This window comes from Nicotiana tomentosiformis, chromosome 6 (assembly GCF_000390325.3).
Source record: "Nicotiana tomentosiformis chromosome 6, ASM39032v3, whole genome shotgun sequence".
NCBI classification, from domain to species: domain Eukaryota; kingdom Viridiplantae; phylum Streptophyta; class Magnoliopsida; order Solanales; family Solanaceae; genus Nicotiana; species Nicotiana tomentosiformis.
Window position 1 is genome coordinate 9,907,212 of NC_090817.1, and position 67,213 is coordinate 9,974,424.

At 36.1% G+C, this 67,213-nt stretch overlaps 3 protein-coding genes across 6 annotated transcripts; 1 reads left to right on the forward strand and 2 right to left on the reverse strand.

The window, feature by feature from the left end:
- Positions 1–2,293: 2,293 nt before the first annotated feature.
- Positions 2,294–6,171, reverse strand: LOC104119611 (senescence/dehydration-associated protein At4g35985, chloroplastic-like). 2 transcript variants are annotated; one of them, XM_009631163.4, is made up of 5 exons: positions 5,316–6,171; positions 4,508–4,632; positions 3,263–3,429; positions 3,083–3,167; positions 2,294–2,532 (listed from the first exon to the last, which is right to left on the reverse strand). In XM_009631163.4, exons 1-5 carry the CDS (start codon positions 5,883–5,885, stop codon positions 2,376–2,378), a joined length of 1,104 nt encoding a protein of 367 aa, XP_009629458.1. In that variant the 5' UTR covers positions 5,886–6,171; the 3' UTR covers positions 2,294–2,375. The 2 variants fall into 2 exon arrangements, with proteins under 2 accessions (XP_009629458.1, XP_009629459.1); XM_009631164.4 differs by lacking the exon at positions 3,083–3,167 and having other exon boundaries at positions 5,316–5,954.
- Positions 6,172–24,985: 18,814 nt separating this feature from the next.
- On the forward strand, positions 24,986–27,515 carry LOC104119610 (cytochrome B5-like protein). The gene is made up of 5 exons (XM_009631161.4): positions 24,986–25,451; positions 25,558–25,595; positions 26,664–26,741; positions 26,868–26,959; positions 27,193–27,515. The coding sequence occupies exons 1-5, from the start codon at positions 25,370–25,372 to the stop codon at positions 27,257–27,259; spliced, it is 357 nt and encodes a 118-aa protein (XP_009629456.1). The 5' UTR covers positions 24,986–25,369; the 3' UTR covers positions 27,260–27,515.
- Positions 27,516–28,376: 861 nt separating this feature from the next.
- On the reverse strand, positions 28,377–40,008 carry LOC104119609 (uncharacterized). Of its 3 annotated transcripts, none has more exons than XM_009631158.3 (14): positions 39,623–40,008; positions 36,481–36,536; positions 36,175–36,349; positions 35,612–35,713; positions 34,604–34,672; positions 33,686–33,802; positions 33,486–33,563; positions 32,717–32,779; positions 32,498–32,594; positions 31,869–31,947; positions 31,556–31,767; positions 30,374–30,519; positions 29,840–29,962; positions 28,377–28,806 (listed from the first exon to the last, which is right to left on the reverse strand). In XM_009631158.3, the coding sequence occupies exons 1-14, from the start codon at positions 39,707–39,709 to the stop codon at positions 28,654–28,656; spliced, it is 1,557 nt and encodes a 518-aa protein (XP_009629453.1). In that variant the 5' UTR covers positions 39,710–40,008; the 3' UTR covers positions 28,377–28,653. The 3 variants fall into 3 exon arrangements, with proteins under 3 accessions (XP_009629453.1, XP_009629455.1, XP_070033198.1); XM_009631160.4 differs by having other exon boundaries at positions 36,175–36,368; positions 39,623–39,637; XM_070177097.1 differs by lacking the exon at positions 39,623–40,008 and adding an exon at positions 39,109–39,130.
- Positions 40,009–67,213: the final 27,205 nt, after the last annotated feature.

Sequence of the window (67,213 nt, forward strand, 5' to 3'; positions counted from 1 at the left end):
TTCAAACAAAGAATCCATATAAGCATACACCTCAGCATTTATTTTCTTCCCTTTTTTCTCCCTAAAAAGTTCTTCAACTGCAAGGCTAACATATTCAAATTTGTTACGTGGATTCAAGACGGAAGCAATAAATATTATTTTATTCATCTTTTCAGGCTCACCCCAATACTTCTTGAACTTTTCTTGCATCCGCTCAACTATTTTTCTCAAATGCTCATCCTCACTAATCAAACACATTTTCAAATGACAATAAAGTTCAGATACATCCTCAAAATGAGAATTACAAGTGACATAACATGAACCTGAAACTTTTTTGGTGAGATCGTGAAATCTTGTAAGAACCTCTATCACATTCCTCACATTCACCCAATCATCAGATTCAAGAGGCCCTGCACTACTACCATCTTCACAAAGATGAGAACATAGATAAGCAGAAAATCCATCATCAAAAAGATGAAACTTGTCAAAAGCCTTTTCAAAGTCTTGTGCCGTATCCAACATCAAATAGGTAGAATTCCACCTAGTAAGAACATCCAAACACAATCCCTTGTTATTGTTCTACGAGAAGGAAGACGAAATAGTGGTTGAGATATTCTCATAAACTTCATAAAGCCTTCCTTTTCTACAAAGCTAAATGGTAGTTCATCAATAACTATCATCTCAATTAAAGCCCTCCTAATCACTTCTTGATCGAATTTCCAAAGCGATCCTCTATAATTTTGGCAAGATTGAAGGTTTATCCTTGTCTGAGTATTATCTTTATCAATGTTAGGTGGGTATTCTTTGCATCTATTCAAATGACTTCTCAATCTTGTTGTTCTATTCTTAGATGAATTAGCAGCATAAGCTTGCTTACAATATTTACACCTTGCTTTACCGATTCCATTTTCCTGAAATTTATCAAAATATTTCCAAACTTCTGATCTAGGTTCTATGACTTTTCTTTTCTTAGAATTTTGAGTATTAATTGTGTTGGCATTGCTATCATCAGTAATAGGTAAGCTTTCAGTTGAACCAATATCACTTACTCTACTTTCATCCGCCATCTATACAAAATTAAAACAAATATAAACACAAATTGTTAAAACCAAAATACTAAATAGAACACTACAAGCAAAACACTACAAGGGTGAATGGTCGTGTAATGAGCAGAGAACAACCTAGTACAAGAGTAGGTCACACACCATAAGGAAAAACTATTCCCCATCTAGTTAGTTTGTCATTCCTGGAAATAAATAAAGTGGTCATTTTCTACTTCTAGTATGATTAATCTGGAAAAAAGCCAAAATTTTAGAATAACATACAGAAATATAGGTAGATTACACAATAATCTGTTGGTAGTAGCAAAAACTCTAATAAGAAAACTAATCCAAATTGATCCGGTAATCAAAATACTACAATATGTTCTTCATTGATCTGGTAATGTAATACACATAGTAGACATAGATCTCGGAAAAAGTAAATTAGAGTTGTTGAACACACCGGTACAACAAGCTAAACCTCAAAGATGAACACATTCTGACAACTATGACCTAACGCATCTCTAAATATAGAACACCGTAGTAACTCTATTAGACTTAAGTAGAGGTACATAAAAAGGCCACAACAACTTTAGAAGTTAATAATTCTGGGCCTACAAATTGTTATAGCTCAGAAATGTGATTATAGCTCTCATGAATGAAGATCAACAATGAAGAATGGAGAAGTTATGAACCTGAATGAAGGTCAACAATGAGCAAACAAGCAATCGCCGATGAGAGGAGTCATCGTCGCAGGTTGTAGTCGTGAGTCGTAACTCGTGAATCCGACCGCCACAGCAACCAAGCAAAGTCGTGAGGGTTTTTTGAAATTCTTGTCTGCCTCTAAGCGACTAAGCCTAAGGGTAAGGGATATAGGGAATTAGGGGTTTTGGACTTTTGGGGTGTGGGATTAAGGTTATTGGGCTAAAAAATAAAAATAAAGTTGGGCTTGGACTAAACTATTTTGGTATTTCGGTATACCGAAATATCAAAAACTCAATACCGTATATCATACCGAACTACCGAAATACCGAAAAAAACGAAATCGAAATACTAAATTAATTCGATTCGGTTCGGATTTTATGCCCACTCCTAGTTGGGTGTGTTAATAAATTTTCGCATTAGAAGATGATTAAAAAACAAGTTACACATATAATGTAGAAACAGTCATAATACTGTGCGCTCTTTTGGGGGAAAACCTTCCGGTTTCGTCTGAAGCGAACAGTATTACGCCTTGTTAAAAGTATCGTTAGGCTGACTGCTCCAAGACGATGTTTCAATCAACTTGAGAAACAATGTTATTTTCATTCAGACATGTCTTACAACAACTTTCTTTCTTTCCTTAAAATCTTAGTATTATTTTCTAGTTTTAGCAGTATTTAGTGCTCCAGAGGAGACAGAAGAAGCAGGATTAAGGGCCTTCCTTATTTTGAATACATTCCAAGCAGTTCCTGCACAGTGCCCTGCTGTTGCTAATGCATCTTCTGTTGCCTCCCCTGCATTCTCTCCAAACCTGTTCCTCATTCAAAAAAGAAATATTAGTAGCCATATATAAATCTTCACTGTCAATTTGGGCAAGAAGAAAAATCAAATATCTTGATCATTTTGTGATTATATTGATGGTGATCTTATTAAGGGAAAACCACATTTCTTATTTGTGAAAAATATTTAGCCAAAGTTGTTAGCAGTTGTTTTATTTTACGTGCAAGTAGCCTTATTAGTTTTTTCCAAAATAATTTATTATTTTATATTTAAAAAATAATTTAACGTCAATCTTCTCAATTTACGCTCAATGACATACTTTTAAAACCCTCAAAAAATATCATAACATGTTCAAGATCGTTGTATGGCCTACAGATCACGATCGAGCCGTGGAATCAACCACAAATATTTGCATCAGGATAGGTTGTCTACGTCATACCCCTTATGGTGCGGCTCTGTCCCCGACCCAACGTGAACGGAAGATGCTTCGTGCTCATGTTCAAGACCGCAAGTTCCAAAAATCTTTTTCTTTCTTAAATTTCGTGTCAAATCAAACACGATCACATGAATAGAGGGAGTACCTATTAGTGACTATCCTAGTCACAGCACCAGAAGTTGCAGACAATGTTTGTTTTTCAGCAGCTTCAGCAGCATCTAAGATCTTGTCTGCAATTTCGACAAGAAAATGGTACCAAACATATTTGAAAAAAGAAAGATGAAACAACAAAAATAAAGAAAAATTAAGGTTGCTGGCCACTTACTGATAGCATCAAGTGAAGCTAAGAGAACTTCTCCAGGAACCATGGCTAAGAATTTCTTGCCAGCTTGGGACCTAACCATTGGCCCCATAACTGAACCAGTTGCAATTCCAACCCCATTTAGCATAGATTTGCTCATCTTTTCTGTCATCTTTGACAGATTCCTCACACTACAATATATTGAATGACAGGTTTTAGTTCAAGCTTTTTGGACATTTTTGAAACAAGAGAAAAACACCTTTTTCTAACTTTTGGGAATGGTCCAAATTTACTCTTTTACTATTCAAAATATCTTACTTTACTTTTTGTGATACTTTGAGTAATTTATATCCTTGCCAAATTAGTAAGTTATTTCGTATTTATCTTTGATTTTAATGGAGCTCTAGCGTGAATTAGGAATGTGCATTATTTGAATCTAACCCGAAATCTAAACGGATATGCATTATTTGGATTGGAATTTAGCTCTTTGGATTGGATTTCGGATATTTAATTTAATTATTTTGGACATCATATCGGATACGGTTTGGCTCAATCTACTTCCGAACCGATCCGAAACCTGAAATTTATATTTTACATATAAACTCAGAAATTCTAAGGTTTCTTTATTATTTCTCTCAATGTTTTTGTCTTTTCTTTCTTTTCAATATTAAATGTGAAAGATATGAAAGTCAATGAGTTTTGCTATTGAAAATGGTAGGAGATATCATCTAAAAATTATTATATTTAGCATCGTAATTAGGCGTACAATCTGAATCGAAATCCGAAATATTTATCGGATCCAAACATCAAAATCCGATTTGATCCGAATTTAATTTGGTTAGGATTTCGAATTGGTACACAATTTACCAAATCCGAAATTACAATCGGAAAGGTGTCAGATCCGATCCGATCCATGAACAGTGTGAATTGAATAAATTCCACGTGACAAAGTACTTCGGAAAAATATCTAAATTTATTCCTCTACTTTTATATACAGTTTAAAAATTACTCTATGTTATACTTCATGCTGAAGTTCACGAGGCGATTTGCTAGCGTAAGAATATAAATGACCCAAAGTACGACATATAATGAACTTATGATATTTCCTATAGTAGAGGAGTATTTTAAGCCCTTTACGCTTAACTTTTGACAATATGAGTAAAGTAAAGAGATAAAAGAATCATATAGTGGTAGACATACTGTGTTTTTCTTTAGCTTTTTGACTAAATGAGAAGGATAATGAGAAAAGAATAAATAGCTGTCTCATACCGTTTTAGGCTTTCATTGACTGCATTCTTCTTTGTAGCAGCAGTGACATTGCCTTTCCTTTTGGTAGCAGTAGAACCAGAGTTCTCTACAGCTGGAATTAAGATGTTTTCCCCTCCCTTCTGTACCTGCATTTCCCTTTCTAATTTTTAGCTTTTTGCTCAAAATCACCTTGTGACATTAATCCAATAATCAAATTTCACCTTATATACTCCTTAATTTTCTAATCAACGTGAATAAGTTCCAAGTTAACATTTAATAATGTTACATAAACGCAACTTGGATCTAACTCAATCTTAGTTGTATAAAGTGAGAATTGTAGAAGACTATATTAGAAAATAACAATTCATTCCCTCAACCAATGTGGAACATTAAAGGGCGGCCCGATATAGAAAGCATCCGAGGAAGGGTTGGCATCCCAAGGGTGTGATGTAGACATCATAGCCTAATATGTAATATACACGCTTAGACTTGGACATCTGGAGCGTGGACAGTATAACATGCGGGCATTAAGTAAGTCAAAACTAGGAACGATTAGTCCAATTCTAATAAGAAAACAGAGTTCAGGATTAACTCAATCCTAAAATTTAACTCATAAAAAGAGAACTGTCCAAGATTGTATATAAAGAGACAATAACTCATTCGCTCAACCGTCTAGACATTTAACAAGGGTGCGGCTTTTTCCGGACCCTGCGTGAACGCGGAATGCTTTGTGCCTCGGGCTGTCCTTTTTTTTAAACGATAAGAAAAGAAATTCAAAAAATTCTTTGCCACAGTTTCACATCATAAGAAGGTAACAAATATAGCAAACCTGATTAGTATAAGCATTGCTACATTTGAAGATTCCTTTAACAATTTGACCTGTACCTCCAGCAATTGCCTTAGCCAAAACATTGTTATAATCTTCGATTCTAGGAGCAAACTCTTTCCATTCAATATCCTTTCTTCTATTTGATGATATTGAACTAGTAAACAAAGTATTTTCTTTAAGAAATGCATCCAAAAAACCAAGATTTCCACTACCATTTTCTGTAAATGTCACACCATAACTCAAAGGATGACAATCTTTAACAGGCAAAGTAAACAAATAATGCAAAGCATCAAGTTTCACTACAGGTTCATCTTTTGTTAATGGCCATTGAAGTTCATCACCAACTTTTACAATAGTAGCCACACAAACATCTTCTTCTGATATAGAAAATATTGTGAAGAAACCATTTGAAAGTTCTAAGGTTTCTCCTTCATCCATTAGATGAACTTTGCATCCTGGAATACTTAAAAGAACTTCATGTTTGATATTTTTGGTTTCTAGTGTTTCTTTTTGTGATGGGGTTTTGGATATGGCGAAACTTTTGGATCTTTTGGGCTTACAGCAGCTCATTTTTGGGGATGTTGTTTCTTCTTTGCTGCAGAAAGAACTTGGAGCAATATAAGGAAGAGTAAGTACAAAAAATATAAGAATTAACCTGAATAGTCGTCTACTCAGCCGCTTAAACTAATATCGTCTATAATTAGTATATAATTTATGTATATCGAATATTAAAAGTAAATAGTATATCAGGTTAAAAATCGCTAAAGTTATCATTAAACTATACCAAATATTTTGCTTTTACCTTAGGCATTCATACCTTCACCGTTTGCAAATTGTCTTATTTGTCCTTGATTCTAATAGAGCTTCAAGTATAACGGATGATGCTTTTAAATCATAGTAAGAAATAAAGTGGAAAATTTGGAAAATTTTAGTAAAGTATTGTGACACGTGGAGCCCGTTTAATTTATCATGAAGCTCCGTTGTAAAATTAAAAATTAATGCCAGACAACTTGCTAATGACTAAGGGGTCGTTTGGTTTGGGAAACAAGTTATCCCATGATTAATTATCCTGAGATTAGTTATCCCGGGATTGTTATCCTACTCTCCCGTATGATAAAAATAACATTGTAATATTTAATCTCGAGATTAGTTATACTGTCATTTTATCCCAACCAAACATGAAATAAACTCATCTAAAATTTAATCTCGAAATTAATTATCATTATCCCTAGAATAATCCCTTTGCATAATAGATGGATAAACGTTTCATTAAAGGAAAGGATAATGGGAAAAAAGGGAATATAAATATGTAAAGGAGATGGTTAATATATATAGTTTTGTACTTTAGTTGATTCTTTTGTTATTGGTACTTATTCTATTCTTCAAAGAGAAGTTGCTGTTAAAGGATCTTTACTTTCGGTGGCCAAAAATTAAATTCTTAATAACAGGCTGTAATGCAATGCAAATGAGCACTGTAGATTTTCATTTCAGGAGTTACCTAACAAATGTAACTAAGAATAATGGAATAATCTCTTTCTTTTTAAAAAAAATTATATTATTCAATCCAGCGTTCAGTACCAATTAGTCCGACTAATCTGAATTTATAATGTTTAGAGCTGATTAAAGATTGAAACCGCTCCCGATCATTTATTCTCAGGATTTAAATAGGAGACATCTGGTTAACGGTGAAGTGCTCTCATTTATCCCCCTATACCCTTTCGTTAAGAGTGGGACAATCTCAAACTTCATTTTATTCTTTTTCTTGTTTTTTTTTTTTGTTTTTTCTTTTTCTTTTTTGTTTTTGTTTGATTCCCCCTTTGATTTTCCTTTGATCTCTTATATTGAAGTTATTACTCGTTTAGTGACTCAAACACACGATACTTGAGTTATAGGTGGAAATGCTCACCATCTAAGTAACAACTCTTGTTTTTGGTTGAAAGAGACTTTAGTTGATTTGATAGGATCATGGAAAGTTGAAAAGTGAGATTATTCTTTTTGGTTTTTGCTTCTTTTCTTCTTCTTTTTTTTTTTCTTTTTTTGTTTTTTGTTGTTGGTTTGGCTAGTCTTTTGATTCATGTACAAAAGGAAGTTAATTACAGAATACGAAGGTCAAATGCTAGTGCAAACAGAAAGACTCTGTGTTACACACAACAATTTTAAGGGCATTTTATTTTGTCTTTAGCTAGTCCGAGATCTTTGAGACACTGTTTTGCTTATTAATTCATCACAAGAGAATGGTGATAAATATATATGTGGCTATGACACTTCAGGATGTAATGAGATTGCCAATGCAAATATTTATTAAGTTGTTTTGAGCTTCTGCACTAAAATCTATATCCTTGTTGTTCTGCATTTATTTACGCTTGAATCTTGATATGAAGAAATTTGTTTAACATTTTGGTGATCAGGTACGGAGCTAGAGTATTATTTACGAGTTTGGAAGAACCAAATAAATCTTGCTTAGATTTTATATTTATATTAAAAAATTCATTTAATATGTATAAATTTTAGTTACGAACGCAACAACTAAGACGTATTATGGAACAATAGCAAGTTCATAACTCATAAATTTCAAATTCTAGTTAGTGATGACTTTGTGAAGATCTAATTAATGTGGATGATAAGATTCTTATCTCATGCTTACCTTTGTTTTTCAACAGTGATTGGTATTTATTTTGGTGCCCGACTAATTTAAATAAACCTCAGTAAATTCCACTTCCGGAGTAAAATGTTTTCTACCAAAAGTTACATTTTCAAGAGTCGAACCCTAAACTTTTTTAAAAATAAAATAAAATACTACTAGTATTTACCGCCATACCATAACATTTTGTGGTAAATTGTTCAATATTTTCTTATTAATTGGCTCAACATATATAATGTTATGCTAGGAATTCAATCATCCATTTGTCCACAATAGAGTCCCTTTCTTCATGATAATCTCATCTGTCGGATATAGTAAGAGAAATTTTATAGAGGAGATTCAAGAAAATATAAGACTATCATGTTTGAGTTGAATTTATAACATTACATATTTTTTAATTCACCTTGGTTAACCATATATATTAAATGACATGTATTCTCTCTCGGCGCACGTTTGCTAACCTGCGTCGACCATGGGGAAGAGGGCACGCATGCCATCGCAGAAAGCTCTTCAAGCTCAGGCGATGTCTACACAAGGTAATGCCCTTCGAGGAAAGAAGAATAAGGCAACTATAGCTATCCAGGAAGAGATTCGAATTGGATCGGAAATCAATGAAACAGTAACTCGTCAAAAAGAGAGTGAGCAAATTTCCCAAAATCAAGCTCGGAAATTGTGGAACAATGTCGTGCAAGATTCAACAAGTGCTGAGGTTCAATCCCCAACAAGTAGTGGGTGAAAATCATGGGTAGATATGGTGGATGAAGAAGAAAGGATAGAACCAGTTAAGAAGCCATCTATTTGGAATAATTTTGACACCACGAAGGTGTCAAATGTCGGATTCAAATTGGAGTATGTTGCTCCTTCCCTGCATGGTGATTCGCCCACAATTGACATTGAATTAGAAGGTATTAGCTCTGAAATTGATTATTGGAAGACGGCAATAGTGTGTTATGTTCTAGGTGCACACCCACCTTTTGTTGTGTTACAGGGGTATATCCGAAGGATGTGGGCAAAGCATGGAATCAATAAAATTACCATGCTAAAAAATGGAATTGTTCTAGTCCGATTTGATTCTGAGATGGGGAAAATGATGTAATTCAGGGTGGGATCTATCACTTTGATATAAATCCTTCATTATGAAAACTTGGAGCTCTGAAATGGAGCTACAAGAGATGAATTGTACACAGTATCAATCTGGATCAAATTTTCTGGGCTTGATTTCAAATATTGAATCCTAACAGTTTGAGAAAGATAGGAAATTTGGTTGAAAAACTATTAATGTTTGATCAAAATACAGAGAGGAAGTCTGGATTGAACTTTCCTAAACTCTTGGTCGAGATAGTAATAAATGCTAACCTACCAGACTCTGTTACTTTCAGGAATGAAAGAGGGAATTTGGTGGAGCAGAAGGTAGTGTATGATTGGAAGCCTACCTTATGAAAGTATTGTGATAAGTACGGGCATGATGAGGTCAACTGTAGAAGAATGGCCAATACAATGTAGCACAAGAAAATAATGGGGAAGCCACAAATGGTGAGAATACAACTCAGCAATTACCATTGGAGAAGACAGAAAATATGACAAATGTAAAGAAGGAGAATGTGGTAAATGCAAAGGAACCAAGGAGAACGCATGGATTACTCCTCAGAGAAATTGGTGTAACTAAGGTAAGCAGCAGCAGCAAGTAGGAAATCATCAACAACTGGAGGTGGTCAATCCAAACACTTTTCAGGTACTTAACAGGGAGAGTACTAACAATGTTGCTAGCAGTGTAGGTAATATGAACAATGGTGAAAAATAACCAACAAAAGAAAGTGATGTCAATGTGGATAGTTAAAAGGTTCCCAGCCAAGGGAATGGTTAATTCTCTAAACTGGAATGTAAGAGGGCTTAACATCTCAAATAAGTAAAAGGAAGTCAAACTCCTTTGCAATAATGAGAGAGTGGGTTTAGTAGGATTACTAGAAACAAAAATAAAGAGTAATAAGATTGAAATTATGGCAGGAAAAATGTTTGGAGATGGCCTTATATCACCAATTTAGCAACCCATTATAACGGGAGAATACGGATTACATGGAGGCCAAATTACTACATTGTAATACCATTAGAAACAACAGCTCAGATTATCACCTGTGATGTGCAAAATATACCTTTGAAACTGGATTTTATTATGTCTTTTGTGTATGCATTTAACATAAGAGAGGACAGGAGGGAGCTATGGAACATATTGATGAACTATAGCAAGACATGCAAACAACCATGGATAATTACAGGAGACTTCAATTCAGTTCTGAATATAGATGATCGAGTGGGAGAAAATTCAATTATCTGGTCAGAAATTGCAGACTTCCATCATTGTGTAGACACTTATGGGTTGATTGAGCTTCCTCATGTGGGATAAAGATACACATGGAATGACAGAAGCAGCAGTGGACAAAGGTTTTTTCAAAAATTGATTAGGTTTTTATTAACAATGAGTGGTTAGATATAATGCCACTAAGTAAAGAAAATGTCCTCCCTAAAGGTACAAGTGAATATCACTTTCCTGAATGAGAAGCCTAGGTTCAAGAGATCATTTCAATTCTGCAATGTCTGGGCCACACGTCCTCAATTTAGAGACAAGGTAGAAGCAGGGTGAAATGTACAGATTCAAGGGTGCAACATGTTCCAAGTGGTTAGAAGACTGAACCTTCTGAAAATAGAGCTAAAGGAATTAAATGCTAAGGCCTTTAGAAACATTCTTAGTGACTCGGAAATGGACAAAAAGGCTCTTAGGCAGGCCTTGGAGTTACTGCACTCTGATCCTTTGAATACAGCTTATCAAGAACTGGAGAAGGAAAGTATAATAAATTCAGGCAATCTTCTTTTATGGCTGAGATGCACTTATAACATAAAATCAAGGCCACATAGGTGAAACTTGGTAATTATAACACCAAGTACTTCTACTCAATGATTAAACACAGAAGACTGAAGCAGGATACCACTCAATTGAAGGATGCAACAGGCAACTAGCATACTGACCCTGATATCATAGCCAGCATCTTTGTGAAATATTACAACGAACTATTTGGAAGTAAAAGCAATCACAGAATTAACGCATTTACTAGTATGATGAGAAATAGGCCAGTGCTGGATACCACACGACACCTTAAATTATTGGAGTCATACACTGAAAGGGAGGTTGAACATATCATATTCCACATTGATCAAAACAAGAGTCTAGGGTCTGATGGCTATGGGAGTTACTTTTTTAATGCAACATGGGATATTGTAGGTAAAGATATCACTGATGCCATTTTGAAATTTTTTATAATGGCAAACTTTTGAAACAGATAAACTCTACAAATATAACATTGATCCCAAATATTGCAGTACCTGAAAATGCAAGTCAATATATGCCTATAGCTTGTTGCATTATCCTATACAAGGGCATATCTAAGATGATTTGCAGTAGGTTTAAAGAGTCAATTAGTGTAATTGTGGCTGACAATCAGTCTGCCTTTGTATAAGGGAGATCCATGATTCACAATGTTCTGATTTGTCGTGATTATTGAGACATTATAGTAGGAAGACCACACCAAGATGTCTTATGAAAGTTGACCTCAGGAAAGCCTACGACATGGTAAGCTGGGAATTCATGAAGGGAGTCCTAAAGGGATATGATTTTCCTGAAAGATTTATACATACAGTGATGACTTGTGTGACTTCTCCTACATTTACTATCAAAGTAAATGAGAAAGGTCGTGGTTATTTTGAAGGAAGAAGAGGACTTAGGCAGGGGGATCCTATGTCTCCCCTCCTATTTATCCTTGTTATGGAATATTTGTCAAGAGTTCTAAAATGCATGTGTGCTCTTCCAGACTTTGCCTTCCATCCTATATGCAAACAAGTAATGCTCTCATATTTAATATTTGCAGATGATCTTATGATCTTCTACAAAGCAAGCACTAGTTCTGTTAAAAGAGTTATGGAGGCAATTGGCTAAAATCAGTGATTCTTCTGGAATAGTTGCTAACATGGATAAGTCAAGTATCTTTATTGTCACACCTCCTTTTTCCCGAGGGGATAGGGAGTTTTTTCAATTTAAGTGACATTATTCGAAATTGAATTATTTATTTATTCAGAGTCGCCACTTGAAATAATTTATGGTGTCCCAAGTCACCGATTTATTTTAGAATCCCAAATCGAGAAAATTTGACTCTTATTTATGGTCTGCGAACACAGAAGACCGGGTAAGGAATTTTGTTAACCCGAGAGACGGTGTGAGGCACTCCCGAGTTTCGTGGTTTTAGCACGGTCGTTCAACTATTAATAATTGGCGTAGTTATCTGATTTAATACATGTTTTAAGCCTATATGTGTATTTTTATTCCTTTTAACCGCTTTTAATTATTTATGAAACTTATTTGAACAAGTCGCGATGTCGCAAACTCATTTGTTTTTGTACATATTGCGAATCGCGTCACGTGAAACGCACCCGTGATTTACAACATATTTATTTTTATTTGAAGTTGAAGTCAAGTCGCGTGAAACGTGCACTTGAGCTGGCGTTTACGTATCGTGACCATGCCACGGGAACCATACCCATAGTCGCGATGATTTATTAATCGCGCCTAAAGCAACTAGCACGTGTTCATGATTTATTTTTCCTTACGGGTTTGAGATCTGTGTAAGGTCAAGAGCTATGAAAATCAATTGTGGAAAATGAGTCAGCTTTTGCTCTTACTAAATTGGGCATGACAGAAACTATTTTGGACCAGATAAATTAAATTGGATCGTGGTATAATTGGCCCTTTAAAGCCAATTAATTAGTATGCCCAGTTACTAGTTCATCAAGCTAATTCCCTATCAATTAGTCAATTGCAGTAGTACATGTTTCATTAAGCAAAGCCCAACTACCGGGCCCAATTATTATTATTTTTTAAGTTCAAACCTCATTTTCCAATTTCAACTAGCACACATAGATTTTATCCCCAAAGTTCAAACATTCACTACATGCCCAAAAATCATATTTTTTATCAATCTTCATGTTAATCATCAAGAAAGTAGCAAAATTTAAAAAAGCTAATGAGACCTAACAATTAATACAAAACAAAATGCAATCTTCATGAATCTAAATAAGATCAAATTATATAATCAATCATAATATCTTAATAAAACAATGATGATAGAAATGGACCTTTACAAGACTGTTCTGAAGCTCAGACAATGGACAAGGATGTAAATGGAGCCTCGACCAAAATCGACAAATGGAACTCGAACTAGACGACTCAACTTTGGAGCTGTTATTTTCTATATAAAAGGGGACTATTTCACTGGGTTTTCGGCTCGTTTTGTGGTGCTTTTTAGCTTGGTTTCCAGTTGGTTCGGGACTGGAGTTTAAGTGATGAATTGCTGGATTTTTCGAAAGAAAACCGAAGAAAGAATGACACGAGTAGAAATTCCCTTATCCTAGAAGAAGAAAAATAAATTTATCTCAATTCCCTCCTCCCTCTTTTTTTTCTCCTTCTCCCCTATTTATAGAAAAATTTCGGAATTTTCAGATTTTTTTTATTTTATTTTTATTTTTTAATTAAAAAGAATTTTCACTTCCCATTTTTCTTATATTTTTAAAAAAATAATTCTCCACTTTTATTTACTTTTATTTTTTAATTTCTTACTTTTTTTGCTTTTATTATATTTAAATTTCCACTTTTATACTTTTCTTTTTTTATTTCCCACTTATTTTACTTTTCTTTTTTTTAATTTCCACTTAATTTTAATTTTTTTTAAAAAAAATTCAGCTACCCTTACTTTTATTTTTTAATTCCAAATTTGTTTTACTTTTTATTTTTTAAATTTTCACATTCTTTTACTTTTATTTTTTAAAATTTTCCACTTTTTTTACTTTTTTTATTAAATAATTTCCACCTACTTTTACTTTTAATTTTATATTTCTACTTTTCCTACTTTTTAATTCCCATCCGAAATTTGTTTTAAAAAAAATATTAATTAATTTTGATTTATTTTCGGTTTTTTAATTCATTTTATTTAAAAATAAAGATAGAAATAAAAATAATAATAATAGTAATAGTAATAATTGACTTTTTAAATTATTATTAATTTTTACCCTATATATATATATATATATATATATATATATATATATATATATATATATATATAAGTGTAACAAAACTAAAAAATATATATTAAATTTCTGAAAATATTTACATAGTATAAGGTGATAAAAATTTAAATACTGTCAAAAATTAGGTGCTCACAGTTGCCCCTCTTTGCTTGAAAACATGAAGAGTTTTCAGACAAAGATTAGGTGAGCCATGTGACTAATTTTTGACCAAACCATTATTCAAAAGGAAAAGAAATAAAAGATAGGGTGCAACCGAGTCCTGGTTTTGGACAGCCTACATATCCCGGGTTATAGGGGAATCAGGTCGCGTGTAATTTAAAGAGAATGGTGGAATGATGAGTTGAGGAGTCGAGTGAGGTTCCATCGAGGCTCCGGTCCGCGGTCCTGCTATTATATCAAAATAAAAAAGAAACTAAACAAGCCTATCAGTTATGAGTTACAAGATTCCTATCTATGAGTCTTCAGAAACTTGATCTTGAGTGTTGACTAGTTCTTCATGCAGACTCTGAGTTAAACCTTGATGCTCGCTAGCTGTAGGTTCTAGTTCATTGTTCTATAGCTTCTTCTAATCAAAACGGGACTCCAATGCTCGTGGCTTCAGTCATGTCTTGAGTATTTCACATCTTTTCAATTGCTTTTGCATTTTGGATTCACTTATTTTTTCTTTTCTTTTATTCTGAATTGAGACTTCTTCTTTTGGTCATCTCGAACCATGTGCCTCGAGGTAAAACCTACTCAGATACCAAAATAAACAAACGAACGAAATTTTTCTGCCCTAATTTGCACTAGAAAAATTTCGTGAATTATTGTAATAAAATTCTAAACTACTTTTTTATTGAAAGCAATAAAAGGTCGGAAGTGGTGTACCCTGAAAAAGTCATATTTTTTTTGGATGGTGTTCTTTTATTATCAAAAGGATGTCTCAACTAAGGATTGGTGTACCTTATGTTGGGAAAATGTGGCTAGGGAATGGGATACCCTATATTGGCAAAGATATCGGGGAGTGGTGTACCCTGAATTTAAGATCAAATCAACTAGGGAGTGAATACCCTATGTTGGAAAGGATACTAAGGAGTGGAAACCATATGTCTAAAATAAAATCAACTAGGTAGTGGAGACCCTATGTTGAAAAAGCGACTAAGGAGTGGAGACCCTATGTCTAAAACATCAACTAGGGAGTGGAGACCCTATGTTGGAAAAACGACTAGGGAGTGGAGACCCTATGTTTAAAAATCATCAGCTAGGGAGTGGAGACCCTATGCTGGAAAAGTGACTAGGAAGTGGAGACCCTATGTCTAAAAATATCAACTAGGGAGTGGAGACCCTATGTTGGAAAATCAGACTAGGGAGTGGAGATCCTATGTCTAAAAATATCAACTAGGGAGTGGAGACCCTATGTTAGAAAAGCTATTAGGGAGTGGAGATGCTATGTCTAAAATAAAATCAACTAGGGAGTAGAGACCCTATGTTGGAAAAGGCGACTATGGAGTGGAGACCCTATGTCTAAAAATAAAATCAATTAGGGAGTGGAGACCCTATGTTGGAAAAAAGACTAGGGAATAGAGACCCTATGTATAAAATAGAATCAACTAGGGAGTGGATACCCTATGTTAAAAAGGGCGATTACTGAGTGGAGACCCTATGTCTAAAATAAAATCAACTCGGGAGTGGAGACCCTATGTTGGAAAAGACGAATAGGGAGTGAAGACCCTATGTATAAAATAAAATCAACTAGGGAATGGAGAGCCTATGTCTAAAAATAAAAGTATCAACTAGAGAGTGGAGACCCTATGTTGGAAAAGCGACTAGGGAGTGGAGACCCTATGTTAGGAAAATGACTAGGGAGTGGAGACCCTATGTTGGAAAATCAGACTAGGGAGTGGAGACCCTATGTCTAAAAACATCAACTAGGGAGCGGAGACTCTATGTTGGAAAAACTACTAGGGAGTGGAGACCCTATGTTAGAAAAGCGACTAGGGAGTGGAGACCCTATGTCTAAAAATAAAATCAACTAGGGAGTGGAGACCCTATGTTGGAAAAACGAGTAGGGAGTGGAGACCCTATGTCTAAAAATCATCAACTAGGGAGTGGAGACCCTATGTTGGAAAAGAGACTAGAGAGTGGAGACCCTATGTCTAAGATTAATCAACTAGGGAGTGGAGACCCTATGTTGGAAAAGCGACTAGGGAGTGGAGATGCTATGTCTAAAATAAAATCAACTAGGGAGTAGAGACCCTATGTTGGAAAAGACGACTAGGGAGTGGAGACCCTATGTCTAAAAATAAAATCAACTAGGGAGTAGAGACCCTATGTTGGAAAAAAGACTAGGGAGTGGAGACCATATGTCTAAAATAGAATAAACTAGGGAGTGGATACTCTATGTTAAAAACGGCGACTAGGGAGTGGAGACCCTATGTTGGAAAAGACGACTAGGGAGTGAAGACCCTATGTCTAAAATAAAATCAACTAGGGAGTAGAGACCCTATGTCTAAAAATAAAAGCATCAACTAGGGAGTGGAGACCCTATGTTGGAAAAATGACTAGGGAGTGGAGACCCTATATTAGAAAAGCGACTAGGGAGTGGAGACCGTATGTCTAAAAACATCAACTAGGGAGTGGAGACCCTATATTGAAAAATCAGACTAAGGAGTGGAGACTCTATGTCTAAAAATATCAACTAGGAGTGGAGGCCCTATGTTGGAAAAGCTACTAGGGAGTGGAGACCCTATGTCTAAAAATCATCAACTAGGGAGTGGAGACCCTATGTTGGAAAAGCGACTAGGGAGTGGAGACCCTATGTCTAAAAACATAATCAACTAGGGTGTGAAGACCCTATGTTGGAAAAAAGACTAGGGAGTGGAGACCCTATGTCTAAAATAGAATCAACTAGGGAGTGTATACCCTATGTTAAAAAGGGCGATTACTGAGTGGAGACCCTATGTCTAAAATAAAATCAACTAGGGAGTGGAGACCCTATGTTGGAAAAGACAACTACGGAGTGGAGACCCTATGTCTAAAATAAAAATAACTAGGGAGTGGAGACCCTATGTCTAAAAATAAAAGCATCAACTAGGGAGTGGAGACCCTATATTGGAAAAACGACTAGGGAGTGGAGATCCTATGTTAGAAAAGTAACTAAGGAGTGGAGACCCTCTATCTAAATAATCAACTACTAGGAAGTGAAGACCCTATATTGGAAAATCAGACTAGGGATTGGAGACCCTATACTACCATGATTTTAAACCTTTTTTTTCATTATGTTTTTCTTTTTTATTTCAGAGAATGAGTAAATGCGGGAAAGAAGTTTTGGATGAGACTTCCCTTTTGAAGTAGTTGCTGCAAAATTGTTTCTAGCCTTTGCGCAATTTCATTTTGGTTGACCTGCATCTTGCAAGGTTGCTTTTGGATTACACCTGTTTCTTGTTTTTTCAAACAAAGAACAATTTATCAGTTTGAAACGGTGGTTGGTTTTGTGGCCTTGATTGTTTCAGTCACTTGGTCTCGGCCCTTTCAGCTGCAACTGGTTGTTTCGTCGATTGCATTTCCAACCTCGGAGAACCTCGTGCTTTTTCGGACTTTGCCATGATGGTTAATCACGTGGGACTTAACCTTTCAACTTTTATTTTTCCCTTGTGGGCATTTGACTTTGAATTTCCTCTTTCAACAGTTTTTGATTTCGAAACATCGGCCAACATGGCCAGTTGGAGTCGACTCGATGCCCCTGCCGAGATTGGGTGCCTTTTCTTTTGCATACGGGATTGTATCAAGTGAGAACCCTATAAATCAGTCTTGCCTTCCCTTCTTTGTCGTAGTTTCGGAACAAAGTTAAACCGAAAAGGATTCAAAGAGCAAATAATAGAATGGACAAATGAATTTAGACGAGAGTTATCCCTTTCGGGGAAAAGAAAGAATGACTTATCTGGAGTGTATACGGACTTCAATGAACATGACATGTCTCTTGGACTGGATGTCTGATCTGTGTAAACCGTCCAACTCTCAGAAATTCATCACAACTCTTGCCTTGAGACTGGGAAACTTTGCCCAGGACTGTGTCGATGCCAGTGACTGTGAGGATCCTTTTTTCGATCAGTGGCTCCCTTTGCGGGTTTTCACCAGCTGGCCTCTCTCATTTCTTTTCTCACCATCGCCTTATAGTGCTCTTTGCGGGTTTTCACTAACAAGACTCTCTCATTTTCGATTTTCTCTGCTTACCATTGCCTTACGGTGCTCGTGAGGGTTTTCACCGATAAGACTCTCTCATTTTATTTCTCTCATTTGTTATATCAGATCCGGGTAATTGTATCCTCCCATTTTGAATCTCTTTGCCGATTGATCGGAAGGACTTGAAAAGGATTTGGATTGAATTACAACTTTGGAACCTTTCAGACAAAACCATCGCCAAACCATTATAACATCTGCCCCAGTTTCACTTTTGGGGGAATTTGGATTTTTGTTTTGGTGTGACTGAACCCCAGAGAGAGGCTGCCTACGTATCCTTTCGAAATCAAGTTGAACGTAGTTCAAGGACGAGAACTTTGTTTTTGATTCTCTTTTGTTTTGGTTTTCTTTTCTGTTTTGGTTTCTTCTCTTTCTTTTTCCTTTCCCTTTTTCTCTTTTCTTTTTCATTTTTCATTTCATTTCCTTTGTCTTTTCTTCCTTTTTTTTTTGTATATTTCTTTTTCTTCTCTTTTCATTTTTTTTCTTTTTTCATTCATTTTATTTTTCAATAATGACTTCCGGGTTTCAATGAGGGTAATCAAAGAATGGGAGCTGGCTCAAAAGGGTTTGTAAAGGGTTAAATGTTTGGATAGTGAAAAAGAAAGCCTTCTTCATCCTAACCGGAGAACATTAATGCTATATAGAGGATCCAACATAGTACCTTTTGACTGCACCTGCATTGACAGTTGTTTCAGGGACATTTTCTTCAATGTGTCCCAAGTACACCGCTCTTTTTTGGCAGTACTCTTGTGCAATGTATGGATCTTTCCAACCTGAAGCCAATTTTCCTTTAGTTGTTCCGATTCTTTATTTTATTTCCTTAAACCTATCTTCATTGCATTCTGATTCTTGATTCATTATTTTGAAGTCTGGCAACGTTTTAGGATCGGGGCATGAAGTCCGCAAGCATGCCATATTATTAAAATCTGCATTTACCAGAACTGAAAAAAGAATAATAGAAGTGACAAAATTAAGAAAAGAGACATTCCTAGACAATGAAATATTAATTTCATTTGATTTTGTTCTTCTTCTTTTTTTTTTATTTCGATTGAATTTTTTTTTTTGAATTTTAAAGATAAATGGGTTTACACCGGAAAGTAAGACAATAAAGTAAAATATCCGGATCACACCCTGAGATCATCCGGACGCAGAAAGGATAGCAAGACTGGCTCCTAAGACTCCCGTCTGACAGGGAACTTTCAGGCTTAGCGACCGTTTTTGGCTTTTCCTCTGTCTCAGCAAGGGCTATAAGGGCCTTCAGTGCCGTATCAAATTCCTCATCTCTCTAATTTCTGTTCATCAAACCCTCCGAACCACTCTGAACGGCCTTTGATGTGGCCTTAAAGGCACCATGACTCAAAATTTGGCCCGTTTTTAAATCATTTTCGACCATCTCTCCAATTTTGATAGCCTCGGCGAACGGATTACCCATAGCAGACATCATGTTCTAGAAATAGTTCGCCTTTTGGGCCTGTAGGAAGATCGTAACCATTTCTATTTCGTCCACTGGAGGCTTTCCCCTGGCGGTTTGTTCGCGCTATATGACAGCATATTCACAAAAATATTCCGCGATTTTCTTTGTCAATCTGGACACAGAGTTCTCTTTTTGGATTTTTCACTCTTGCTTTTTCTTTTTTTTTTTCTTAGTTTTTTTTCGCTCATTCTTTTTTGTTATTTTGTTTTTTGTTATTTTTGTAACTCTTTTCTTTCTTTTTCTTTCTTCTCTTTTTTTTTCACTCAATTTATTTGATGTCAATGATCGAATCCAATGGGGATTGCCTACGATCATGACGCCGCATGAATCAGATCTTGCGTAAAGACTTATAAAGAAGAAAGAATTTTTTTTTTTTTTTTGATTTCGATTTCTTTGTTTTTTTTTTATTGAGAATTTTTGAAAAGAAAGAAAATATTATTTTGGATTTTTTTTAAAAACTTTTTTGGGAGAAAGACTTCTAAAAAAAAGGTAGAAAATATTTTTGGATTTTGAATTGATTTGTTTCTTTTTTCAAATGAAAGACTTCTATAAAGAATTTTTTTTTTTTTGGTTTTAATTTTTTTTTTATTTAGTATTTTCTAAGGAAAAACTTCTAAAGAATGAATTAAAGGAAAATATTTTTGGATTTTGACTTTTTTTTAAAAATAATTTCCAAAAGAAAAACTTCTACAAAAGAAGGAAATATTTTGGATTTTATGTGTCAAAAAAAAAACTTATAAAGAAGGAATTAAAGGAAAATATTTTTGAATTTTTGAAAATTGGGGCCGGAACCAATGAGGTTTGCCTACGTATCTCACATCCGGTGAGAATTAGACCCGCGTAGTTTGGTAAAATCAGGAATGGAGTAAATAAACTAACTTTTTTTTTACTTACTTTTTATAACACTCGGACTATGAGAGCGTTTAGAAAAACAATATAATTTTTATTTTTTTTTGTATTTTGTTTTTTTTTCTTTTGGAATTTCCGAAGGAAAGGCTTTTAAAGAGGAAAGAAAATATTTTTGGATTTTTGATTTTGATTTATATTTTTTGAAATTTTCGAAATAAAGACTTCTAAAGAAGAAAGAAAATATTTTTAAATTTTTTATTTACGATTTTGTTTTTGAATTTCTGGGCAAAAGACTTCTAAAAATGGTGGAAACTATTTTTTTGGGTTTTGATTTGATTTGTTTTCTTTTTTATTTTTCGAACGAAAGACTTCTACAAAGAAAAAATATTTTTGGGTTTACAAATTTTCTTATATTTTATTTGTTTGAATTTTTCTAAGAAAAGAATCCTAAAGAATGAATTAAAGAAAAATATTTTTTGGATTTTTAAAAATTGGGGCCGGAACCGATGAGGTTTTCCTACGTATCTCACATCCAATGAGAATCAGACCCGCGTAGTTTGGTAAGAAAAGCAAGACCTTTTTTTAAAAAAAATATTTGGCGTATTTTGAAAAAAAAAATTCAAAATGTCGGCAGATCTGTCACACCTCCTTTTGCCCGAGGGCATAGGGGATAGGGAGTTTTTCCAATTTAAGTGACATTATTCGAAATGGGATTATTTATTTATTCAGAGTCGCCACTTGGAATAATTTATGATGTCCCAAGTCACCGATTTATTTTAGAATCCCAAATCGAGAAAATTTGACTCTTATTTATGGTCTGCGAACACAGAAAATCAGGTAAGGAATTCTGTTAACTCGAGAGAAGGTGTGAGGCACTCCCGAGTTCCGTGGTTTTAGCACGGTCGCTCAACTATTAATAATTGGTCCAGTTATCTGATTTAATACATGTTTTAAACCTATATGTGCATTTTTATTCCTTTTAACCGCTTTTAATTATTTATAAAAATTATTTGAACAAGTCGAGATGTCGCAAACTCATTTGTTTTTGTACATATTGCGAATCGCGTCACGTGAAACGCACACGCGATTTACAACATGTTTATTTTTATTATTATTCGAAGTTGAAGTCAAGTCGTGTGAAACGCGCACTTGAGTTGGCGTTTACGTATCGTGACCATGCCACGGGAACCATACCCATAGTCACAATAATTTATTAATCGCGTCTAAAGCAACTAGCACGTGTTCATGATTTGTTTTTCTTTACGGGTTTGAGATCTGTGTAAGGTCAAGAGCTATGAAAATCAATTGTGGAAAATGGGTCAGTTTTTGCTCTTACTAAATTGGACATGACAGAAACTACTTTGGACCAGATAAATTAAATTGGATCGTGGTATAATTGGCCCTTTAAAGCCAATTAATGAGTATGCCTAGTTACTAGTTCATCAAACTACTCCCTTATCAATTAGTCAATTGCAGTAGTACATATTTCATTAAGCAAAGCCCAACCACCGAGCCCAATCATTATTTTTTTAAGTCTAAACCTCATTTTTCAATTTCAACTAGCAGACATAGATTTTATCCCCAAAGTTCAAATATTCACTACGTGCCCAAAAATCATATTTTTTTATCAATCTTCATGTTAATTATCAAGAAAGTAGCAAAATTTAACAAAGCTAATGAGACCTAACAATTAATACAGAAAAAAAATTCAATCTTCATGAATCTAAATAAGATCAAATTATATATTCAATCATAATATCTTAATAAAATAATGATGAGAGAAATGGACATTTACAAGCATGTTTTGAAGCTCGGACAATGGACAAGGATGTAAATGGAGCCTCGACCAAAATCGACAAATGGAGCTCGAACTCGACGACTCAACTTTGGAGTTGTTGTTTTCTATACAAAAGGGGATTGTTTCACTGGGATTTCGGCTCGTGTTTTTGGTGCTTTTTAGCTTGGTTTCCAGTTGGTTCGGGGCTGGAATTTAAGTGATGAATTACTGAATTTTTTGAAAAAAAGCCGAAGAAGGAATGACACGAGTAGAAATTCCCTTATCCTAGAAGAAGAAAAATAAATTTCTCTCAATTCCCTCCTCCTTCTTTTTTTTCTCCTTCTCCCCTATTTATAGAAAAAATTTCAGCTACCCTTACTTTTATTTTTTAATTCCAACTTTCTTTTACTTTTTATTTTTTAAATTTCCACATTCTTTTACTTTTATGTTTTTTAATTTTTCACTTTTTTACTCTTTTTATTAAATAATTTCCACCTACTTTTATTTATTTTTTTAATTTTATATTTCTACTTTTTCTATTTTTTAATTCCCATCCGAAATTTGTTTTAAAAAAATAATAATTATTTTTTATTTATTTTCGGTTTTTTAATTCATTTTATTTTAAAATAAAGATAGAAATAAAAATAAAAATAATACTAATAGTAATAATTGACCTTTTAAATTATTATTAATTTTTACCCCTATATATATATATATATATATATATATATATATATATATATATATATATATTAAATTTCTGAAAATATTTACATAGTAGAAGGTGATAAAAACTCAAATATAGTCAAAAATTAGGTGCTCATATTTATGGCTTGGATTGATGACCTAACTAGGGATCAATTGCTAGACATAACTGGATATACACATGATACTTTTCCAATTAGATATCTTGGTTTGCCTCTATCTTCCAAGAAATGGAACAAGTTAGAATGTCAGTAATTAGTGCATAAAATCACTAATAGGATCACCATTGTTTGTTCAAAAAAGTTATCCTATGTTGGGAGACTTCAAGTCATACTTGCAGTCTTATTTTTCATCCATAGCTTCTGGGGGTATGCCTTTATCTTGTCCCAAAGTATTCTTAAAGAAGTGGATAGGAAGTGGAGGGAATATTTGTGGGGTGGTACATATGAGACTAAGAAAATACCACTAGTTGCATGAGAGAAAGTGTGCAGGCCGAGAAAATATGGGGGACTGAAAATCAAGAATTGTCGAAGCTGGAATATGGCTTTTGTTGGTAAATTGTTATTGCAATTAGTTGAGAAAAAAGATTCATTATGGGTGAAGTGGGTGCATGGCATTTATATGAAGATCAATACTAGCATTTGGATGCATAAACCTCATCAAGATTGCAGGTGGTATTGGAAGAAGATAAATGCACTAAAAGAAGCCATGTAAGACTAGTACATACAGGGCAGATACAATTTGATACCAAATGGGCAATACTCGATCACCAGCTCCTACAATGCATTGGTATGGCAGCATGAAAGATTAAAGATTGTTGAGCTAATCTGGTCATCACTAGCTCAACCAAAACACAGGTTTGTGATTTTGTTAGCTGTACATGGCAGATTTCTCACTAAAGCGAGAATGAGGCACATTTATATCCAAGTAGCGGATGATACATGTTGCCTCTGTGATAAACAAGCTGTGGAGACTCCCTTGCACTTATTTGCAGATTGTGACTGGATAAGGAATGTGCGAGAAGGCATCCAGCAATGGAAAGGGATCACTATAAGGAAAGGAGAAGTTCATGATGTACTTGAAGGTATCAAGAGGATGCAATTGAAACAGTTTCAAAAGTAACTAATTGCAGCAATCTGGGAAAAGTGATATACCATGTATGGAGAGCAAGAAACTGGAAGATCTTTAGGGGAACAACTGTAAATACTGAGATAGTGTTGGTACAAATTAAAAAAAGAGATTATTGATAGAATGGAAAGATTTCGGAATTCTAGGAAAGCCAAAAGTTGTCTTAGTTTAATACACAGAATACATTGTAATTAGATGTTACTTGACTTCTAGTAGGCCTGCTCTTTCTGGATGTGGAAGATGGGTGCTCTTTAGGTTTATAGTTTTGTGAGTTAATGTTATTATTTATATTTTTTACCAAAAATATATATATATCAAAATCTTTCCTTATTTTAAAGGAATTTAATAATTTATATACGTTCAAAAGAAGAAGAAAAACTCCCTATCGTGCCACAATACATATTGTGGTAATTTTCACAAACATGTTTATAACTGTAACTTTGATTATAATTCTTTTTCAAACTTCAACCTAAATGTTGACCGAACACCTAATAAATATAGTAGGTCAAAGATAAGAGAGGATAAACATTTCCCCACTTCCAACTCTAACATTGTACCTCGGAGTTATCAAGGTCGCAAAGTGAAAAACTTTTGGAGAGGAATTAATTTTAAAAAATAGTAAGTAATCTAATTCAAGGGGTGATTAGCACAAATAGGATACTTTTGTGCCAAAATTAATTTTTTTACCCGATAAAAGAAGTCAACACCAAAATTTTAAAGTATATTTTTACCACAAATCTTTATAGGTCATCAGAAATATTTTTGGCCTTGTGGGTGAAAAATCTGATGATCGTCAAAATCATTTTGGCGATCGTCAGAAGTATACTTAAAATTCTGGTGTAAGGCTATTTTTCTAAAATATTTTAACTGGATCAAAATATAAATGGTGGTTTTAAAAAGGTTCATCTAGTCAATTTCTTGCTAATTCAAGTAAATCAACCCGACCCATCACACAATACCCGTCAAGCCAAACCCGGGCGTTAGATCCAATAACTCAGTCAACAGCAGTCCAACAATCTCAGGCGAATCTAAACTCCAAAAACTTTCGCCGGGAAATCAAGATTCAACCTCCAATTTCTCTTTTTTTTTAATTGCTTTGCTCCATTATTCAACAATAGAGCTAAATTTAAAATATGGATGTTACATTAGCGACTATATTGTTGGGTATTTTGCTAGCTGTGCTCATTGTGATACCTCGACTCCGCAGTAAATCTGGTTAGCTTTTATCCAATTTTAACCTCTCTTTCAGTCCGTTTGACTTTGAATCTTTATGTTCAAAATTTGATGTTTGATTATTGTCATTTGTTGTTTTATTATACAGATCAGCCTAAAAAGGTTATCTCAAATGCTCAGGACCAGGTACCTTAGTTTATAGTTATGTAAAAACATATTTGGTTGTCTGATTTGGTCTATAATGAATTATTTTTGTTCTTCAATTTTAGGTAGTTTATGATTGATGCATTACTCAATTTAATCACTATGGTTGTAAAATAATAGTTGTAGTGATTCTTTTTGTGTGTCAAAAAAATCGATCTTGGGTCTAACTCAACTTCAAAAACCAACTTAAGCAATGAGGATTACCCAAGATTATATAAAAGAGATTGCGACTCATATACTATCTTGGATTCTAATATCCCCGGCATGCCCAAGATGGGACATCTAAAATGTAGAGAAAGATAACGTGGACGGCCCAACATTAGGGATAAATCTAACTCTGATACCATGTTTAGAAAATGGATATTGGCTTACTCAATTTTCTAAAGCTAGGTCAAACGATAAGGATTGTCCAAGATCATATAAGAAAACTGAGACTACAGGCCATACAATTAACTAATTCGGGATTCTAACATTGTGAGAAGACAAAGACATAGAGACTGTTGTTAATGGTGTGACATCTCAAACTACTCCCGTTTATTTGCAAAACTGGATAAAACGCATGGATATATCACAAAAGTTGTGCGTTCCTTATGTATCAATTGTAGTACTTAGTTAACAATGTAGTTTACTCCTCATGTACTGGGTTTATCTCTATATAGATGATAAGTGATACACTGCTTGAACTGTTTTCTTTTCCCCTTTTCTTGATATACATGTTTTATTCCCTAAACCTTGTTTGTGGCGTTGGGGAGGTGGGGTGGGGTGGAATGTGTTTAAGAAAATGGTAAAGGACGGAAAGTCCTTTGAGAACAACAAATTGGGTGGCGGTGTTTGAAGCAATTATTCATTGTTTCCTGCTATCGTAGTATTTGCTAGGCAACTGCACAAAGCTTCATAACTGGCTGATCTAATAATCTTCTTTCCGTGCATATTGTTTGTGCACCAGCACTTGTATGATATCTTCATGTCTTTCAATTTTCCTTTTTTCTCTTATTCTGCTGATTCCTTTTCTTTTTCTTTTTTTTGGGATGTGTTCTTTTTGAACTGAAGGCATTTAAAACATATAGCAAAGCTGAAGTTGCGCTGCATAACAAGAGGACTGACTGCTGGATCATTATCAAAGAAAAGGTTTTATTAGATTTCTCTACTTGACCACATAAAGTATTACTTACGCTTGTATTAACATTAACATTAACCTTTCCTTTTAATGTTAATTTCCTAATATCTTCTCTTCTTTGCTTTTTCTGTCTTTAGGTGTATGATGTTACCTCATATGTTGAAGAACATCCAGGGGGTGATGCCATCCTAGATCATGCTGGCGATGATTCAACTGAAGGTTTCTATGGGTAAGTATTGGTTTACTTGCTCTTTTTGTTTGTCCTTTAATTTTATTTTCACGGATATAGGTGACGAAAAGTATCCTCTTAACTATATATACTTGATCCTACTCCCTTTGTGGTTCTCAAGTTCCCTCCATTGCCTTATTTTTCATAAGTTTTATTCTTGGATTTTGTATTATCTAAGTAGTTGGATTCTATTAACCATACAAATTGCGGTCATGTTCATGTTCATGTTGCAGGCCACAACATGCTACACGGGTATTTGAAATGATTGATGACTTCTGCATCGGAGATCTGGAAAAATGATTACTTCCATGGATTGGTAGGAAAACGTTTATCCGATTACAATTCTTGGGGCTTGCCTATTCAAAACGAGGCGTCACTTTTGTCTATGGTCACCTGTTTCCATCTTCCGATACTCAATCTCCAGTGCTGACTTTCCCTATTTAAGTTTGTACTGTGGCCTTGTATTGTTAATCAGCTTTGCATGGATTTGAAACCCAATTTTGTCATGTCCGTTGGTGCATTCATTAATTGTTATTTCCAATTTCCCATGCCCTCATATGCCTTAGTCCCCTTCAAGTTTACAAAATAGTTGTTGCAAGAAGAATCCATGCTGAGTGAGAGTTGAACTTTCTTTTGTCAAGAGTTCATTGCAATGGAGAATCCACAAGGAAATGACAAAAATCATTTTTAAACTGTCGTCGTGCACTTGGAAAGATAAGTTTGCTACACTGGCTCTACTTCTCATCCCAGATTCATTAAAACATCTGCTTATAATAAGATGCAACACCTATGTCGAGTGCAGACTTGGGATATGGTCAAACCTTGATATTTGCCCCCATTTGGTAGGTTTGTTGCAAAAACAATTTGGTTCAAGACTATGAGCTTTGCCATAGAATAAGGTAGGCAACTTACAACCTATACACTTATTGGGGAAACTTAGCTTGAAATAGGTTAAGCAAGCAATTATCAATTCATTTCGGCCACCAACGCAAGCCAAATTCATGCCCTTTCTTCTCTGGATCAATCTGAAAATCCAATCTTCTTTTCAAGCTTCTACTAACATAATCCCCTAAAGTTTCCTATAATATTACCACTGGTAATTTAACATTCGTGAGGTGTTATTTACATTCGTGAGGTGTTGTTTATCAAGAAGCTTAGCTTCCGTATTTTTATATGCAGCAGGTAGAATCAGAATCGAACTTGTTTCTTTGATTCAGATTGGCTTGCATATTTACAAAAATAAATATATATGTCAAAGAAACATGTTAAGCTAATCTCGAGATGAACATAAAATTACAATTACAAAAACCAGCCCTAGCATGGGAGGTCTGTATGTGAAGAATGAAATGAATTTAATAGCCAGAACAAAAAGATCGTACACTTGCCGCCATCTAATTGGTCAACCACCCAAATACAATCATTGGAACATGTTAAGCTAACATTGAAATGGACATCAGATTACAAATTACAAAAACCAGCCCAAGCATGGTAAGGCCTGAGTGTGAAGAATGAAGTGATGAATTTAATAGCCAGAAACAATAAACCTTACACTTACAACCTATACCAATGAAGTGCCCTTAAATCAAGGATAAATAATCCAAAAAAAAAAAAAAAAAAATCGGCCCTGCAATTCCTTGGTCACTACCACCAAGGGAGCAAAAGAATCACATAATTTACCACTGTTAGGATCTTATCTAAACTTCATATTTCTTCGGTTGGCGCCACTGAGCTAGAGTTCTAGATAAAGAACTAATAATAGCAACCTTAGGTGTTGATCCATTCTTCCCAAGCAAATCTTTTCCTGCCAAATCTGTAATTTTAGGAACCAAATGTTTGTGTCTGTCGATCTGCAAAAAAGGGATCGATGATGGCCTCAATTATTATTATTATTATTATTATTATTATTATTATTATTATTATTATTCCATATGTTTAACCCAAATAGACCAATTCAGACACCGGAAACGGGTTTGATTTTCTCCACTAGAATATCAACATAAACATGAGATACTACTCAACAGACAATGGGAGTAAAACTGAATATCAAAAAATCAATCAATCAATGAACCATGCCTCAATCCTAGGTTAGTTGCATTCTCTGAGCTAGATAACATAAATAAGTATGCCTTAATCCCAAGAAAAGAGTGGGTCGGTTGTATGAATCTTCATTGTCCACATCGCTCCACTTAAACTCATGTCAGTTCAATATTGTAAAAAAATAAAATTAATAATAAAAATAAAAGTATAGAATAATAAAAATAAAAAGTATCAAATATAAAAACTAAAAAGTAAATATGTGAAAAGATGAGTATCTTAACCAGGCAATAGGTGAAGTAGTCTAACATAAGATAATTTCAAACCTATCTAGATACCCTTAGGTACCTCATGTGGGGACGTTATAATGTGAGACATTACATGACTCAACACCCTTCTCCACTTGTAACAGGATTTTGGAATTCACACGAATTTTTAATACATACTAGTGTGAGAATGGATTTACTAAAGATTGATTATAATACCATGTGAAAGATTCCGAGCATCTAACCTAAAACCTTAAAAGTAATGGTTGATAGTCCAACTCAAGACCTTTTAAACCCCTACAGATATCTTTATTACACCCAATATGGGATGTTATATAATTCAAGAAAAAGAAAATAAAATTGACTAAGTGGAAGTTTCTTTTTCCTGATCCTATAAAAATAAAAAGGACTATTTCCTTTTGGCGCAATAGAAAAAAATTTCTCTTTTCTGCATCTAGCTTTTCTTTTCCTTTTCTTTCAAGTAATTAACCAGAGGGATAAAGCAAATTCCGTATCCTAGACAAGCAGATGATATGAAAGAATATAATGCTTTGAAATCAGGTGTCTTAAGAAGGCGTACCTTGTATATCTTCCCATCCTTCAAATGATACCGGATACCAGACCAATTGATGGACTGAGAAAAATGAGAACGCATCGCAGACAGTGGGTATAAGAAATTATCTACCAGCATTGCAATGAATACCTGCTCGACAAAACATCAAAGTGATCAAAAGCTACAAAAAAAAGGACCATACAGGGAATTCATACCCAATCTAGATCATTTTTTAAACCACCGTGGTCCGTGATTTTTTTAAAGGTAAAAGTAAAACCACCTTGGTCCATGTTACTCCTCAATTCCAAACTAGTTGGGCTTGACTATATGAATCCTCTTTTTTTCAATATATAAAAATCAAATAAATATCTTAAGAAAAACATTTTAACTTCTCATGGTTGTCTGATTCATGTGAAAATGCATCCACTTTTTAATCTTATAATTGTTTGCAAGAATACGGTCAGCACAAATGTTGTAGTCAAAGAAGATCAGACCATAAAAAGAAAAGCTGGAAGAGGAAATGAACTGTTCAGCCTGTGAGCAAAGTTATAATGGACTTACAAGGCACCAGTTATAAGAAGCAAGTGATAGTTGAGGTGCCTCGGGAGACAACATATTGCACAAGTGAACTTCAATTCTTGTCAAATTCCACATGGAAAGGAGTTCAATCAGGGTGCATATGGCAAGGCATCCAGCAAGTAACAACCCTAACAAAGTACAAAAAACATATGCAACTTAAAAGAGGATGAAATATGCAACCCAATAAGCAATAGCTAGAAAACATGTGACCAGTTCCCCCAAAAAAAAAAAGGTTACTGTAGCATAATCAGATTTTTCAAGAAAAATTAAGAGACATTTAACATTTCAAGAAGACCTCACAAATCCAGAAAATGAAAGTAGCAGAAATGAGTATGTTGAGGTGGATGTGCGGGCACACGAGCATGGATAAAATTAGGAATGACGATATACGGGAGAAGGGGGCGTGGCTCCCATTGATGACAAGATGCGGAAAGCGAGGCTCAAATGGTTCGGGCATGTACAGAGGAGAAGCCCAGATGCACCAGTGAAGAGGTGTGAGCGGCTGGCTCTGGAATGCTTGAGAAGAGGTGGGGGGGCCTAAGAAGTATTGGGGAGAGGTGATCAGGCAGCATATGGTGCGACTTCAGATTTGGACATGGCCCTTGATAGAAAGTTGTGGAGGTCGAGTACTAAGTTTGTAGGTAGGGTCATAACTATGTGAGGCTAGTCTGATAGTATTTTTATCTTAGACTGCTAGTGGTTAATGTTGTGTTCTCACTACTCTTTCATTTTATAGTGTCGGGCCTATTTACAGGTTAACGCTATTGTTTTCATCTATTTTCTGGCTTTTATGTTGCTGTTATTGTTCCCTTTGGTTTCTGTTGATGAAACTGATATATTGTCTCTTCTCGTTTTCTTGAGCCGGGGGTCTTTCGGAAACAGTCTCTCTACCCCTCGGGGTAGGGGTAAGGTTTGCGTACACACTGGGTCGTTGTTGTTGTTAACATTTCAAGAAGCATCGCCCACCCCAAAAAAGATCTTGCAATTCCCAACTACTTGGAATTGCACAATGCCTAGATTCAGAATCAATATCAGCACGACAATAAAAAACGATGCACATGACAAGGTTTCCAGCAAGAAACAGTTCTCCAGAAAAAGCATGTGTTATCTAAACGGCTAGCATAAAGCATTCTACGTGTATTCACACAACCATAGTGTGCTCACCATTACATGTCAAGACTGTATCATCAGGAGAGTATCCTTTAAAGTAATATCTCAGTGCTGCTGCCACATGAATCCCAGCCATGAAGTATGGAGTTACAAAACCCCAAGACAGATAGCAGTGGGTTGTAAATAAAGCCCGATTCATGATCCAGTTAACCTTTGTTGTATATGACTCCAGTACAAACGTTTGCTTCCTCAAATAATTCCAGTACCTACACATAACCACAAGAAAGTACAAGGTGAGCCAACAACAATCAGTTATCATAATTTATCTCAATATTAAATCAAAGAGTTTGATCTATTTTTCACAGACCTAGGGAAGGTAAGATCGCTTGCAAGAGGATGTGGAAAGACTGCAACTGGTGGTGATGTAATAAGCCTCTTGTGTTCCTCTACAAAAAATAACAAAAGCATAATATTAAGAACCTAAAGCTTCCACGCCAAAAGCAAGGTTTTGCAAAGAACAAAGTAAGTAAAGTACTATGTCTCAGAATTAGTCCCCAGAACATCCTAAAGCTAAATAAGAGGTATCAAAGTACAGTGATAAGTCGCTAAGAGGGTCATTATCGCATATATCCGGGAGAGATATATAATCACCCAAAATACCATATCAAAACAATTACTGCAACAAAAAATTCATACAACTACTTAAATTATGCATGTCCCCAGAAATTTCTTCCACTGTCAAGTATATCACTACATAAAGAGGAGAAATACAAAAGTTCAGAGGAGAAGAGGAGATCTTTGCATGTTTGTGAGTGAAGAGATGCATAGTATGGTCAATTCGTAAAAAGTAGATAGTTGCAGAATAAGACAAAAACTAGAAACTCAGTATCCTTGGAATTTAGCTCTCCCAACTACACCAAAGGGGGTTATGCACCAGCTGCAATCCCACTCTTGTGCAGTAACATTTAGGGGTGAGCAACTGGAGGTAAACTTTACCAGCTATAGCTGCTAGAGTCATGTCATCTGAGTAGCCACCATCTCGAAGCGCTGACACTACACCATGGCGGTTGGTTCGAAAATCGTCTGCATGCATCTGGAATTAAAAAGGTATAGAATATTTTGTAACGAGATGCAATATATAAGTAACAAGCTTGACAAGTAGGGAACATTGCTATACTCATGAAACATGGAACATATTCAATGGTAACAACTAACCATCATGCATCCTCCCCAGAGGAAGAATGTTTTTCCACCAGTAGCAAATCCCATGGAACATGGCTGTAAATAAATGGCAATGAACCAATACGAAACAGAGTCAGCAAAGTGTTAAACAAAGTTAATATAGGACCTTTATAAAGCAAATGGATTTACACTAAAGACACACCAAGGACACACAGACACATCAGCCGGGGACACATCACCCGAATTCTTATAGGAAGCTCAAAAATTGTTATAGTTAAAGGAGAAGATTCAAGTCAACCAGGAATCAGCATTTAAGAGCTGGAGTGCATTCCCTTTCCCATGTAAGATATAAAAACAAAACCAAAAAATGCCTCACAAAAAGTACCAATTCAGTGTGCAGTTAAAACAGGAGATCTAGTGCGTCCCTCACTCCCTCTGATTTCAATTTAAATTAATATAAGAAGAGTGCAAATTACATAATTTAAAGCAATCATGGAAAATTTGTGTAAGCAATAAAGTTTTAAATATAGCTTTATTTAAGATGAAAGAATATTATCAAAAAATGAAAACTTCAACCAAGATGTCAAATTAAAAATCAATAGCAGAACAAACAAAGTACGAGTCAACACCTTTCAATTAGTGAAAACAAATGACTATGACCAATATTTGATAGGCAAGCTTACTCAAAAATCTCCCACCACATTGCAGAGATGACGCATTGGAAGTAGAAGCAAAAACCAAAAAGGAACTTGACAGACATCGTGCACAAATGAAAATAGAGATATGGGCATAAATGACATACCATGTGATACTCATAAATGCAGTAACTTCCCAAAGTTCCAGATGGTAAATCGAGAGGATATCCTGTTTGAATAAAGATCTGGCAAGCATACAGACAAAATACTACATTTCTCCGGTGTTATAGGTAAAATGAACATTTGATTAGTGAGCTGGCATACTGTGCCAAAGCATAAAGTTGCTTCAGGATTTAGAAGATATTACCGCTGAATTCTTTTCCATTTCAGTAGTAAGGGCTCCAATTGATCCAGGGTGCAATCTAACATCATCATCAAGGAATAAGACATACTTGGTGTCTTTATGCATTTTCTCCACCCCAACCTACAAAAAGCACCATTATTCAGGTAAGGAACACCAGCGAAGCATAGTTCATAAAATAAACTATTTACAGCGACCACCTAAATAATGCATTTCAATTAACAGATGCCACATTCATTCCAGTCTAATCCCTCTTCTTCAAAATCCTTACACCCATCAGTTACATCGAGTGGGTTATATAAGCTCAAACAAGATCTGACTGCAATCTGACTCTTCTAAGGGACAATGGTTCAAATTGGTTTGTCCCCAAACAAAGAACTGAAGAAGCGTAATTTGGAAACTGGAGATGAAGAGAGAGAGAGAGAGAGAGAGAGAGAGAGAGAGGGGGGAGGGGGGGGGGAGAATCAGAGAGAAATAGGATGGATTTCATGTGGGTAGATGACTTCTTTCTTTACTTTAGAAGTCTAGGGACAGTTGAAATAGAAAGAGAAATTCATGTACTTGCTTTGTGGCCTTCCCTTGCATCAGTCTGTTATGCCTACCATTAAATGCTTTCAATTTTTCAAGAGTTTTCATACATTTCATGCTCACAGTAAAAAGCATAAGAAATTTAAGAGATATTTTGAATTATTTAAGCTGAAATTCAAGGAAATTCTCTTAATGATAATTTTACAGTATCCTCTCTTACTAACTCATGCACCAACAAGAAAAGCACAACATTAAACTCTGATAATACAAATTGCTCCATCTAGGAAAAGTAAAGAATGGTAAATCCTGTAACCATGCAATTCTAAAAGAGATAGGCCTTGGTTTCTCTCATCAACATAAAGAAGACGGACTAAAAAAAGGAATCATGATACATACCAATTGATTGTGAATCTTCTGACTACAAGTTGTTGACAGGCCGGCTACAATAACTTTAGCATCAACATCCTGTGTGCAGAACACAAAACAAATGAAGAGTTTAAGAATTGCAACACATATATGCAATGGGAGCATGAATAGGCACCCAGAATGATAAAAATTCTAACTACATGACATAGAAAATGCCATATCAAGGATATAATTGAGGTAAATACTTTCATCCTTCAAATAATAGTGAACATCTTTCTTTTTGGGTAAGGCATAAGATTTGTTAAACATCCCACATTGATGGAGGAAATGGATTGTTAAGCCCAAGGTTCACTTTCTTCACATGGTATTGGAGCCAACCCTGTTATTATTTTTGGTTTACCCGATATGGGGTCTCATGTTATGTTGTCCGCCCTACAGATATCCAGTCCTGGGCATGGGGGGTTAAGTTCCCAAGTTGGTGGAGGAAATGGGTTGTTATCTCCTTATATAATCTTGGGCAATCCTCACCTTTAGGGAGGTTTTATAAAATATGCCTCGCTTAGGCAGCGTTATCATGCATGTATTAGCATCCATGGGCTCTATGTTTAAGATAAAATTACAAAAGCTCACACTTTAATTTCACTTTGTGCCTTTCTTTTTTCTTTTTAATAATTTGCTTTTGTGCTCTTTTGTATGCCTTTTTCACAAATCTTAAACTTTATTTGCAAACATAAAAATTCTTTCATGCCTCTATTTTTTCCATTTCCAAATTTCTTAAATGTGACTATTAAACAGATTTTTCAGAAAGGTTAAGGGAAATAAAGATAAGAGAAGGGAAAGAAGTGAGTACTGATGATAGAACCAATGATGATGCAATGCAAATCAAAAGGCAAACATTAAACTAATAACTAATACTAACTCTTCAATTTAGAGATTCCCGTTTGCTCAACATAGAAAACAAATACCATGAGAAGTGTGCAATAAAATGATATAAGCAGATACCAACTTTTGAATGCAAAAGAAGGCCTAATACCACACCTTAAAATCTGCTAGCAATCGCTTCACAGCATGATAAGCAGGATCAGCGGTACTTTCAACCACAAAAAGGAACTCCAAAGGACCACCATAAAGAGAAGTGATCTGAGCCATTCACAAAGGGACATAAGCAGACCAAGCAGACTATAAATTATCTGGATTAAGTGTGAAAAAATGGTGCACTTAATTCAAAGTTTTTGTCATAGATCCAAACAACATGAATATGAATTAGATACAAAACAGAGAGCTAAAAGACACGACACTTTTTTTGATGAAGTATAAAATTTTCATTAAGAAAGGGCAAAACATGTACACATACAAGAAGTATACCAAAAAGTAGGAACGCCTCACTAAAAGACTAAATAACAAAACTATTAACATGTGACTATCCATTACGCTGTAATGCGGGCTTCTCAGAAGCAACAAGTAAGGTATTAGGCAGCAACCTGAGAATATTTTCAAGCAGGAAAAAGGCCATAAAGAAATTGTAGCATAAACAGAAGTCAAGTAACTCAGCTTAATTGAAAACTCAAAGACTCCCAGCCAAAAGTTTTCTTATCGTTTACCTGACTTCTCCAATTGTGTAGATTGTGCTCTCCAAACCCTTTTAAAGGCATTACAACTGAGACTGGGGGCAAGTTGACCTGATTTGAATGCTCAAGGTCATTGATATCCTTTGTAAGGAACGCAAAACTATTGCCACATCTCATACTATCCTTCATGCGTCGAATCTCCCTGCCCCTGCAAAAAGAAACCAAAGCTGCATGAAAATCACTAATTTCAGAATCCATTCATTACCTACGCCAATTATAACTTATCAGCAAGAAAAGTGTGCACCATAAACACTCTAAATAGATTATAAGATCTCATACCTTACATAAGCAGCTAAAGCCCATCCAAGAGCCAGTATTAAGCAGATTAAACATCCCTGCATATATAAGGTCGCATAAAATGCCAAAAAAAAAAAATAGATAAAGAAACGAGGCATGAAAGTACAAAAGTGTGAGTAATATAGTTATCTTAATTTGCCAATTACGGATCAAATGATTACATCACACAATGAGAGAACACTGAGCAGTTTAGCAGATGAAAGAGATTTATTTATGTTAAACATATCACCAAACAGTGATTAGCTGAGAATCCATTAAAAGTGAATATATATAAAAAATAAAAATAAAAAAGTTGAGAACCCATTAACAGACAACTGCAACTTTATACATATGTTTTGTTCGTCTTCAGGCACATCAAACCTTTTTATTCTCATCCAAACAAAGCGATATAGAAGACAACCTTAAAATAGATAGCTTAGCTAGCGTTTGGCCATAGATTCCCAAATTTGTTTTGAAAAATCTGATTTGGGTGAAGTTTGGTTTGAAGATGAAAATGTGTTTGGACATGATTTTTCAAAACATATTTCACTTTTTATTTGAAAAAACATGAAACATGACTTATACCCACAAGTTCTAAAAACTATCACAAATACCCAATAGTATCATTATCACAAACCATAGCCCTGAACTTAAATAAGTTTGGTACAAAATTATCATTTTTATAATGAACTATATAAATCATTAATTACAGTGAAATCCCATTAGAAAATTACGGCTCCTAATTAAGAAGAAAAAGTTAACTAATATGAGTATTCAGAAAGTCATTTAGCCTACAAATCAGAAGCAAAAGTAAGATGCACAAAGGATTGAGCTGATAAGGGAGCATATTCATCAAATATTTAGTTGATCGTAATAAATGTTGGCTCTTTTACAAATTATAAAAGTTTGGGGTAATATTTAAAAAAATTTAAAAATGTAACAGTCATGTTTTGGCCCAAAATCAGCAATTGAGGTGATTTTGGGATTTGGGATTTTGCCAAAATGTGGGCAAAATCTATGGCCAAACATGTGTTTGCCAAATAAATCCCAAATTTATTTTGGCAAAACTCATGGCCAAACGGGTCCTTATTTTATAGTAACCTTCAATAGATTGCTTTCATGCACTTTACAGTATAAGCCACCGTGACTTGACATAATTTAAACCGTTTCACTCAACAATCTGCACCCTAATAATTTCCCTTTTCCATTTGTTAAATTTCACACTGTAATAATTGCCTCCTGCAGTATGTTACTGTGGGTATCTGCTTTCTTGGTTTATCCATGTATCAGTCCTATTAAATTGAGCTATAAACACGAATGAGCTATTTTTTCAAATTCTTTCATTATTTTTTCACTAATCTGTGCAAAATGAATTTTTTTAAAAGCAACTTGTTGCGGTCATTCATAGAAAGGGCTTTAACAAAACTGCCTAGCACCAATGCAGACTTTCAGAATAGAAGGGAAAGAAATTTAACAAAAAAATGATTAGAGAAATTGTATCTACTGCTATGGATTGGATAAAAAAAAAAGAGCGACGGCTCCGTCGAGCATCGACTAACATCCTTAATCTGTCAAAAGTATAAGTTTACAATGATTAGAGACTCCATTACCTACAAATATTGAACCCCTTAGCCAATTAGGGCTTGAATAAATTCCACTAAGCTCAAAATTTATTGGTTTTAAATCACCATCACCGGCATCACACCATGAAACGCTTGAAGCGGCCAAAATGGAGCTTTAGTGGCCATCACTTTAAAATAAATGGAGTGTTCCACATGAATTTCATACTTGAAGCTTACAGATAGAGAGTGCATATAAACTGGAAATTCACTTTGTCAACAAGTCACTAATTCTAGAAAGAGCACTTTCAGGAATTAGGCCATGTAATGTCCTACACCTACTAATCCACTAGTCTAAAATGCCCGACTGATTTACGGACACAAGATGGTTCTGCCTTCTACATCATATAAAAAATCAAGTACTCTTTTTATCTTGGCAAAACTCCATGAACATAGATAAATCCAAGAATAGACAAGAATATGCTTGTGGCCTCTCAATAATTCTGATGCCTTACTTTACCCTTCAAAAAATGATGAAAAGAGAGGGATAAAGGAAAACTAAACTTAGCAAACATGTAGCAGTGTGCCCGGTCAAAAGTTAAGAAATAAACCTTAAAGGTGCTGATTTTGCTTTTTCAATCCAAATTCAAGTGTTTTCTCGCATAGTCAAGGGGAGCCTATGTGTGGAATTAGATAATGAGATAACTAATGTCTGCAGCACATAAATGACAATGAGCTTATCACCTTTTGGCTACACCCAAAATGCTTATAAGCCAAAAGCACTTTTAGTTTGACAAAAAAATTTAATGTTAACCTTGATAAATATTGTAATTCTCAAAGTACCTTTTCCAAAGGAATCTCCTAGCTTTCTCTCCATACCATATTTGTTGTTCATCTTTTTCCTTAATAAGATACTATGTATTTTAGTCAATCAACCAAAAGAATAGCTTACGAGCACTATTTTACCAAATACAATCAAATGCTTATTATCAGTTTCAGCACTACTATCCAAACAAATACTGTTTATTTCTAAAATCAGTTCAGCACTTAAAAGTGCTTATCAGCTATTTACCATCAGCTAACCCAAACGGGCTCTACAGTGCATATTATCCCGTCCACCTCTGAAGCTTTACGGATCCTGCTAACACGAACTAGAAATTTTCAAAGTTTACACGTGAAAATTTTCAATGGCTCTCAATTCTGAAGTCTAAACACAGACATAAGAAGGAAAACTAACTAAAAAAAAACATAGAAAAAAGAACTTCCAAACTGAACACGAATTGAAAATTCAAACTTTTGTAATTTTAGCCTTTTCCTCAGCATCATATTAGCAACCGAAGTCTTCATCAAAAAAAAAATATAATGAATCTTAAGGCACGTAAATTATGAAATAAAATCAAAATTTTAGTCTAATCCTTAGATCTAAACCGTGCCTACTCCAAAATACATTCGATAAGCAATTTATTTCTCAATTTTCGAACAAAAATAAAACAGCTAATTAATCTAAAACGCAAAAAGAAGCAGCGAATAAAACTAGCAGCTAATTTAATAAAACGTAAAACGAAGCAGCGAAAAACAATAAATACCTGGATCTGAATGAAAATCGCGAGGGGACTACACAATGCTCTGCTAGCAGAGAATAAAAACTCATCGAACGAATCAAGCGGCAACATTTTTATTTTTCTTTTTTCAAAAATGTATGAGATATATAAATATATGTGTGTGCGTGTGTGTTTGTTGCCTGTTTAAAATGGCGCGTGAGAAGTGAAATGTGCTAGGGCAAAACAATGCAATGCAATGCCCTAGATCTGAGAGTAGAAATTTTGTATATTTCAGTAGTGTTCTCTCAGATCAACCACCATTGAAGGGGGAGAAGAGAGAGAAACACTACGAGAATGAAGAAAGAGAGAGAGAGAGAGAGAGAGAATGAGGGGAGAAATGAAAGGAGTATAAAGGAGAGATTGTGAGAGACCGCGTAATTTTATATTTCGAAGGGGGGAAATTGGATTAGAGAGTAATATGCCTCCTTTGTCCTTATTTTATCATTGCTTAATATGCTACAACAACAACAATAAAAATTCAGTTAGACAGGTTTTGTTCAGATAGACTCTCGGCTCCCTCCTCCGAGAACTTTTCGCATTACTCTTGGGCTGACTCGAGCTCACAAATTTTTGGTTGGAAGTGAAGGGTGCTCACCACTAGAGCAACTCACTCTTGTCAATGCTAGTGATAGAAAAAAAAATATTAAATTTGTAATTTGAATGATTTAATGAATTTTCGTAATACAAAGTTGTGAAGGTTCTAACCAAATGGAGTCGAGAACTTTTATTATTCCAAAAAGTAAAAGAATCGTATAAATTGAAATAAGTAGATCGAGAATTTTTGAGTCGCGAATTTGTCAGAAACATCTTTATATTCACAAGATAGGAATAAAATGTATATACACATTATCTTTCTTACACTATATTTACGAGATTGCACTGAATTTATTGTTATTGTTGTTGATATATTTTATATAAGTTTTATTTGCAAGCCTAGGAAAGTTTTTGCTCCGAGCATTATGCTCTCTATGGGGTCGTTTGGTTGGGAAAATATTATTACATGATTAATTATTTTGAAATTAGTTATCCCGAGATTAGTTATTTCATCATCTGATAGTGATTAAAAAAATACTACAATAATGAGAGAACTCATCTCGAAATTAGTTATATCACGATTTTATCTCAATCAAACATGAGATAAATTTATCTTATATTTAATATTTGGATTAATTATTCTTTATCCCTTGTACCGATCCTAACTGGATGGGGTTCTTGAGTAAGTTGCTCATTAATATGTTGGCCCAACTCAACAAAAGTATTTGGTGAAGAGCATTATTTTGATGGAGAGAAAGTTTAGTTGACAAACCAATAATTGGAGATATTGAAGTGTTTTTTCATGACATCCTCTAATGGTGCACTATGACTTTGAATTTTAAATTTTTTGTTAGAGCAAAGATTTAAAGCCCACGAGTTCTGAAATTGTTACAAAATTCTTAATTCGTCTTAATTATTAGGTTTGCAATAAAATATTTATATATATTTAACAAATATTATAATATAAATATGACGTTTAAACAAATGTGACTGTGTTTGACTGAACTCGTACCTAATAGGATAATAGGCTTATTGTGACATGTATTTTTTAAAGTTGAAAATTATGCTTATTATAATATAAAATTATATGAGTCGAATAATTCTTGAAATTGCATCAAATTAATTAGTACAATCATACAAGATGCAAGAAAAAAGTGTTTGTGCTTAAAAACACTTTTTTTGGACAGGGAGGAGTTGTACCGTTGGTGGTTATATGCAGGGACCTCTCCAATGGGAATTAGGCGCGTGTGAATTTGCACTGCTTGAAGTGTCCTTTTCACACGAAATTATGATTAAATCAATATTCTATTCATGTGAAACACGTAGTTCCAAGTAGTATATGGAGTCCCCCTCCCCCACCAAAACCATTTTATCCATTTTTATTTCTTCTTCGATTTTCAAGATTTGGTCTTAATTTAGTCAAGTCTATAAGGAATCTCCAATATTTTGAAAACCATTTTCCAGGATCTTAATTTAATAAAATTTATAAACCAAACCTTAATTTGAAAACTAATAATGTCATTATCGTTATTAGTTTGCACGCATCAAATTAAAGCATGAATATTAAAGCACATATTTAAACTATGAAGCTAATATTGATATCATTTGTATAATGGTTGAAATTTATCCATCCTTAACTAGTTATAGGTCTTGAGTCTAAGCACGAAAAATTAATAGTTTCTTGGTAGGGATCATTTTACTTCCTTTAGTCGGACTATCGGACACGAATTCAGATGAGTCAACTCGAAAGTGAAACTGATCATTTTCTACCATTTATTCATCTTATTTTAGGAAAATTTAAATTTTGCATTTCTCAATACAATTCTTGCATTTATAATATGTCATTGCAAAGGAACTTCAAGGTTTGTTTGGATTGGAGTGAATGAGCTAGCTTTTCGGTTTTACCGTAAAATCATTTTTTCCTATAAGGTAAGTAAATAAACTTTTATTTCAGGAACAGTTTATATCCTTAAAAAGAAGAACACGCGTTAAAGATACAAAATGCAAAAGGACCCAAATCTTTGGTAACAAAAAGAAGTAATTATAACAGCTTGAATACAAAAGGAAAGTGGTGGATCATGAAAATTGGAAAGTACAATCTCCAACCAAAAACATGGGGAAAATGTCTCCTTCCATTTTTATGTGCATTTTCTACACGTCCATATTTAGACCATCAGAAGTTTTATAGTTTGAGTTTTCGTATAACTTGTGAGTTGTGACAAAGATTTTGAATTAAAAGAGAAAGTTTAATGTTTAACGCTGATTGTAAGAAATTTTACAATGTTAAATTATATTAAAACAATTATAGATAACTGTTCAATTATAGATAACAATTATGTGAGAAAAGTATTTGAATCAAATTATTATGATTTGAATTTTGGAGATGTAATAAAGTTACAAATTTAGAAATACACCAAACCGTTGTGTGTGGTTGAAAAAATAGTTTTCTTTGTCGCAAAAATAACTTTTACTCTTTTTGCAATTTTCGTTTACAAAGTTTTTTTGTTTTAAAAGTGCCTTTTTATTCACAAAACAAATAAAGTGTAAGCACGGCTATGAATTTAGCTTCTCCCGTAGCAGAATCTATAATAATATTAAGAATAAAGTAAAATAATAATGTTATAGAATGAGAGCTGATTTTAGCTTTTGTGTATAGAATGTTTCGTGTCGTCCATTGGATACTAATTCTCTTATCTATAGCTCTATTTAGGGAGATAAGATTCTCTGTAACGGTTACTCATTGAATGCTATCTGATATCACTCCTTCAAATCTTTGTTATCGGTTCCTATGTCTTCGGAATTCATCCAGCACCGGTCACATGCTTGTATTCGGTGCTAACTACTTTGTTAACTCACATCTTACTTGTCTTCAGTTTCACGTGTGATCTCACTATTTGTCTAGTCTAGACATCGCCAACCAATTTTATCTCATACAACTATTTTTTTTCTTTTGTTACAATCTCTTTTTATAAACGAGTTGGAAGAGAGTACATTTGAAGAAGGATGGTATACCCATTCCCTTCTTTACAGGATGTGAGAAGTATGTGTGAAGTGTTTCACCGTACTATATATTCGTGGTCACACTAAAAGTAGTAGCGTGAAGAATATTTATCCAAACGGCTTAGTTTAAGTCATTTGGTCCGTATCGATTGTTGGAATATGCGTTTAAATTCTTCCTCCACTGCCTTTTTTCTTTTCTTCTTCTTTTTGTTAAACTTGTTATTACAAACTTATTAACTACGCCAATAGAGTAGAGCCAATTCGTTTGGCGATTGGCATAGCTGTAGTTGTCAAATAGCTACTGATTTACGTATACAATTGGATCAAAATACTATACTGAGAAGTAGGCATCTAAATGTTAAAGCATATATAAACTATAGCTTGCACGCATCAAGTTATAGCATGAATGTTAAAGCACATATAAATTACAAAAGTTGATATTAATACCACATGTATAATGGTTGGAATTTATCCATCCTTAACTATTGAGGTCGTGAGTTTTAGTACAAAAAGTAGATAGTGTTGAAGTTTTATTTTTTAAGATGTAATATTCTTAAAACGAGGGTGAATGGAAATTGGAGAGAAAATGAAATTTTGAGTAAAATTTTAAGTTTCCCCCTCTTAACAATGAGACATTGTCCCATATTGGAAGTGGAAGACATTTTTGGTGGGTATATATATAATTGTTCTTCTTGTAGCTCTTAAAGAGTTAAGAAGAAAGCAAGCCTCGCGCCGTCGTCGTCGTCGCTCGCTCGGCTCGGCTTCGGCTACGGCTTCTGATTAATTTTTTGGACCAAATTTATTTGTTAATAGTAAATATTAACGTAAGATTATCCGTATTTGTAACGGATATTTTCCAATCCGTGTATTTGATCATTGGCAGCCGGATAATGGTCTTCCCACCATGAAGTGCTTGCTCCACCATGAAGTGCTTGCTCCACCATGAATGTAATGCTTGCTCCACCATGAAGGGTGGACGTTTGGCTTGCACTCCCTCTTGGTTGCTATAAATAGGAGCAGCAAATGTTGAAGTGAAACACTCGGAACTCAACTGAAATTACCAAGAACTCAACATACAATTGGCTATACATTGCACTCCTTCCTCTCAGAACTTCCATACGTTCTTCTGAGTATATACTCCTTCGTTCTGCATTGTTTTTAACTTCAAACAAAGCAACTGTAAGTGTGATTTGCTACCGAACTTTGTGTTCGCTGAAACACTGGGGTTTGAAGTACCGCTACACCAGTGTGTTATTCGTTCTATCCTGGGAGGAAATAATCCATTACCTTGGGTACTAGGAGGGGATTAAATTCCTTAAGGAAACACTGTGAATTCAGTGGGCTCGAATTTATAACTGTTTCATTACGTTAACTTTTTGCAGAATTATTATTTACAAATACAGCAATATTGACGGAAACAACAATCTTAAGGAATTTAATATTTATTTCTGTATTTGTAGTATTCTAATTATTCTGCAAACTAAAACCTTTGTGGTTTGTGTACTCCCGTTTTGGAGAGTTAAGCCTTCGTGGCGTTTTGTTGGATATTAAAATCTACGTGATTTTTACTCCAGTTTGAAAACGTGTATTAAACGTTTGTTTGTGTCATTCTTTTACAGAAAAGATGATGACTGAAAACGAAAACCAAGCTGTTCCGATGGCGACTGCCAACGCAACGACAAGCCGAACACCGGCGTTGGCACCGGCAGAAAAACCCGGAAAATTTTCCGGGATTGATTTCAAACGCTGGCAGCAGAAGATGTTCTTCTACTTAACTACGTTATGTCTACAGAAGTTCATCAAGGAAGATGTTCCTGATCTGCCGGATAAAACTCCAGATAATGAACGCTTTCTCGTGATTGAAGCGTGGAAGCATTCTGATTTTTTATGCAAGAATTATATTCTTAGCGGACTGGATGATAATCTGTATAATGTATACAGTAGCATGGAGACATCCAAAGAATTGTGGAATGCGCTTGAAAAGAAATATAAGACTGAAGATGCCGGGATGAAGAAATTCGTTGCCGCAAAATTTCTGGACTACAAAATGATAGATAGCAAGTCTGTTATTACTCAAGTCCAGGAATTGCAAGTGATTATTCATGATCTACTTGCTGAAGGTCTTGTAATCAACGAAGCATTCCAAGTAGCAGCAATGATTGAGAAGTTGCCTCCGTTGTGGAAGGACTTCAAAAATTATTTGAAACACAAACGAAAGGAAATGTCCCTTGAAGATCTCATTGTTCGGTTGAGAATCGAAGAGGACAATAAAGCTGCTGAAAGGAGAGGCCGTGGAAATTCAACAATAATGGGAGCAAATATTGTTGAAGCTAACAAAAAGAGGAAGAAGGCTTCTGGTCCGAAATACAACCCAAGCAAGAAGCGGTTCAGTGGAAACTGCTACAACTGTGGGAAAACCGGACACAAATCTACGGAGTGTCGTGCTCCGAAGAAAGACAAGAAAAGGGGTCAAGCAAACATGGTAGTAAACCATGATGATGTTGATAACTTGTGTGCCATGCTCTCTGAATGTAACTTGGTGGGAAATCCTAAAATGTGGTGGTTTGATTCAGGAGCCACTCGCCATGTTTGTGCAGTTAGAGAGGCTTTTGCTACCTATGCTCTTGCTGAACCCGGAGAGACAGTTTATATGGGAAATGCTTCAACAGCAAAAGTTAAAGGATATGGGAAGGTATTTCTAAAAATGACTTCTGGCAAGGTCATGACTTTGAACAATGTCCTTCATGTTCCCGAAATGAGAAAGAATTTAGTCTCTACTAGACTTCTTGTTAAGCACGGTTTTAAGTGCGTTTTTGTATCCAACAAGGTTGTAATTAGTAAGAATGGAATATTTGTGGGAAAAGGTTACCTCACCGAGGGCCTTTTCAATCTAAATGTAATGGTTGTTGAAAATAATAATAATATTTCAGCTTCTTCTTACTTACTTGAGTCAAATGATTTATGGCATGTACGTTTGGGTCATGTCAATTATAAAACCTTGCGGAAAATGATTAACTTGGAAGTACTGCCCAAGTTTGAATGCGAAAAATCAAAATGTCAAACATATGTGGAATCTAAGTATGTTAAACATTCTTATAAGTGAGTTGAAAGGAATTCAAATCCTTTAGACTTAATTCACACAGATATTTGTCACATGAAGTCAATACCATCTCGCGGTGGAAAGAAGTATTTCATAACTTTTATTGACGATGGTACTCGATATTGCTATGTTTACTTACTGAATAGTAAAGATGAAGCAATAGACGCATTCAGGCAATACAAAAATGAAGTTGAAACGCAACTTAACAAGAAAGTAAAAATGATAAGAAGTGATAGGGGTGGTGAATATGAATCTCCTTTTGAAGAAATATGTTTAGAATATGGAATTATTCATCAAACAACAGCCCCTTACACGCCCCAATCTAATGGGATTGCGGAAAGAAAGAATCGCACATTAAAGGAGATGATGAATGCGTTGTTGATAAGTTCTGGTTTGCCACAGAACTTGTGGGGGGAAGCCATTCTTACGGCTAATCGAATATTAAATCGAGTGCCCCATAGCAAAACACAATCCATTCCATATGAACAATGGAAAGGAAGGAAGCCCAACTTGAATTATTTTAAAGTGTGGGGGTGTTTGGCAAAAGTGCAAGTTCCTAAACCCAAAAGGGTAAAGATAGGACCGAAAACTGTTGATTGTGTTTTCATAGGATATGCGACAAATAGTAAAGCATATCGATTTCTGGTTCATAAATCAGAAAATCCCGACATTTATAATAATACGGTTATAGAATCAGATAATGTTGAGTTCTTTGAAAATATATATCCGTATAAAAAGGAATGTGAGTCGTTTGGTGAAGGATCTAAACGACCTCGGGAAGAAACAAAAGAAAGTACATGTAATTAGGAGACTCCAAGACGTAGTAAACGTCAAAGAACGTCTACTTTATTTGGACCAGATTTTGTGACTTTCTTATTGGAGAATGAGCCTCAAACATTTAAAGAAGCTATGACTTCTTCGGAATCATTGTTTTGGAAAGAGGCAGTCAATAGTGAAATAGAATCCATATTGAATAACCATACATGGGAATTGGTTGATCTTCCTCCTGGAAATAAACCTTTGGGTTCTAAATGGATTTTTAAGAGAAAAATCAAAGATGATGGCACTATTGATAAATTCAAGGCAAGGCTCGTAGTCAAAGGGTATAGACAACGAGAAGGTCTAGACTACTTTGATACATACTCTCCAGTTACAAGAATTACGTCCATACGGATGTTAGTAGCATTAGCTGCAGTGTATGGTCTTGAAATTCATCAAATGGATGTTAAGACGGCCTTCTTAAATGGAGAGTTGGAGGAAGAAATTTACATGGAACAACCTGAAGGGTTTGTGGTTCCAGGTAAAGAAAAGAAGGTATGTAGACTTGTTAAGTCTCTTTACGGACTAAAACAAGCACCCAAACAATGGCATGCGAAATTTGACCAAACAATGTTGTCAAATGGTTTTAAGATAAATGAATGTGATAAATGTGTGTACATTAAAAATGTTCCAAATCACATAGTCATTGTTTGCCTATATGTGGATGATATGCTGATAATGTGTAATGACATTGCCAACTTAAATGCTACTAAGCGTATGCACAATAGCAAGTTTGATATGAAAGACTTGGGAGTTGCTGATTTAATTCTGGGAATTAAGATCAATAAGACTCCTCAAGGTCTGGCATTGTCACAATCTCATTATATTAAGACAGTACTTGAAAAATTCAAGCACTTGGGCTTTAAAGTTGCAAAGACTCCAATTGACGTGAATCTTGCATTAGCAAAGAACAAAGGCCAAAGCATATCACAATTGGATTATGCTCGTGTGTTGGGATGCTTAATGTATATCATGAATTGTACACGACCAGATATAGCTTGTGCTATAAGTAAACTGAGTCGATATACGAGCAATCCAGGCCAATCTCATTGGATGGCAATGAAACAAGTTTTGGGATATTTAGAACATACCCAGAACTTTGAATTGCACTACAGTAATTTTCCTGCGTTGATTGAGGGATACTGTGATGCAAATTGGATCACCGGTTCAACTGATTCTAAGTCCACGAGTGGATATGTATTCACTATTGGTGGAGTAGCGGTATCTTGGAAGTCGTCCAAACAAACTTGTATTGCCCGCTCTACAATAGAGGCTGAATTCATAGCCTTAGATAAAGCCGGTGAAGAAGCTGAATGGCTCCGGAATTTCTTGGAAGACATTCCATTTTGGCCCAAACCGTTGGCACCAATATGCATACATTGTGATAGTCAAGCGGCAATTGGAAGGGCTGGGAGCGTCATGTATAACGGTAAATCTCGTCATATACGACGAAGACATAAAACCGTTAGGCAATTACTCTCTAGAGGAATTATCACAATTGACTATGTAAAGTCAAGTGATAATGTGTCGGATCCACTTACAAAAGGCCTAACTAGAGAGGTAGTTGAGAAATCATCAAGGGGAATGGGGCTATGGCCGAGAACAAGTCATTGTGGCGGTAACTCTACCTAGAAGACTGGAGATCCCAAGATCTAGGTTCAAGGAGATCAAACAAAGTCATTAATGACGGTTCAACATTGTCAAATAAAATTTTAGTCCATTCTCGTGATGAGACAATGTTCAGTACCAAGGATAAAGCATTAAGGCTTTTTAATGATTTCTAAATTTGATACGGGGTATATCAAATAGTGTATCTACAGGATGACACGTTTAGGAATCACCTATTTAAGTGTGAAGTGTGAGCCGCTTCAAGGAGAACTTTGTAAGGCCAGTTCTCTACGCACTTATGAAACCAGGCGGTGTTCATGGCTGAAACGAATACAACAATGAGAACCAAAGACGGTTAAGGGTTGATTGTGTGACTTATGGTTGTCTAGGTATACACCAAAGATCGACGGTTCAAAGATATCAAATCTACCGATTGATCGAGTATATCCGACATAAGTTTACTACGGAAAGTTCAAAGGGAAACCTACTTATCCAGATGCGATTAATCCTTGCTTGTAAATCACACAGTTTTTTCATGCATACTTCCGTGATATAGCCATTCCCCATTCATGTGGGGGATTTTTGAGGTTTTATTTTTTAAGATGTAATATTCTTAAAATGAGGGTGAATGGGAAATGGAGGAAAAATAAAATTTTGAGTAAAATTTTAAGTTTCCCCCTCTTAACAATGAGACATTGTCCCATATTGGAAGTGGAAGACATTTTTGGTGGGTATATATATAATTGCTCTTCTTGTAGCTCTTAAAGAGTTAAGAAGAAAGCAAGCCTCGCGCCGTCGTCGTCGCTCGCTCGCTCGGCTCGGCTTCGGCTACGGCTTCGGGTTCGGCTTTGGATTTGGATTTGGATTTGGATTTGGTCAAATGATCGATTGATTGATTAATTTTTGGACCAAATTTATTTGTTAATAGTAAATATTAACGTAAGATTATCCGTATTTGTAACGGATATTTTCCAATCCGTGTATTGATAATTTGGCAGCCGGATAATGGTCTTCCCACCATGAATGTGCTTGCTCCACAAACATGAAGTGCTTGCTCCACAAACATGTAATGCTTGCTCCACCATGAAGGGTGGACGTTTGGTCTTGCACTCCTTCTTGGCTGCTATATATATGAGCAGCAAATGTTGAAGAAAGACACTCAACTCAACATACAATTCGCTCAACAAATTGGCTATACATTGCACTCCTTCCTCTCAGCATTTCCATACGATTTTCTGAGTATATACTCCTTCGTTCTGCATTGTTTTTAACTTCAAACAAAGCAACTGTAAGTGTGATTTGCTACCGAACTTTGTGTTCGCTGAAACACTGGGGTTTGAAGTACCGCTACACCAGTGTGTTATTCGTTCTATCCTGGGAGGAAATAATCCATTACCTTGGGTACTAGGAGGGGATTAAATTCTTTAAGGAAACACTGTGAATTCAGTGGGCTCGAATTTATAACTGTTTCATTACGTTAACTTTTTGCAAAATTATTATTTACAAATACAGCAATATTGACGGGAATAACAGATAGATTCTTGATACCGAGTATTTTACTCCTTTGAGTGGAACTAACGGATACGAATTCAGATTAGTAGACTCAGAAATGAAACATATCGTTTTCTACCATTTAGTCATCTTATCTTATAATTAAAAAAAATTGCATTTCGCACTACATTTCTTACGATTTATAATATGTCATTGAAAAGGAACTTCAAGGTTTGTTTGGATCGGAGTAAATGAGCTACCTTTTAGTTTTTTCCCGTAAAATAAACTTTTCCTATAAGGTAACTAATAAATAAACTTTTATTTCAGGAATAATTTTGTTTTCTCAAAAAGGATGAATAATTATTGGTATAAAAAAGAACTAATTATAACAGCTTGAATATAAAGGGGAAGTGGTTGATCATGAAAACTGAAAAGTACAATATCCAACGAAAAACATGGGGGAAATGTTTCCTTCCATGTTAAGCCATTGGGTCCGTATAAAATTGATGGAATATGCGTCTAAATTCTTCCTCCACTGCCTTTTTCCTTTTTCTTCTTCTTTTTGTTAAACTTGGTACTACAAACTTATTAATTAAGCCAATAGAGTAGAGCCAATTCATTTGGCAATTGGCATACAACTGGCATAGCTGTAGTTGTCAAATAGCTACTGATTTGCGTATACAATTGGATCAAAATACTATACTGAGAAGTAGCATCTGACAATCATATATAACTAGCACAAAAAGTGGATCATATATTGTCGGCATAGACGCGGATCTAGAATTTGAAGTTACTGAGTTCAATATTCTAGTTCTTTTAACTTATTAGATTCTATATTAAGAATTTATACATATTTAATAGATTTTTTAAGGTCACGAGTTTGAGCCGTGAAAACAACAATTTACAAAAATACTAGGTAAAACTGCATATTATAGACCCTTGTGGTCCGGCTGTTCTTCAAACCCCGCGCATAACGAAACGAAAGATTAGTGTACTGAGCTGCCCTTATAACAATAACAAGTATAAGAATTGGACCAAGTTACTGAGTTCGATCATCCACGCCCCTGATTTAACGGCCTAATAGTTTAGTATTTGTCCGTCATATATTAGTGTTTGTTTGGCTCTCATCATTTCCTATGTACATTTCTAATATCTTATCACTCAATCAATCTTTGTCAGGCCATGTGGTTAAGTCTGAAAGGGAGGGGGCATTTATTGCAAGAGTTAATCTTTTTAATAGGGCAAAGTGGTTCAATTGAATATTTGAATCTCCTTCATCAAAAAATTATATTATGTAATTAGGATAAAAAGTAATTTGTTTTTATATATATAAATTGTTGAATCCTTGTGGTATAAGAAATAACTATAGTGCAAAAGTAAAAAGAGTTCAATAATTATTTTAGGTTGAGATTCAAATCTTAAAGGTGACGTTCTTGTATATTTAATTTGTTGTTGAGAATTTCCTTGTTTGAATTCCTGGTTTCATGCCCTATCCGTAATACATAAAACAATATATAAATTAATCCTAAATAACTTCATTATGATAGAATACAAAACACAACAAGCAAGTATCATGATCGATATACCTAGTTTGACAATATCTTTTTTAGTCGTTCTTAGCACTTAGTTGATCATTGTACCTCTAAAAAGAAGGGTTAAAATCTAGCTACTAATATTTTATTGAAATTAAGTGTTTTTTTTTACTTATATTTAATACTCTGCGTTTTAAAATTACCGACATGAGATGAACCCTTAGCAGAATGGCTAGATCCGCCACTGTAATGTCAAGTCTTTTCCTTTCACATTCCTTTGGCGTATAAGATGAGTTTCAGTATAAAAGCAGAATACAATCATTTCTCATGTTATGTTTGCTGCACTGGCACAAAGCACTGGGGCAGCCTGGAACAGCTATGTAGTTGCCAAGCTAGCTAGTTTGAGTTTAATTTCTTTCAATCACATCAAAGCATGTACCGAGTGGCCTGGTGATAGAGAGAATTTGATCAATTTTAGATAATTCTTGTCATGATTGATGTTTTGTAATTCTGATTTCAGTGCTAACGTATAAATCCAATAAGCGCATGGAAAACACACACACACACATATATATATAGCTTGGACAACCTGTATGCGGGTGAAATCGAGCTCATCGTACATCCCGGTCTTCGACAAAATAAGCCAGGCTCGAGACATGGCGGCAAGGGACCGAAATCGAGCCAAAGTCCCACCGGACCAGAACCCGGGGGCATCGCGTCCGCGCTCAAGAATATCGAGACCATGCCCCGGAATCGATCATAGCCTCGAACGGCTTCGAAAAATATTGTTAGACAATCCAGCATAGCCAACAGAAAGCCGAAATATTCGTGGTCGACCGAATATTACGGCGAGTATCTTGGCACGTATCGATAAGGAACCGCCAATCAGTGAATTAGAAGATATTTTTACCTTTTATAGAGTTTTCCCTAAAGTAGGACTCCCCTACTATATAAAGAGGGTCTAATGATTCATGAATGACATGATAACACGCACTCAAAAATAATATATTATTATTTTCTCTGTCTTTAGCTCTTGTTCTTTTTCATTTGTACCGGGTGTGGTGAGCCCGACTCGAGAATGGCTATTTCACTAAGGCTGAAACTATCCAACTCGTATGATCTGAATTTATTTTATCTTTTTTTATTCAATAGTAACTTAATCTATCGCTTTGTATCAAGTAAATATGTGTATCCTTAAAACCACTTACAAATTTAATTGTTATCTGATTTTGAGAGGAAACAGTTTGGCGCCCACCGTGGGTTTAAGGATAATAGCGGCAATTTGATACAAATTCCCGTAACATACCTTTTTTATACTTGTTCTTTGAAGTGTCTTTGATTCTAGGTCAAAGTCGAAATGTCAAACCCCGAGTGTGCCCCTCTAATCATAGATGCCGAGTCCAGCCACCATGGTGAGAACAACAATGTAGCACCCGGTAATGAGGTGCCCCAGTCGATCTCGGCGGAGTTCTGGTCGCGGATCCTATCGATGCCAGTTCGCACGTTGTCATCAATACAAATTTGCCTACCGATCCTGAGAACCCGCATATCGAGTCTATCTTGGTGAAAGTGTTCGGGGAAACTATGTTCAGGGGAGCTATGATATGGTATCACAACCTACCTCCTAATTCTATTGACTCGTTTGCTATGCTTGTAGATTCCTTCATAAAATCATACGCTGGAGCTATCAAGGTAGAGACCAGGAAGTCAACCCTTTTCAAAGTGAAGTAGAGGGATAATGAGATGCTCAGGGAATTCGTGTCCCAGTTTCAAATGGAACAGATGGACTTGCCTCCGGTCGCGGACGATTGTGTTGTTCAAGCCTTCACCCAGGGACTCAATGCTCAAAGCTCGTTGGCTTCACATTAGTTGAAACAAAATCTGGTAGAGTACCTGGTTGTCACTTGGGCCGACGTGCATAATCGGTATCAATCAAAAATCAGGGTAGCAGACGATCAACTCGAGGCCCATTCCAGGTCTGTTTACCCCCTCAGAGCCATTGACAAAGTTAGGAGAGACATTGATCGTGAATCGAGATAAAAAGGGGATCGATATCAACCATACAATGGAGACCGAAGAAGTAGCTGATCTGGATGAAACCCCATGAAAAGTTAAAGAATGAATGATCAGTGTCAAAGCAATCGGGGACTCATGAGTAAAAATAGTTTCGACGGGCCTATCGGGCATAAGGAGACGTCAAATCTATCGGAGTACAACTTTAACGCCGATGTCGCCGCCATCGTATCCACCATTGGACGCATCAAAGATACCATATGGCCTCGACCTCTACACTCTGATCCAACACAAAGGGATCCTAACCTAATGTGCAAATATCATGGCACCCACGGCCACAGAACAGAAGATTGCCGATAATTAAGAGAGGAAGTAGCCCGGCTATTCAACAACGGACACATCCGAGAGTTCCTGAGCGATCGAGCCAATAACCACTTCAGGAACAAAGATTCTAGTAAACAAATCGAGTAGGAGAAACCTAAGCATGTCATTAACATGATCATCAGTGGGGTTGACGTTCCCCAGGGGTCGATGCTGAAGCGCACCAAAGTATCCATCACAAGGGTAAAATGGAGTCAGGATTACGTGCTGGAGGGAACCTTTCCTTCAACGATGAAGACGCTGAGGGGATCGTGATGCCCCACAACGAGTTAAGCGTGTGTTAATTGATCTAGGTATCTTGACCAACATCATCAGATCGAGGGTTGTGGAACAACTCGGCCTACAAGATCAGATAGTGCTTGCGGTTCGAGTCCTAAACGGGTTCAACATGGCATGTGAGACCACTAAAGGGGAGATAACAATACCGGTGGACACCGCTGGGACCATTCAGGAAATAATGTTCTATGTGATAAAAGGGAACATAAGGTACAATGCTTTGTTCGGAAGACCATGGATTCACAATATGAGGGCGGTACCCTCGACTCTGCACTAGGTGTTGAAGTTCCCGACGTCGGGAGGAATAAAAATAGTTTACGGAGAGATTAACTAGCAGCAAAAGAAATATTTTTGGTCGACGAGGTGGTCCCAATATCCACATTTTCGACACCGAATGAGCTAGGTTCGATCACCAACGGAGAAACCAAATAGATAAACTGACACTGACTCCGTCCCAACCGGAGAAGAAAGAGATGGTTGAGGACGATGACTACGGGGCTCCTAGGTCACGACTACGGGGCTCCCAGGTCTTTCATAGCTCTCGACGATTCTGATGCTACCAAATCAATGGTCTAGGAACTCGAGCAAGTTGTATTATACGAACACTTGCCCGATCGAAAGGTATACTTAGGCGCGAGGTTGAATCCCGAGCTCAGGAAAAAACTCATTCAATTTATTATAGATAACAAGGAGTGTTTCGCTTGGTCCCACCTTGATATGACATGGAAGTCTCCGGAAATAACCATTCATAAGCTAAGCGTGGATCCGAAGTTCCACCCGCTCAAGGAGAAGAGGAGACCCCAGTCTGAGGTCAAATAGGGTCCAGTCGGGGGGTTAAATACCTGGATTGGTTAGCAAACCTAGTAGTAGTCCCCCCAAAAAGGGAACAAATTAAGAATGTGTGTGGACTATAAAGGCTTGAATAAAGCGTGTCCCAAGGACTCTTTCCCTTTGCCTAACATCGATCGCATGATCGATGCAACTACCGGCCTAGTTTTCTCGACGCTTATTCCCGATACAACTAAATTTGGATGGACCCGGGTGATTAGGAAAAAACTTCTTTCATCACCAAGTACAACACCTATTGCTATATCATGATTCCGTTTGGACTAAAAAACGTCGATGCCACTTATCAACGCCTAGTAAATCAGATGTTCGAGGAATAAAGAAGAAAATCAATGGAGGCTTACATTGACGATATGTTGGTTAAGTCCGTGTAAGAAGAGGGCTATTTGAAATATTTACAGGAACCTTCAGCATATTGAAGAAATACAATATGAAGCTGAACTCGGAGAAATGTGCATTCAGAGTCGGGTGCGGTAAATTCCTCAGATTCATGGTATCCAACTAGGGAATCTTGATCAACCCCAATAAGATCAAGTCCATCGAGGATATCATTGTTGTGGACAATGTGAAGGTCGTACAAAGGTTAACCAGACACATAGCTGCCTTAGGACGATTTATTTCAAGGTCCTACGACAAGATCCACCGGTTCTTCTCACTCTTTAAGAAAAAAAGTAACTCCTCATGGACCTCGGATTGCCAACAAACCTTGGAGGAGCTCAAACGATATCTATCAAGCCCACCGCTACTTCATACACTGAAGACAGACGAACAACTATACATGTACTTAGCAGTATCAGAGATAGCGGTAAGTGGAGTCCTAGTTCGGGAAGAGAAAGGTACACAATTTTCAATTTACTATGTTAGCAGGACTTTAGGTGAGGTTGAAACTAGATACCCTCACCTAGAAAAATTGGCTCTCGCTTTGCTAAGCACCTCTAGGAAGCTGGAACCGTACTTTCAATGTCACCCCAAATGTTTCGTAACCACCTACCCATTAAGGAATTTAATGCATAAACCCGAGCTTTTGGGACGCTTTGCCAAATGGGTCGTAGAGATCAACGAGTACGATATCGAATATCGGCCTCAGACCGCCATTAAATCTCAATTTTTGGCAGACTTTGTAGTCGACTTTACGCTAGCCCTAGGGTTGTGCATGGATTGGATCAGATCGAATTTAGCACATTTTGGATTCAGATTTCGGATTCGACAAAATGCAATCCGAATCCGATTTGAATTAATATCGAATCAGATCGGATTTAAAAGGTTGGATCGGATCAAAATTTTGGAATTTCGGATCAGATTAATATGCCTCAAAGTTGCAAACTCATATGTATATTTTCTTTGTAAAAGAGGCAATACAATAAGAAAATTTCATGTTTCTGCAATTATGAAAGTACTGTGATGCCAATATATCTAAATCTAGCAATTATAAAGGTAATAACTTGGAGGAAGATGTAAAGGAAGTGTTGACTATCCGAAATTATACATGCCCTAATAATTTTGATTTCGGATCGGATCGGGTTACAATTATACCAATCCAAATCTGATCTGAATATCCAAAATTTTAATAAACACAATCCGAAATCCAATCCAAATATCCAAAATTCAAAATTGAACTGATCGGTTCAGATTTTGAATATCCGATCCAAATGAACAACCATAGCTGACCCTAATACCCGAGGTCTAAAGAGAGTTGTTAAACTCGGGGATTTCTTCGAGAATCTGGACCCTCTTTACAGACGATGCCTCGAACGCAAAGGGGTCCAAACTTGGAATTGTATTGAATCCACCTGCAGATAATGTTGTTAGACAATCTATTAGGACTGTAAAATTAACTAACAATGAGTTCGAGTATGAGGCCATGATTGCAGGTTTTGAACTGGACAAAAGCTTGGGGACAAAGGTGATCGAAACTAAGTGCGACTCCCTTCTTGCGGTGAACCAAGTTAATGGATCTTTCGAAGTGAGGGAGGAACAAATGCAAAGATACATGGATAAACTGTAGGTAACATTACATCGGTTCAAGGAGTGGACTCTACAACATGTGCCTCGGGATTAAAACAGCGAGGCCGATGCCCTTTTTAACTTGGGATCGTCGGTCGATGACGACGAGTTCAACTCGGGGGGCGGTCATACAACTCATGAGATTATGTAGTGTAAGAAAGTCATGCCTGCCTAACTTGGGACTAGAGAAACAAATATATAGAATATCTGAAGACCGGAAAACTGCCCTCAGATACTAAGGAATCGAGGACTTTGCATACGAAGACGGCCCGGTTCAGCCTGTCCGAAGACGATATAGTATTCTGGAAAACGTTCGATAGCCCGCTCGCAATATGTCTAGGACCAAGACACCGAGTATGTTATAAGGGAAATACACAGAGACACATGTGGAAATCATTCGGCCGCCGAATTATTAATAAAGAAAATAATCAAAGTTGACTACTATTGGATCGACATGGAAAAAGACGCGAATGCGTTCGTACGAAAATGCGATGGATGTCAAAGGCATGCTCTGATGATTCATCAGCCCGGGGAGATTCTTCATTCGGTCATGTCACCCTGGACGTTCATGAAATGGGAGATGGCCATCGTCGGCCTCCTTCTATGGGTACCCGATAAGTCTCAATTTATATTATATGACTGAATTTTTCTAAATAGGTGGAAGCCCAGGCGTTTGAGAAAGTCGGGGAGAAGGAAGTCATTTATTTCATTTGGGACCTCATAATATGTCGGTTGGGAATGCCAACCGAGATCATGTGTGACAATGGGAAGCAGTTCATCGGCAGCAAAGTAGGCAAGTTTCTCGAAGATCATAAGATCGAAGAATCCTGTCAACACCCTATCACCCTAGTAGGAATGGGCAAACAGAGTCCACAAACAAAACCATACTCCAAAACATCAAAAAGAGATTGACCGACACCAAACAAAAAATGGAAAGAAATCTTGCCCAAAGTTTTATGGGCATACCGTACGAACTCAAAGTCTAGTACCGGGGCCACCCCATTCTCGTTGGTTTACGACATAGAAGCTCTAATACCGATTGAAGTCGGAGAACCGAGTCTCAGGTTCCGATATGCAACCAAAGAATCAAACAATGAGACCATGAATACGATCGTAGAACTGTTAGATGAAAGGCGCGAAGCCTCCCTCGTCCGGCTGGCAGCCCAAAAATAACGGATCGAGAGGTATTATAATCGAAGAGCCAACCTTCAACACTTAAATGTTGGGGACTTAGTGTTCATGAATGTCATATTAAACACCCGGAACCAGAACCGGGAAAAGAGTCATACAAACTTGGAGCAATGAACGGTGAGCAACTATCGAACAACTGGAACATAACTCACTTGAAATGATATTACTACTACGGTATGACCCCATTTACTTCTATTATTTATTTATATTTTGGACTGACACGTGCAGGTGACAGTCAAAGAACGATACAATTGTTTAGGACTGAAAGTACGCGTTGTACTCTTTTCCCCTTGAACCAGTTTTGTCCCAAATGGGTTTTCCGTCAAGATTTTTAAGGAGGAAACAGTGGATCGTGCTAACTTAGAATTGAAAACCGATTGTGAACCAATGTCAAAGATCACATCAACAGTATTTAGGGTTTCTCTATGATCGGCCTCGAATACTAGGGGACATCACCATCGATTAATGATTTTGGCAAGGAAATAAACGGTGTGCTCGAATAGTCTAGGCTCGATCGATAGGATTTACTATAAGGGACAAACAATCAAATGAATCGCGCCCACAGAGACCGCCTGAGCTCGGACACAAAACTTGATCACATGTGTAACTTTGTATATTACGCATAAAAATTAAAGGAAGTTTCTACTTTGGGATAAATATTTTGTCCCTTGAAAAAAATAATTCCTTATATTTGATTCCCTAAATACATCGAGTCCAAGGGCCAACTCACTCGGGGACTGTCGTCCAAGGCATGTTCGGATGGCCCAGGATAATGAAGCCCGGGGGCACAAAGCTTATTAGGTAGTGCCCGAACTTTTAAGGCTACGACCATCCCCATTCGGGAACGGTTGCCTCGGTTAAGATCAGACGACTCAGGGTAACAATCCCACTGGGAAACAACTGAACTAGAAAGGTTGCGGCCACCCTAGAATGGCTCGGAGACATCCGAGACCCATAACCAAAACATAAGGCCTTCAAAATTTCTAAACCGGTTCAAAAGGCTACCCTCGGGAAATTGTAATCTAAAATATTCTAAGTAATTTGGGAAAAGCTTCCGGTCATACCAAGCCCCCCAAAATTCTTAAGCAAAATAATATTGATAGCAAGGCTTGTTCGAACTTCCGAACAAGACCTAATTATTACGTGCTAAGGCAATCGATATCTTTACAATCACAAAGAAAAGAACGAAACGAAACAAGCTTAAAAACCGTCCAAGGGAAAAAGAGCCTTATATATATAAAATATCTTTACAAAGGCCAAACGACCTCAACAAAAAAGTACAAAGGTATAAAAAACAAGAAAAAATCTACAAGGCACTTAAAAGGCTTGATCTCCATCGGAGCCCGCCTCATCACTGGGACCATCAGAGTCTTTCTTTTTCCCCGGATTCGCCCGAATCCTCAGAGTCTTCTTCGGGATACACCAACTTCTTGGCCTCGGCCTCGAACCCCTTAACACTTTCGACCTCGGCTGAGAAATCAAAACCCCGAGCATGAACTTCCTCGATGGCCTCCATTCGGGACTCCAACTTCACATATTCGACAATATCTTATAGGTGGTCCTGTGCTACCTCGACATCGGCTTTATACTGGGGCACCATCTCATCAGCATCGGCTTTGGTTACGTCAACCACAGACTTGGTTGATTTAAGCTCCTTGGCAAATGCCTCTCAATCGGTAACAATCGAGCTTAGTTGAGACTAGAGCTCCTCAATTTTTTGGGATTGTGCCTTAGCCTTTTCCCTCGTCGCTCGAATTTGGGCATCCATCGAGTTCAACTGCGCCCGGGCAGTCTCTTTTTCTAAGGCCAGGTGGTTCATCCTACCTGTCCACTCTTCGGCCTTGACCTTGATTGCATCTATCTTCACTCGGAGTTGGTCGATCCGATCAATCTTCTGTGGGATATGCGGGTTCCTACCATTAGTCACCGTGTCTAGCTCATTGTCACTAACTTTAAAGATTTTACCTATTCAACCAGGTCGGCGTGTTCTTCCGAGCCGCTTCCAACTTAGCTCGAAGGCTCTTAGCCTCTCCTTCACGTTGCTTGCTGAGAAATTTGTACGTATCTCTCTTCTCAACAATCTCTTTGACTTCGGCTTCGATTTGGTTCAGCTCATTCCGAAGAAAAATATTAAGATTATCATTGAATTAGTTCAAGTATCAAAGGAGAAATTTAAATCATATGGAGTTGTCTAGAGTTACCCGATTCAATACCTGTTGTGCTTCGTTGAGTAGGAATGGTGCATCTACCTCATTTATTTTGGCTTGGTCTTTTTTGGTCACCAGGCACCGGAGATAACTGGCCATCCCTACGGGGGCGAAAAGAACCCGGGATTGGAACGATGATGATAATGGACCGCTTTCGATCAGGATCCACATTCTGGACAGGGAACCAGCTGATCTATTTTGGGCTTGAGTTAGGCCCACCTTCCCCCTAGTATGGACTTTTCCTCGGTACCTCTAAGTCATCTAATCCGGTGACGTCCTCCGTAGCGGTAGAATCCACGCCATCAAAAAAGCAGCGGAGGGGGTCGTCCGCTACTTGAGCCCTCTCGTTAGGGGTAATCTTTCACCGTTTGGGCCTCGTTGTACATGGATTCGGTAAAAGAGGGTGACTCGATGATGTCTATCATATCGAGTGCCTTCTTCGGGGCACTGCCCGCATCCCGGGAAGCCTCGACCACGGTCTCCTCATCGGACTCCCTGGCTTGAGGCAGATCAGCCTCACGGATCTCTAGTTCAGAGGCCCCCTGCTCTTCCTGCATCAACGACTTGCGGGCCACCAGAATAAAAGGTTTTTCTCCCTCGTATTCGTCCCTAAGCTAATAAAGCAAATCTGAAGCTAGTGCTCGGGAGCTGGTGTTTTCTTTTGACTTGCGCACTAGTCTTCTCCTTATTTTTATTTTCTCCGAGCTTAGGAAACTCAAATCCCTCTTACTTTTCCTCTCCCCGGCCTGTCTCGGATCAGTGGACTTGACATGTATGTCCTCGCCATCGACTGGAGGCCTAAGTTCGACATCCTTAGATAAGCCTACATAAATAGGTAAAAGAGTAATGTCTTAATGTTAAAAGGAGAATCCTAATACAACTTACTCGGGAAAGAAGTCTCACCATGAGAGCAGGCCTCCCAACGGCCCTTCGAGAGTTTTTACCACGAGCGATCGGAGTAGGGCATCTGTGAAATGATACCCTCGACCCACTCCCTTGAGTTGAGGGATAACATGTGGGATCCGAGCAACGACTGCCCCACCATAAAGCACCAATAAGCAAAGGAGAAGTAAGTATAAAATCAACATTGGGAAGTAAGTTCTACTTACGTGACGTATTCCACTTATCGGGGAATGGCCTGCACTCTGTCGAGATCAAGTCCGAAGTCCTCACTCGGACAAAACGATATTCACAACCTCAATCTCGATCCTCATAAATACTTGATATCGGGGCTTTACTAGCCTGACGCATAAACTTTATTAGTCCCCCAGAAAGATTCAGGGACTGTATAGTCGGAGTAGATAATCAATGGTGGATGAGCACCCATCAATTTTGTTCACAAAAAATCGGAGGAGGATCACAATCCTCCAGAGTGATGGATGACTCTGGCCTAGGCATACGTTATACCTCTTGTAGAAATACAAAATGACCAGGTCTACCGACCCCAATATAAAAGGATAAGTGTAAAAACTTAGATATCTATCGACATAGAAGGTGATGGCCTCTTCTTGGTCGGGGACCACTATGTCTTTATCGGCATAGTTACAGTATTTTCGGACCACATGGAGGACCTCTTCGGTAATAGAGCAGATGTATCTTGAGACCTCCTCACACCGACCCTGTACGAAAGAAGGCTTTTAAACCTTAAAATCGACGTTGATTGAGCATCCCCCGGGGATGAACATTTTCAAAGGGGGTTCATGTACTGGTTCATCGACGTCCGCATGCGAAGCGGTTTCCTCGACCTTTGTAGCCTGCCGCGAAGTGGAAAGAGCTTTTTTATGGTGAACGGTTTTGGAAGTCTTTGCCATTATTTTCGAAAATGAAGATGGAGGAAAATTTGAGAAAGATGATGAAAGCAAGGAAGTTGAAGGATTAGGCTTGTTGGCTTTAGAAGAAGATGGGTAAAAATTCTTCCAAAGGACCTCGAATAACCGGGGTAAAAGTGCAAAAGAGTATTGAAATCTTGAAGGTACGAGGGTGGAAGGTTTGATGCAAAGTAAAAATAAACAAATAAGGGGGTATTTATAGTAGTTCAACAGCGTTTCTCTTCGAGGGACAGCCGAACAACGGCTGACATGCATTTAATGCCATTATGACTTGACTGATGAGATGTTTCAGATGTTTTGTCGTTTCTGTCACGATGTGTCGAAGTAAGAATCAGAAGCTCATGTTGTTTCTCTTCATTTACTCTCCGAAAAATAAGGGTACTATCTGTATGCGGGTAAAATCGAGCTCATGGTACATCCCGACCTCCGACAAAATAAGCGAGGCTCGAGACGTGGCAACAAGGGACCGAAATCGAGCCAAAGTCCCACCGGGCCAGAACCCGGTGGCATGACGACCGCCCTCAAGAATATCGAGGTCATGGTCTCGGAATCGATCCTAGTCTCGAACGACTTCGAAGAACATTGTTAGACAATTCAGCATAGCCAACAAAAAGCCAAAATATTCGTGACCGACCGAATATTACGGCGGGGATATCAGCACGTATCGATAAGGAACCGTCAATTAGTGAATTAGAAGATTTTTTTACTTTTTATAGAGTTGCACATAAAGTAGGACTCCCCTACTATATACAAGGGGTATGATAATTCATGAAGGACATGGAAACACACTCTTAAAAGTAATATATTATTATTATTATTTTCTCTATCTTTAGCTCTTGTTCTTTTTCATCTGTACCGGTCGTGGTGAGCCCAGCTCGAGAGTGGCTATTTCACTAAGGCTGAAACTATCCATCTCGTGTAGTTTGAATTTATTTTTTATTTTTTATTCAATAGTAACTTAATCTATCGCTTTTGTATCAAGTTAATCTGTGTATCCTTAAAACCACTTACAAATTTAATTGTTATTCGATTTTGAGGGTAAACACAACCCAAAATATAGAGCATGCATGGGCCGAACGTAGGGGTGACATACTTATTTTAAGGGAATATGGCATTGTATATCCGCTCTCAAAATACTAGCCGAAAAATATATATTTTTTGTATATATATATATATACATTATGTATGTTATACACATAAATTATATAAATTTTATACTCTTTTTCGTCTACCGAATGTAAATAGTTTCTGGCGCGGGCTAAAGGTGATAATACCTTTTTTTAAAAGAGAAATTTCTAGAAACCACTACTGTTTAGTGTTTATTAACTATCATATACATAATTATTTTATATAACTACTATTTAGTTGTTACGCGACTGTATTCGGTGTATTCACGCTATTGTATTCATGAATATAATAGTGAAATTCGCCCAAAACATAGGGGAGTCCAGTTGCACGACCATGTTCGTTGCATTCGCGTTACTGTATTCATGAATACAGTAGCGGATTTCGCCTAAAAAATGAGGGGAGTCCAGTTGTTTAATAATAGAAAGAGGATCCATTAGCGCGTATCACTCCTTATTTAACTCAACAAAATGAATTCTACATACATTTGCTGTTATTGTGATGTATTCCATGTATTCGCACGACTATATTTACAAATACAGTGAGGTAATCAAGAAATAGGGTGTATACCATTCAATTCAATTCAACTATATACATTGTATTCAATTCACAATATTTATTATTCACTATATTCAATTCGACTGTATTCAAATAACAAATAATTACAAAAATATTTGTTGATATTTGATTATACATTGTATTCAATTCACTGTATTCAAATAATAAATAATTACAAAAATAGTGATATTCGATTGTATTAAAAAAATACAGATCTTTAGAATACATAAATACAAGCAAAAAAAGAACGTATTTATACAAAAAATACAATATAGTTGAGTGTATTTGTACATAATATAATGTATTTGTATCATTGTGTGTGACTAAAATAGAAAGGAAGAGAAGAGATTTCGTCGGAGATGACGTTTTTTCGGCCAACTAAATATGGAGAAACAAAAACCCGAACCTCATATCTGTTCGCCTAAGAGGATGAGCCAATAGTGGATGATGGCGCCGACGATTATGACGCCAACGACGATTTTAACAACGACCACGATGATGACGCCGTCGATTCTACTGATTTGATGGAGAAGAGAGAGGATTGAGAATCTTGCTGATAGTGAAAGAGAAGGAATAGAGAGAGAAAGAACATAATTAGCGTATTTCATGACTCAATGACATGTATAAATAAATATCTATTTTTCTATAAAATAAAAATGTAGCTATAAGTAATAATATTTTGAAATTGTTTTGATTTATAATAAATATGGTGTAATAGTTTGCTATAGGAAATAAAATTTCCTTTTTAAAATATGATCTATAATCCAACTTAGGAGGGCTTATGATTGGGCTCTGCATATTTTTATGACGGGTCAATTTTCACATAAATCAAGTCAGTCCATCTAAAGGTTTAGCTAATTTGGGCTAATTACCCAAATTGAATCTTATGGAAATTTGGGCCAAGTGCACAAATAGTCCATTTGTTTGGCACCTCTATTCGTTGAAGTAGAATGACACCAGGTAACCGCATAACTAAAGTTTATAGTTTTTTTGTAAATTGTAGCAACTTCAGACATATGCAACTGAAGTAAATTTGTGTTTAAAGTTACAAATTGTATCCGAAGTTTAACTTATTGCTTGTGCAAATAAATTTCAGATATTTTTATCTAAAATTCAGATATTTATGCTTGAATTTCAGACATTTGACTAAAGTTAAGTTGAACTTACAAACAAATTTAAGCGGCTAAACATACAAAAATAAAATAAAAAATAAACATCTGTTATTCTTTAAATAGGAGTCCTCAAAATGGCGGGTTGTCCACTTCGCCCCAAATTGAATCGAAAAAAGAACTTGTCAAATAAATTTTTAATTTTTTTGTTTGATATGCTAAATATAATCACCATAATAAAGGATTTCTTTTATTTGGTAATTAAACAACTTATAAGAAAACAAACAAAAGTAATTAAAATTTGATTTGAATTTAGCGGGTTGGGTTAGCTATGACCTACTATTATTTAGTCCATTTTTGACTTAGCCCTATTCAACCAAATCTTATTACACCGTCCTTTTATTGATTAAGTTCATTTTGATCTGTCCAAATTTAGTCCAACCTACTCATTTGACATTAGCTCCTATATCAACTGCTTGTCTTGGTCATTTTACTTCTCTCATTTGATACAATAACAGTGGAAAAAATATATAGAGGCTGAAGAACTTTCGACATGTATTGCCTTCACCACCTTATTATCTTCAAGATCTTTTAGGGTCCTATTTAAATGGGGCCTGAAATGGTTTGCTTTATCTTTTATGGGCCTATTTCTTTTCATGTAATTTTTTTTTATTTCAATAGAATGAGTATTTTTTTTTTATGATATAGAAAACGTATTTTCTTTTATTTCAATAAAATGAGTACTTTATTTTCATGTTGTAGAAATAGTACTTTCTTTTTCAACCAAAAAAAGTATTTTCTTTTTAGTTATGGAGCACAAATTTCAACGTTATTTTTGCGTAAAACAGTAAAAAACACATTAGTTCCTTTGGTTTATGTGAATTTTTAGAAGAATAATTAAATTTTTAAAGAAAATAAAGTCCTGAAAATGTTGGGTATTTGGGATTGGAGGGGGGGGGGGAGGGGTGGAGCAAGGAAACATGGGAACTTGGAGGAGGGGGAGTGGTGAGGAGAGTAACATAAAAAAAATATTTTCTAATCTATAGCCAAATACTAGAAAATATTTTCCGAAAAAAGTTTTCCAATCACCAACCAAACAAGGGAAAATAAGTGATAAAACCACTCATTTTTCATGAAAACATTTTATAGGAAAACATTTTCCTCCATACCAAACACACCCTAAGAGTTTGTATAATGTGACTTATTTTTCCATGTGCATTTGTTAGGCTTGTATTTTAATTCTTTAAGCAAATGAGTTTTGAACCCAGGTGCATTAAGACAGAGAATTTGTTTTGATTCATTTTGATTAGTATGATGATGTAGGCAAAAGATCAGGATTACGTTTACAGTTTGAACTTTGAATAGGTTAGCGGAAAAAGACCTTGTTTTTTTTTCCGTTGGCAGAAAGTGTGGAAGATTTTTCATATGGATTTAAGTTGATGGAATTTATTTTTGCTGGCAAAACAAATGCAATCCCCCCCCCCCCCCCCCAAAAAAAAGGGGATGGATCTTGGTTGACCAGACAAAAAGAAAATAATTTGACAGTAGTGGCCGGTACTGATAGACATGACGTGGAGGTGGATGTTAGTAGTGGCCGGCTAGCAAACACGGAGTCGGGATTTCAACCTTATGAATTTTGAGTTTTAGAATGACGATTTTAAGTGTGAATGATTGAGTTCTACATTTATTATTTGTATATATTTAATAAAAATTTTAATACAAAATATATTGTTTGAGTAAAAGCTATTATGAATTTGCCCGAATCCGTAGCTCGACTTCTACCTACCCCTGCCAGCTGGTGGTGGTGATAGTAATGATTGGAGGGGAAGATATGGTGATCGGACAGTTCAACAAAGGCGTCTTACGACTTCCATCAATAACAAATATAGGGTGTGTGAAAAGGAAGATTTTTTGCCTTTTGCTACGGACTCTACGATATAGGAAACTTCCTTA

What these genes read in the sequence shown, in the direction of transcription:
- LOC104119609 (XM_009631158.3), bottom strand. Translation starts at nt 39,709, where the DNA reads ATGTTGCCGCTTGATTCGTTCGATGAGTTTTTATTCTCTGCTAGCAGA. An exon ending in GATTGCTAGCAGATTTTAAG is followed by an intron (nt 34,673 to 35,611) that starts GTGTGGTATTAG and finishes TTCTGCACACAG; the next exon opens with GATGTTGATGCTAAAGTTAT. An exon ending in GACTCTAGCAGCTATAGCTG is followed by an intron (nt 31,948 to 32,497) that starts GTAAAGTTTACC and finishes TATTTTTTGTAG; the next exon opens with AGGAACACAAGAGGCTTATT.
- LOC104119611 (XM_009631163.4), bottom strand. Translation starts at nt 5,885, where the DNA reads ATGAGCTGCTGTAAGCCCAAAAGATCCAAAAGTTTCGCCATATCCAAA. An exon ending in GCAATGCTTATACTAATCAG is followed by an intron (nt 4,633 to 5,315) that starts GTTTGCTATATT and finishes AGGGAAATGCAG; the next exon opens with GTACAGAAGGGAGGGGAAAA. An exon ending in ACTAGGATAGTCACTAATAG is followed by an intron (nt 2,533 to 3,082) that starts GTACTCCCTCTA and finishes AATGAGGAACAG; the next exon opens with GTTTGGAGAGAATGCAGGGG.
- LOC104119610 (XM_009631161.4), top strand. Translation starts at nt 25,370, where the DNA reads ATGGATGTTACATTAGCGACTATATTGTTGGGTATTTTGCTAGCTGTG. An exon ending in TCGACTCCGCAGTAAATCTG is followed by an intron (nt 25,452 to 25,557) that starts GTTAGCTTTTAT and finishes TTTATTATACAG; the next exon opens with ATCAGCCTAAAAAGGTTATC. An exon ending in GGATCATTATCAAAGAAAAG is followed by an intron (nt 26,742 to 26,867) that starts GTTTTATTAGAT and finishes TTCTGTCTTTAG; the next exon opens with GTGTATGATGTTACCTCATA.